General features: G+C 44.0%; 3 protein-coding genes and 1 long non-coding RNA gene across 9 annotated transcripts; 2 read left to right on the top strand and 2 right to left on the bottom strand.

Annotated features, from left to right (window-relative positions):
* Positions 1 to 5,965: 5,965 nt before the first annotated feature.
* Positions 5,966 to 7,378, bottom strand: LOC116167606. The gene is made up of 3 exons (XR_004144580.1): positions 6,334 to 7,378; positions 6,216 to 6,263; positions 5,966 to 6,153 (listed from the first exon to the last, which is right to left on the bottom strand). It is a non-coding gene; the product is annotated as an uncharacterized LOC116167606 (long non-coding RNA).
* A 24,582-nt stretch (positions 7,379 to 31,960) lies between these two features.
* On the bottom strand, positions 31,961 to 36,732 carry LOC116167909 (monocarboxylate transporter 13-like). 5 transcript variants are annotated; one of them, XM_031483504.1, is made up of 6 exons: positions 36,159 to 36,732; positions 33,552 to 34,445; positions 33,232 to 33,502; positions 32,907 to 33,185; positions 32,495 to 32,863; positions 31,962 to 32,442 (listed from the first exon to the last, which is right to left on the bottom strand). In XM_031483504.1, exons 2-6 carry the CDS (start codon positions 33,627 to 33,629, stop codon positions 32,057 to 32,059), a joined length of 1,383 nt encoding a protein of 460 aa, XP_031339364.1. In that variant the 5' UTR covers positions 33,630 to 34,445; positions 36,159 to 36,732; the 3' UTR covers positions 31,962 to 32,056. The 5 variants fall into 5 exon arrangements, with proteins under 5 accessions (XP_031339366.1, XP_031339364.1, XP_031339365.1 ...); XM_031483505.1 differs by having other exon boundaries at positions 33,552 to 33,760; XM_031483508.1 differs by lacking the exon at positions 36,159 to 36,732 and having other exon boundaries at positions 31,962 to 32,202; positions 32,254 to 32,442; positions 33,552 to 34,537.
* Positions 35,752 to 42,792, top strand: LOC116167908 (molybdenum cofactor sulfurase 3). Its single transcript, XM_031483503.1, has 12 exons — positions 35,752 to 35,897; positions 35,943 to 36,100; positions 37,811 to 37,967; positions 38,012 to 38,617; positions 38,661 to 38,937; positions 38,983 to 39,099; positions 39,143 to 39,569; positions 39,615 to 39,824; positions 39,871 to 40,082; positions 40,136 to 42,206; positions 42,255 to 42,532; positions 42,582 to 42,792. Exons 2-10 carry the CDS (start codon positions 36,007 to 36,009, stop codon positions 40,337 to 40,339), a joined length of 2,304 nt encoding a protein of 767 aa, XP_031339363.1. The 5' UTR covers positions 35,752 to 35,897; positions 35,943 to 36,006; the 3' UTR covers positions 40,340 to 42,206; positions 42,255 to 42,532; positions 42,582 to 42,792.
* Positions 42,793 to 47,301: 4,509 nt separating this feature from the next.
* Positions 47,302 to 67,796, top strand: LOC116168448. Of its 2 annotated transcripts, none has more exons than XM_031484282.1 (2): positions 47,302 to 48,354; positions 67,554 to 67,796. In XM_031484282.1, exon 1 carries the CDS (start codon positions 47,445 to 47,447, stop codon positions 48,333 to 48,335), a length of 891 nt encoding a protein of 296 aa, XP_031340142.1. In that variant the 5' UTR covers positions 47,302 to 47,444; the 3' UTR covers positions 48,336 to 48,354; positions 67,554 to 67,796. The 2 variants fall into 2 exon arrangements, with proteins under 2 accessions (XP_031340142.1, XP_031340141.1); XM_031484281.1 differs by lacking the exon at positions 67,554 to 67,796 and adding an exon at positions 57,495 to 58,107.
* Positions 67,797 to 71,760: the final 3,964 nt, after the last annotated feature.

Genomic DNA, 71,760 nt, shown 5'->3' with positions numbered 1-71,760 from the left:
TCCATCTTCCCACCCTCTCTATGGCTCTACTCATCTTCTGTTTCGCCCTCTCCAGCTCCCTATCGCGCACAATTACCGTCAGATCGTCGGCAAAGGCAACCATTACCACCCCACTTTCCTGTATCCCATCTAACACCCCGTTATACATTGCATTCCACAGCAGGGGCCCCAACACCGACCCCTGCGGCACTCCCGCGCTATTCACAAACTCGTGCAATTCTCCGGACGGTTTCACCGCCCTCACCACTCTACCTGTCAAATAACTTCGCACCAGCCTCACCAACTGCCACGGCACCCCGAAACCGTACAGCGCCTCCACAATAGCCTCCCGTGATGCGGAGTTAAAGGCATTCCTCACATCCAAGGATGCCACCAGACAAACTTCTCGAGTTCTCCAACTTCCGTCGTTTGCTTCCGCCACCTGCTTGATAATCGCCTTAAGGGCCTTGACAGTCGATCTCCCCTTCCTAAAGCCGTATTGCGCAGGGCTCAGCTTGGGTTCTATAACCTCCTCCAACCTCCTCTTAACAACTTTCTCTACTACCTTCCCCGCGAAGTCCGTCAGGCAGATAGGCCTGTGCCCCCCACCACTTTTAGGTAATAACACCAGTGTGCTCTCTTTCCAGCGGGCTGGGTAGACCCCCCTTTCAATCGCATTATTGATAACGGACACCCAAGCCTCCGGTATGGTCGTAGCCGCCGCCTTAACCACTCGCGCAGGCACCCCGTCCGGTCCTGGCGCCTTCTCGTTTGGTAACGTCTTTGCCGCCTCAACCACCTCAGCTTCCACCCCCTCTTCTAGTCTCCCCTCCGGGTCTTCCTCTTCCTCTCCTGGTCTCAGTTCAGGGTGTTCGGGAAACAATCCGCCCACAGTATCGAGAAAAGCCTCGTCGGTCCATCCCACTTCTTTTACTTTCCTCCGGATCTTGCCCGTGACGATCTGGTACCCCTTCCCCCAGATATCTCTGTCGAGGTCCTCACACAGCAGTTTCCAGCACTTACGCTTGCTGGCCTTTATTATCTCCCTGAGTGCTTTTCTTTCCACTTGCCAGGCTTCTTTTTCCTGCTCCGCCATGCGCCCTGCTCTCACCATTCTCTGGTGAGCTCTCCTCGCCGCATTACACTTCCTTCTCTGCAGAGCAATTTCCTCAGACCACCAGTAGACCGCCCGCTTTTTGCCCAGGCGGCGCCTAGGCATCACCTCTCTGCAGACCTCCTGCAATAGCCTTCCGATCCCCTCGTCATCCCATGGTTGCCCTCCTGCGGCTTTCCTCTGCAGTAGCCTCTCCTCCAGCAGCTCCTGATCAATTCTCCTTGCATTCCAAGGTCCGCTACTATCGGCCCGTTGCACCTGCTCGACTACTGTCCCTGTATCACTTCTAAACCCCCACACTATGTAGTTGTGATCGCTCATTGAGTCCACATCTAACACTAGCCACTCCGTCACTAAGTGACTCATCTCGTCCGATATCAGCGTGATATCAATAATTGTCCCTTTGCCTCTTCCCTGGAATGTGGGCACGTTTCCCTTATTCACGCACACCAAACCTAACGACCAGGCCCATTCCTCGACAATCTCTCCCCTGACATTCGTACGTGGTGCTCCCCACATGGGGGATGCAGCATTGACGTCCCCTGCCACTATAGCCCTGCCACGTCCATTAATCCTAATGATCTCCCCAAGATCGTCCAGCCGTCCCTCTAACTGCGCTATTGCATCGTTAGGAGGTAGGTACACGCTGTAAACATAAATACCCCCGACTAACGCCCACACATATCCCACACCCTGTCCAACTTTGTCCACAATCACTCCACCTGTCACCATTATCCCTGCCGCACCTGTCACGTCCCTGAACACACGCATCCCCCTAGTGTCCGGTCCTACCTCCGAGAACACAAGTACCTCCGCCCCCACTTCTCTTGCTACTATCCCCGCCATGTCCAAGGCCACTCTACTATTATTAAGATTGATCTGGAGAACCTTAATCATTACGTGCGTAGTCTATTTGCCGTCCTTCCTCTTGTGCATCCTCGCCTTCACTCACAAGCGTCACCTCCTTCACTACGGGGTTTGGCGCCACCCCCACCCGTCTCTTGTCGTGCGGGCACCCCGTCGTGTACGCCCTATGTCCCTTGCCAGTACCCGGCTGAACTCCCTCACACACAAAACATTCGTTTTCACCCGCGCACTCCCTGACCTGGTGCCCCGCCTTCCCGCACTTAAAACACATGCGGCTCCTATCCACGCCCGTACACTTTGCCGCTATGTGCCCTACTTCCCAACATCTTATGCATCGCGCCTGCTCCGCCAGCACTCTCACCCTGCACGACGTCAGGCCAACCCTGAGGAAACCTGCTCTAGTGATCGCATCCGCCGTTTTCCGGTCGACGAAAACATACGCCACCATCTGCCCTCTCTCGGTTTCCACCATCGTCTTCATCCGACACCTAGCCTTCGGCTCCACTCTCAGTATGGCCTCGAGCACTTCCTCCTTTGTAGTCACGGCGTCCAGATCCCGCACGGCCAGCTTACAGTTCTCCTCAAGGAGCATCACTTCCCGGTCCGTAATGGCGGCCTTAATCGTATTCAGCACCGGCGCTGCCTTTCCCGCCCCTCTCTCCACCCGCAGGAGTATATCACCCGTCCGTGTCTTTGTTATGCCTTCTATCCTGGTACTGACCCCCGTCATGTCTACCTTCCTGACCCGTCTCAGCACTTCCTCCATGCCGTTCTCCCCCTTCAGCTTGATCAGCACCGCCTCCGGTCTCGGTCTCCTTCTGACATTTGCCGCTGTCGTAGTTCCCTCGCTGCCGCTCGATGGGTCAACTTTGCTCTTCTGTCTTCTTTTCCTTACCCGCTGCCACTCCCCCTCCGTTTCCGTACCAGCGGCGTCTGTCGTCTCGCGGTCTACGAACTTGAGGTTCTTCGCCCTCTGCCTGTTGATCTCAGCAATCCTTAGGGCGGCTTCTCCACTCGACCCGGCCTTCGGTCCTTCCTGGCCTATCGCTTCCGCGTACGTTTTGCGAGGACTCGTCTGGGTTGTCACCTCAGTTTTCTCCATCTCACTCGCCGTCTGTACCTGGCTCTCCTTCGTCGCTCTCGGCGCCACCACAACTGGTCCAACCTGGGGCACCCTGACCACCGCCGTTTGTCCTTTCACTGCCGCCACCTTCAAGGCCCTCACGTAAGAACTCCACCTGCGCTCGATCATGGTCCTATGGTTTTCTAGGGCCGCGAACTTCTCGCTGATCCTCCACGTCATCTCCTTCAGCCGCTTGTTGGTATTCGTCGAACCACGAATAAATCCCATCGCCTCGTCGATGGCCAGCCTTACGTCGCCTTCCATCATCGACTCCTCAGTCTGCATCTTTCTGATGTCACCCAAGTCGGTAGCGGCCGACCTGGGGGACACCAGAACCGTCTCCTCCTCTTCGTCCGCCCTTCGCCTCTGTTTTTTGGGCCTCACGAGCTGGACAGTCTCCTCGTCGGTCGAGGAACTGTCATTCCTCTTCCTACTACTGGGTCTCCTGACAGGTCCTGCTAGAGGTGTTTCAGGCACCACCTCGTCGCTCCTGTATTCGTCCCCTTTGTTTCCACCGCCGCTAGCATATTGCCCCGGTGGTGGCGTCCGTAGAACCTTCGGTCGGCCCTCCCCAAACGCATATCCCTCCGATCCGCTCATCTTGGCGCAAAAGCGTCCACACTACCCTACTATGTACACGAACTATCCCTAATTCTAATAAATGCACGAAGTACCCAAGAGTCCTATTTACCCCGCACAATTCGTCCAAATCCTAGCTAAACCTAACTAATATTTACAAAAGTTCACCTCGCGGATGGTCTTACGCCTAACTAATCTACTATATACAAAAGTCCTACGCCCCCGTTAACGCGACGCGCAGGGGTTGCTCCCACCCCCCCGAATGGGGTGTCGAAAGACGCGGGTTTTCACCCCGAACCTCACGCACTTTGTCCCGATCCGATCCGAACACTCGTTCACCGTCTAGCACCCTATCTGTTCCTGACACGCACAAACAGATAACGCTATCGCGCCCACACGTGCGACGCGATAACGCTGAAAAACACTACACGTGTTCACGCCTACCTGTACTAGGCTACCGCAATCACTCCCGGCACACCGCAGCCCTCCTTCCGCACCCCCAAAACACGTGGCTGCTACCACCCCCGTGCGTAGGGGTCGTCGTTACCCCCTCGTGTGGGGTGTCCAAATACTCGTCTTTTCAAGCCGTATCCGCCGAATTTTGTCCCGGCCCGTTACCGCCCCCCCTTCCGCCGCCAAACGCCTATCTGTCGCTATCGCCGAAAATTTGATAGGCCGGTAGCACCTAAAGGCGTGGGCCGATAAGGGCGTCCCGGTGCGGGTTGGACTCCTTGCACCTAGTCCTACCTTCTGATAGTCTCCCTGATGTTATCGCCCTCTCGGTTACCAATTTCACTGCCACGAGGTCCCAATTGATAACGGGTTTTCCAAAATAAGCTTAAAGAAAACTTAAAAAATTTGTAACTCCCGAACCACTGGTCCGATCCACGGAATTTTTGCTCCGTTGGATTCGGTTTTTAAGCGCGCATCCAACGGTACCACTCGCAAATTTGCCGCACAAAAACTCAACGCCACTAATTTAAAACGCTCCGGAGCTCGCGAAAACGCGTCCGTTCGCCTCGAAACTTCGCTAGCGACTAACCTAACCTAACCTAACCTAACCTAACCTAACCTAACCTAACCTAACCTAACCTAACCTAACCTAACCTAACCTAACCTAACCTAACCTAAACCTAACCTAACCTAACCTAACCTTAACCTAACCCAGACCTAACCCAAACCCAACACAAACCTTACCCAAACCTTACCTAACGTACCTACCTATTTAATAAATGTATAGGTAGATGAAAAAAGTTTCCCAAACTACTAAAAATTAGCAAAGTCCTTTCTACTTTTAAAATGGGCGAAATAGACTCAAATGATAATTACCGACCGATCTCACTATAGTTCCGTTAATTTCTAAAATATTTGAAATGTTATTGAAAGAAAGACTAGTAAAGTACATTAATAAACCTCTTATTCTTTCAGACTCCCATCAGTTTGGATTTAGAAACGAGCGCTCTACTATACAAGCTATTTATGCTGCCATATCAATCATAACAAATAGACTTGAAGTTCACGAAACAATAGGTATGACTTTACTTCATTTAAGTAAAGCATTTGATTGCGTTTCACACGAGCTATTATTAGAAAAATTGTATAGGTACAGAGTTAGGGGACAACCGCCGTACTACTAAAATCGTATTTAAGTGACAGAGAGCAATGTGTAGAATGTATAAGGGTAGCAAATCTAAAGTGCTTTCAATACTTTTCCAATACAGATGCAAACGTGTATCTCTGTTTTCCCTTGCGAGAAGGGGAAGGTATGCTTGTAGCAATTTGAAATAGTGTGTAAGGTAGGTAGTAGATAGTTAGGGTAGTTCAGGTTAGAGCTGTATGATATTTTGCATAGTTTTAGGCAAATTTAACACTAGATTTAACAATTTAGTTATCATAAGGGCATTTCCCACTTGGAAATTCTTGGGATATCAATTTTGGGAAAAACGGATATTTTTCGAGGTAGAGTAGATTGGGTTAGCTTTTCGTGCGGCTAGGGAGATAGAGAATTATAATTATTGGAATTCACTGTTTATCAGGATTTATCTCCTAGCTCCTGTATCTGATACTGGTTGGCTGATCGAATTGATGGTATAGTTGGGAATCAGTATAAGTAGTTTGTTTTATCAGATTTGAAGCAGCCTGAAGGTAAATTTAATTACAACTTTTCTAAATTATTAAAGCTATCATTTACAGAGAATTCCAATTGGGAATTTGATTAGTGTATATAGTTAGGAAACAACGTCGAATTAGAATATTAGGATGGTAGTCATAAGTTTGAGGTAAGATAAATAATTGATAGATAGTGTAGTATTAAAACTTTGTAATTTGTAGTTTAGAACATTGCGGACGAGTTGCAAGCTATAACATCTAGGTAAGAATTAGGTATCTCTTAAGCTAGATATAGAGTATCTCATAACTTTCAGCTTTTTTTGTTCCGCTGCCTAAAATCTGGCACTTACTGGTACCTTACCTTGCTGCATCTGCGTTTGTTCTGAAATAAAGTGGGAGAATAAAAATTAATTAATCATAATTAACCTGTATTTGCATACTTACAATTTTTGTGGCTTTGAGTTGATGAACCCTCTTCAAGGGCTATGTAAACTGAAATCAAAAGAGGTAATTCTTACCATTTAATTACAAATAATTACATTCATGATAATATTATACTTACCTGTGAAGGAAAATTCGTTTTGTTCTCAGTTTGGGAGGTCTATTTGTACGAACCTCTATTTGGCCCAAATATAAACAGGGTGCGGGGCTAGCTAGCGAATCCAGAACCTGTATTAATTACCGTAGTAAGATATTGTTGACACTGTTGATTATTTGCGGTGTGGACGAATTAATCCTATTAGTTTTTTTTCTTATTATTGTTACCGTGCTTCACACCACAATTATAATTTGTAGTTACACACTAATCATATTTAATTTTAAATCGAAATACAGACGTATTAAATTCCTCTCTGCCACAATACCTAGTTTTTTTCACCTTCATTATGCTATGCTTGGAAGAGCCTATCCTCCTTGATCAAGAGGATTTATTACCTCGCTAGATCTGGCGCCCTTAAGATTTGAGTTTTGTAGTAGCAAGTTTTCCTGGCAGAATACCGAACTTTACGACCCTCACGTTGAATGTTAGCCGGCTACTGAGAATAAATCCAAGTTTAGTAGTGAATTTGTATTCTCCTAATCAGATAGTAATTTTATTTCGCAGCATGCTTTCAATGCTACCTAACCTCTAACCTAACCTAACCTAACCTCTAACCTAACCTCTAACCTAACCTCTAACCTAACCTCTAACCTAACCTCTAACCTATTATCACCCCCTATTACCCTTCCCTTTGGTCGTAAAGGGGTAAAAGTTGTACCGGAGACTTTCTAAGGTCCGTACAAACGTGTGTGCCAAATTTCGTCAATTTTTAATTTTTTTTGTCATCCCCTAAATCGCCCTCTAGCGCCCTCGTTTATATATGACCCCGAACGTTTTATGATTGGATTTTTGCTTTTTCGACGAGATCTATCCAACGCCGGTCGAATTTTGAAAATCGGACGGTAAATAAAAAAGTTTTTTTTTTAAAATAGGAAGGGGGGACCAAGGGATGATTATGAAAAAAATTTTTTGTCTGCGATTTGGACCGTAATTTTTTTGTGCGCTCTACTCGACCGGCGTTTAAGAAATAAGTAATCCGTTCCTCGATCGGCCTTTTGGTTTTTGAGAAAAAAATTTTTTAAAATTTTGACAAAATTTGGCAATCTTTGAGAGGCTGCCCCCTCGTTATTCGCGAGTCGATCTTAAAGTGTGAGGTATCGTTGGAAAGCCGCGTTCTTTGGCTTTCGAAATTGCCCCTCGACCCCGACATGTGACCTCGACTTTTCGGAGTTATTACCCCAAATGTCTCGAAAAACACTTACGGCCATAACTCCGACGTTTTTGAGAAACTTGAGTGACCCTTTGGGTCTATCGACGCGTCTTTAAATGGCCTTTCCGACGATGTATAACTTTCGAAAATCAAACACCCCCCGAGTGTTAACCTAACCTAACCTAACCTAACCTAACCTAACCTAACCTAACCTAACCTAACCTAACCTAACCTAACCTAACCTAACCTAAACTAACCTAACCTAACCTAACCTAACCTAACCTAACCTAACCTAACCTAACCTAACCTAACCTAACCTAACCTAACCTAACCTAACCTAACCTAACCTAACCTACCTAACCTAACCTAACCTAACCTAACCTAACCTAACCTAACCTAACCTAACCTAACCTAACCTAACCTAACCTAACCTAACCTAACCTAACCTTACCTAACCTAACCTAACCTAACCTAACCTAACCTAACCTAACCTAACCTAACCTAACCTAACCTAACCTAACCTAACCTATCCTAACCTAACCTAACCTAACCTAACCTAACCTAACCTAACCTAACCTAACCTAACCTAACCTAACCTAACCTAACCTAACCTAACCTTTTTTTTTTTTTTTTTTTATTGAGGTTCGGGAAACCTTTTATAGGCTTCCCCGCTTGGCTCTATAGCGGGGGGTGTGTAGGACTCCCTTCCATCTAGGAAGGTTTACCCACTAAAACCCTTTCCTCTCTCTATGACCTGGTGGCTCGGCCGGGTATCGCCTGTTGGCATTCTTCGCGGCCGAGGATGGTCCGGTGGCCGTTGTTCGCCACCTAGATTTAAGCCTTGTGTCTTTGCCTTTCACACTTATGTGTCACTCTCCCCGCACTATGTCCTACTCCACGAGTCCCTCTCTCTCGCACTACACACTACCCGCCAGTACCGCGCTATCGCGCCCCAACTCGCCTCGTCTCGCAGCATCGTGCTTATTAGGTTGTGTGGCCCTAGTCGCACTCCCACCTCGGTTTCCATCACCGCCCTCTCCGCCGCCCATCTCTGACACTCAAACGCTGCGTGCCCCTGATGGTCTCGCTGTCCGCAATCTCGGCACCTTTCGTCCACTCTCTTGCCGATCTTGGCAAGGAACACCCCGTTTTCGCCGTGCCCCGTTAACAGCTGCGTGAGGTGGTAATCCACTTCCCCGTGGCTTCTATCCTTCCATTCTGTCAGGTCCGGTATCAGTGTCTTCGTCCATGACACTCTCGTCCGCCAAAGTGACTGCCACTCCTCCGTTCTCCTCGCCTCGCTCCACCCGTTCGCTCTGCCGTTACAGAGTACTTCCGCGGGGGGAATCCCAGCCACCACCATGACGTCGTCGGCCTGCACCGTCCTATATGCGCTACATATCCGGACTGCCAGCAGCCTGATCACCCGGTTCATGATGGCCATCGCACTCGCCCACTTCGTTGCCGCCTGCCATGCCTCGGCCGCATACAACAGTCCGGACATGACCGCCGACGCCATCACCCTTCTTTTGCTTGCCCGGACCCCTCCGGTATTTGGCATTATTTTACTCAGCGCCCCGTATAGTCTCATGGCCTTCGCACTTGCTTCCCGTGCGTGGGGGATGAATGACAAATTTTTGTCGATCCACACCCCCAGCACCTTAATCTTGCCCTCGGATGTAATCGTCTGTCCCAGGACCTCCAAACTAACCTCCGGTATCCGCCTCTTGCCCGTAAGCAACGCCAATTTGGTTTTCTGAGGCACCAGTTGTAGTCCCCTTCCTGCCATCCATCTTCCCACCCTCTCTATGGCTCTACTCATCTTCTGTTTCGCCCTCTCCAGCTCCCTATCGCGCACAATTACCGTCAGATCGTCGGCAAAGGCAACCATTACCACCCCACTTTCCTGTATCCCATCTAACACTCCGTTATACATTGCATTCCACAGCAGGGGCCCCAACACCGACCCCTGCGGCACTCCCGCGCTATTCACAAACTCGTGCAATTCTCCGGACGGTTTCACCGCCCTCACCACTCTACCTGTCAAATAACTTCGCACCAGCCTCACCAACTGCCACGGCACCCCGAAACCGTACAGCGCCTCCACAATAGCCTCCCGTGATGCGGAGTTAAAGGCATTCCTCACATCCAAGGATGCCACCAGACAAACTTCTCGAGTTCTCCAACTTCCGTCGTTTGCTTCCGCCACCTGCTTGATAATCGCCTTAAGGGCCTTGACAGTCGATCTCCCCTTCCTAAAGCCGTATTGCGCAGGGCTCAGCTTGGGTTCTATAACCTCCTCCAACCTCCTCTTAACAACTTTCTCTACTACCTTCCCCGCGAAGTCCGTCAGGCAGATAGGCCTGTGCCCCCCACCACTTTTAGGCAATAACACCAGTGTGCTCTCTTTCCAGCGGGCTGGGTAGACCCCCCTTTCAATCGCATTATTGATAACGGACACCCAAGCCTCCGGTATGGTCGTAGCCGCCGCCTTAACCACTCGCGCAGGCACCCCGTCCGGTCCTGGCGCCTTCTCGTTTGGTAACGTCTTTGCCGCCTCAACCACCTCAGCTTCCACCACCTCTTCTAGTCTCCCCTCCGGGTCTTCCTCTTCCTCTCCTGATCTCAGTTCAGGGTGTTCGGGAAACAATCCGCCCACAGTATCGAGAAAAGCCTCGTCGGTCCATCCCACTTCTTTTACTTTCCTCCGGATCTTGCCCGTGACGATCTGGTACCCCTTCCCCCAGATATCTCTGTCGAGGTCCTCACACAGCAGTTTCCAGCACTTACGCTTGCTGGCCTTTATTATCTCCCTGAGTGCTTTTCTTTCCACTTGCCAGGCTTCTTTTTCCTGCTCCGCCATGCGCCCTGCTCTCACCATTCTCTGGTGAGCTCTCCTCGCCGCATTACACTTCCTTCTCTGCAGAGCAATTTCCTCAGACCACCAGTAGACCGCCCGCTTTTTGCCCAGGCGGCGCCTAGGCATCACCTCTCTGCAGACCTCCTGCAATAGCCTTCCGATCCCCTCGTCATCCCATGGTTGCCCTCCTGCGGCTTTCCTCTGCAGTAGCCTCTCCTCCAGCAGCTCCTGATCAATTCTCCTTGCATTCCAAGGTCCGCTACTATCGGCCCGTTGCACCTGCTCGACTACTGTCCCTGTATCACTTCTAAACCCCCACACTATGTAGTTGTGATCGCTCATTGAGTCCACATCTAACACTAGCCACTCCGTCACTAAGTGACTCATCTCGTCCGATATCAGCGTGATATCAATAATTGTCCCTTTGCCTCTTCCCTGGAATGTGGGCACGTTTCCCTTATTCACGCACACCAAACCTAACGACCAGGCCCATTCCTCGACAATCTCTCCCCTGACATTCGTACGTGGTGCTCCCCACATGGGGGATGCAGCATTGACGTCCCCTGCCACTATAGCCCTGCCACGTCCATTAATCCTAATGATCTCCCCAAGATCGTCCAGCCGTCCCTCTAACTGCGCTATTGCATCGTTAGGAGGTAGGTACATGCTGTAAACATAAATACCCCCGACTAACGCCCACACATATCCCACACCCTGTCCAACTTTGTCCACAATCACTCCACCTGTCACCATTATCCCTGCCGCACCTGTCACGTCCCTGAACACACGCATCCCCCTAGTGTCCGGTCCTACCTCCGAGAACACAAGTACCTCCGCCCCCACTTCTCTTGCTACTATCCCCGCCATGTCCAAGGCCACTCTACTATTATTAAGATTGATCTGGAGAACCTTAATCATTACGTGCGTAGTCTATTTGCCGTCCTTCCTCTTGTGCATCCTCGCCTTCACTCACAAGCGTCACCTCCTTCACTACGGGGTTTGGCGCCACCCCCACCCGTCTCTTGTCGTGCGGGCACCCCGTCGTGTACGCCCTATGTCCCTTGCCAGTACCCGGCTGAACTCCCTCACACACAAAACATTCGTTTTCACCCGCGCACTCCCTGACCTGGTGCCCCGCCTTCCCGCACTTAAAACACATGCGGCTCCTATCCACGCCCGTACACTTTGCCGCTATGTGCCCTACTTCCCAACATCTTATGCATCGCGCCTGCTCCGCCAGCACTCTCACCCTGCACGACGTCAGGCCAACCCTGAGGAAACCTGCTCTAGTGATCGCATCCGCCGTTTTCCGGTCGACGAAAACATACGCCACCATCTGCCCTCTCTCGGTTTCCACCATCGTCTTCATCCGACACCTAGCCTTCGGCTCCACTCTCAGTATGGCCTCGAGCACTTCCTCCTTTGTAGTCACGGCGTCCAGATCCCGCACGGCCAGCTTACAGTTCTCCTCAAGGAGCATCACTTCCCGGTCCGTAATGGCGGCCTTAATCGTATTCAGCACCGGCGCTGCCTTTCCCGCCCCTCTCTCCACCCGCAGGAGTATATCACCCGTCCGTGTCTTTGTTATGCCTTCTATCCTGGTACTGACCCCCGTCATGTCTACCTTCCTGACCCGTCTCAGCACTTCCTCCATGCCGTTCTCCCCCTTCAGCTTGATCAGCACCGCCTCCGGTCTCGGTCTCCTTCTGACATTTGCCGCTGTCGTAGTTCCCTCGCTGCCGCTCGATGGGTCAACTTTGCTCTTCTGTCTTCTTTTCCTTACCCGCTGCCACTCCCCCTCCGTTTCCGTACCAGCGGCGTCTGTCGTCTCGCGGTCTACGAACTTGAGATTCTTCGCCCTCTGCCTGTTGATCTCAGCAATCCTTAGGGCGGCTTCTCCACTCGACCCGGCCTTCGGTCCTTCCTGGCCTATCGCTTCCGCGTACGTTTTGCGAGGACTCGTCTGGGTTGTCACCTCAGTTTTCTCCATCTCACTCGCCGTCTGTACCTGGCTCTCCTTCGTCGCTCTCGGCGCCACCACAACTGGTCCAACCTGGGGCACCCTGACCACCGCCGTTTGTCCTTTCACTGCCGCCACCTTCAAGGCCCTCACGTAAGAACTCCACCTGCGCTCGATCATGGTCCTATGGTTTTCTAGGGCCGCGAACTTCTCGCTGATCCTCCACGTCATCTCCTTCAGCCGCTTGTTGGTATTCGTCGAACCACGAATAAATCCCATCGCCTCGTCGATGGCCAGCCTTACGTCGCCTTCCATCATCGACTCCTCAGTCTGCATCTTTCTGATGTCACCCAAGTCGGTAGCGGCCGACCTGGGGGACACCAGAACCGTCTCCTCCTCTTCGTCCGCCCTTCGCCTCTGTTTTTTGGGCCTCACAAGCTGGACAGTCTCCTCGTCGGTCGAGGAACTGTCATTCCTCTTCCTACTACTGGGTCTCCTGACAGGTCCTGCTAGAGGTGTTTCAGGCACCACCTCGTCGCTCCTGTATTCGTCCCCTTTGTTTCCACCGCCGCTAGCATATTGCCCCGGTGGTGGCGTCCGTAGAACCTTCGGTCGGCCCTCCCCAAACGCGTATCCCTCCGATCCGCTCATCTTGGCGCAAAAGCGTCCACACTACCCTACTATGTACACGAACTATCCCTAATTCTAATAAATGCACGAAGTGCCCAAGAGTCCTATTTACCCCGCACAATTCGTCCAAATCCTAGCTAAACCTAACTAATATTTACAAAAGTTCACCTCGCGGATGGTCTTACGCCCAACTAATCTACTATATACAAAAGTCCTACGCCCCCGTTAACGCGACGCGCAGGGGTTGCTCCCACCCCCCCGAATGGGGTGTCGAAAGACGCGGGTTTTCACCCCGAACCTCACGCACTTTGTCCCGATCCGATCCGAACACTCGTTCACCGTCTAGCACCCTATCTGTTCCTGACACGCACAAAACAGATAACGCTATCGCGCCCACACGTGCGACGCGATAACGCTGAAAAACACTACACGTGTTCACGCCTACCTGTACTAGGCTACCGCAATCACTCCAGGCACACCGCAGCCCTCCTTCCGCACCCCCAAAACACGTGGCTGCTACCACCCCCGTGCGTAGGGGTCGTCGTTACCCCCTCGTGTGGGGTGTCCAAATACTCGTCTTTTCAAGCCGTATCCGCCGAATTTTGTCCCGGCCCGTTACCGCCCCCCCTTCCGCCGCCAAACGCCTATCTGTCGCTATCGCCGAAAATTTGATAGGCCGGTAGCACCTAAAGGCGTGGGCCGATAAGGGCGTCCCGGTGCGGGTTGGACTCCTTGCACCTAGTCCTACCTTCTGATAGTCTCCCTGATGTTATCGCCCTCTCGGTTACCAATTTCACTGCCACGAGGTCCCAATTGATAACGGGTTTTCCAAAATAAGCTTAAAGAAAACTTAAAAAATTTGTAACTCCCGAACCACTGGTCCGATCCACGGAATTTTTGCTCCGTTGGATTCGGTTTTTAAGCGCGCATCCAACGGTACCACTCGCAAATTTGCCGCACAAACACTCAACGCCACTAATTTAAAACGCTCCGGAGCTCGCGAAAACGCGTCCGTTCGCCTCGAAACTTCGCTAGCGACTAACCTAACCTAACCTAACCTAACCCAACCTAACCCAACCTTTTTTTTTTTTTTTTTTTTTTATTGAGGTTTGGGAAACCTTTTATAGGCTGCCCCCGCTTGGCTCTATGCGGGGGGGTGTGTGGGACTCCCTTCCATCTAGGTAAGGTTTACCCACTAAAACCCTATCCTCCTTCGACTCGTAGTCACTCGCCATAGTTGTCGGCATAGGGCACCGCGGTAGCATTCCTCGCTATGCCGAACGGCCGGGGTAGGTGTTCGTCCCCATAGATGTAGCCATAGTTATATTGTATTACCCGTCTATTGACCCCTAGTCCATGCCTCCCTCTCCCTAGTTTGGACTACGGTGATCACGAACCGCGCGATTTTGGTCCACTTGCTCTCGCTCTCTATCATCAACTGGATGATGTTTTCCGGCTGTAGAGTTGCTGCCACTTCTGTCTCGGTCTCTATTCTGCCTCTTGTCCATCTCTGGCATTCGAATACGGCATGTCCCTCCGTGTCTCTATCTCCGCAGTCCACACACTCGTCACTATCGCGTTTCCCTATCCGCAGTAAGTACACGGCATTTTCCCCGTGTCCCGTCAAGAATTGGGTCAGGTGATAGCCCACTTCTCCGTGCAGCCTGTCGACCCAGTTGTCCAGGTTCGGGATGAGCTTCCTGGTCCAGGACTGCCTCCGCTCCCATCTCTCTTGCCATTCCTGGTTCAATCGCGCTTTGTCCCATCCTTCCATCCTTGCTCTTACCATAAGCTGTCCTGGTGGAAGGGCGGCTATTACCATGATATCGTCCGACTGGACCGTTCGGTACCCGCTCGCAATTGACACTGCTAATAACCTTGTGACTCTATCGGTCATATTCGCCGCTACGCCCCACTTCATGGCGGATCCCCAGACTTCGGATCCGTACAGCACGATTGACATGACAGCCGCCGCCAGCACCTTCCTTTTTGTTGCACGAGCGCCTCCCGTGTTGGGCAGTATCTTTTTAAGAGCCTCGTAGCACCTGATTGCTTTTCCGCATACGCCGCGGGCGTGCTCCGTAAAGTGTAGACACTTGTCTATCGTGATTCCGAGGATTTTAATGCTCTTTTCCGCAATCATCCTCTCGCCGAGCACTTCCAGCGTGAATTGGCCGATCCTCCTCTTCCCGGTCATCATGGCCACCTTGGTTTTCTCGGGCACCAGAGTCAAGCTTCTTTGCTCCATCCAGGCCGCGATGTTCTGGATTGTCCGCTGTATCCTTCGCCCGGTCTCGTCCACGTCACGTCCTCTTGCCACTACCGTCAAATCGTCTGCGAACCCGAACACTTCTACACCCTCCTCGTGTTGGATTCGAAGCACGCCGTCGTACAATAAGACCCACAGCAGTGGCCCCAAAACGGACCCCTGCGGCACTCCCGCACTATCGACGAACTTCCAAACCTCGCCCGACGGTTTTTCCACTTCCACCTGCCTGTCCGTGAGATAGCTTCTTATCACCCGCGTGAGTCCCGCGGAGACCCCCTGCTCCGTCATGGCCTCCAAGATTGATTCCCTCCTTGCCGAGTTAAAGGCGTTTTGGACGTCGAGGGATGCCACTATGCAGACCTGCCTCGTCCTCCACGTCCCTCTGTTTGCTGCCTGGACTTGCGCCACTATCTCGCGTACTGCGTCGATGGTGGATCGACCTTTCCTGAAACCATATTGTCTCTTTGACAGCCTGTCCTCTACCTCCGCGCTAATCCGGTTCTTTATCACCTTTTCCGCTAGCTTCCCGGAAAAGTCCAGTAGACTAATCGGCCTGTAGGAGCCTGCCGCCTTCGGGATCAACACCAACTTTGAGCGTTTCCACCCCTCCGGGTATACGCCGTCGCGTATGCAGTCGTCTATTATCTTCCTGTATATGCCGGGTTTTTCCAGAGCTAAAGCTTTCACAATTGGTGCCGGCACATAGTCTGGTCCCGGAGCCTTTCTATTAGGCAACTGTCTCGCGGCCATCGCTATTTCCTCGGTCGTCACGTGATCGTGCGGGGGCGGTCTTTCTCCCTCCGGAAACGGTTCCAATCTTGGATGCTCAGGGAAGAGCCTTCTTACCTCCGCCTCGAGAGCTTCGTCGTTCCAGCCAACCTTTATGGTGCGCTTGGCGATCTTTTTAGTTACGATTTGGTAGCCTTTTCCCCATACGTCTCTGTCCACGTCTTGGCAAAGCTCCTTCCAACAGCTCTTTTTACTCTCGGCTATCATCCTTTTTAGTTCCTTTCTCTCCTCCCTCAGATTGGCTCTCTCGTTATCCGCACTATCGCCCCTTCTCCTCCTTCGCTGGTAGGCTCTTCTGCATCGCCCGCAAATCTCCCGCTGGTGAGCGATGTCGTCGTTCCACCAGAACTGCGACTTCCTGCCGGCTTTTTTGAGAGGCATGACTCTGCGGCAAATTTCGCGTAGTAACCCGCTCAGCTTGTCCACATCTGTAATTTTTTCCCCGTCTACTTCCTGCAAGCACCTCTCCAGTTTGTTTCGGTCAATTTTGTTGCTATTCCAGCCCCGAAAGCTTTTATAAGTATGCAAAGGCGCTCGGTTTCGCAGCAGCCTCGGCCTGACCTCCCATGCTACGTATTTGTGGTCGCTTAATGTCTCGTCTTCTAGCACTTCCCACTCTACAAATTCGTTAAGTAACCTTTGTGAGCAGAGGGTAACGTCGACGATTGATTGGCGCGTCCCCTGTTCGAAGGTCGGCTTCGAGCCTGTATTTACCACTACCAGGTTCAATGTCTCTAGCCATTCCATAATAATTTCGCCCCTGTTGTTAGACGAACGGGCGCCCCATGCTGGAGAGGCCGCGTTTATGTCCCCCGCGATAATCACTTTGGTTGCACCAGTGCGTTTAATAGAGTCCGCGATGTCATTTAGTTTACCTTCGAGCTCAAAATCGCTCTCGTTCGGTGGGAAATAGACACTGTACACATATACCCCTGGGTTTGTATCCACACAAATCCCCTGCCCTCGCCTACACGGTCCGCACCAATGCTCGCGTTTACACACATGATCGCGGCCTTGCCGCTCAGGTCCACAAACATCCCTCCGCTCGCGCGCGCACTACCGTACTCAGCGAGAACTAGAAGGTCCCTTCGTGTCTCCTGAGCTTTTTGCACGGCCAGGTCCAACGCTTCCCCCATGTTGTGCAAATTCACCTGAATCACTCTAAGCATGATCTACTTGCTCTTCTATGTCCCGGTCTTGATTCTCAACCTCTTGCCCGATAGCCACACCCTGTCGTGCCGAGGTATCGCCACCCTGTGATCCGCTGGCCATCGTCTCCGCCATTTCCGATTTCCTTGTCTCATACATGCACTGCCTTGTGTAGGCCCTGTGCCCGACCCCCAGGCCCTTCGCCAGTCCCTCGCATCTTTTGCACGTTGCTTTCGTTACTGCACTCCCGCGCATAGTGTCCGGCGTTCCCGCAAATTATAGCATTGCGCCCTGCGGTCCTCCCCCCTGCACGCGTCCGCGATGTCCCAATCTCCCAGCAATCGGTTGCACCGCACTAGGTCCTGGCTAATCCTCACCCTACATGAGGTTAGCCCCACGAGCAGGTACCCCCGTGCTAGTATTTCCTCCGCCGCTTCGGGGCGGTTGCGTGGACGTACGGCCAACCTTCTGCCCTCTCTCCAACCGTAATCATGCTTAATCCTGCAATCTTGCTCCTGACATGACCGTTTTGGTATGATGCAACCGCAATACCTCATTCTCCGTTGTGACGGGCGTCGAGGTCCCTAACCACGAAGCGTGCAGTTGTCTCCAGCAGGGTACCGTCCCGATCGCCTATTCGCGCCTTGATCTTAGAAAGAACTCGTGCTCGGCCTTGCCCCGCTCCTTCTCAGACCCTGAGTAGAAGTCCCCCAATTCCTCGTCCGCGATATACTCTTGCTATCTTTTGTCCGACACTCCGGAACATATCCGGTCTGTCCCTGATTCTCTCAAAATGTCTTTCCATATATTTTCCCTTTTAGCTTTGACGAAGCACCGCCTCCGCCCTTCTGGTTCCCTTGCCGCCTCGCTTCCCGTGCCGGTCGTTCCTTCGCTACCACTCCCGATTCTCGCCTTTCTTCGCGCCTCTCTTCCCCTGGGTTCTTCCACTCCCCCTCAGGTGTTGTTCGTCTCCCGTCAGATGTGTCCACATCGACCACCTCACTCTCTCTTTCCTCTCCTCGTTCACCCTTTCGACAACCCCTCCGTCGGCTCCAAAACTGTGCCCTCGTCCTTCCAGCATGAAACCACCTAACCTACCTAACCTAACCTTAACCTAACCTTTTTTTTTTTTTTTTTTTTTTTTTAACGGAGTGGAAATGCTTGATGCACACCAAGAGTCTTAAGGTCTATCGACTCAAGGTAGTGTAGGACTCTTCCTAAGACATACCCACTAAAATCACTCCTGGGCCTCGTGTTTCTCGAATAGGGACTGTTTAGCACTTGCTTCTATCCGAGGTGGCCCTCTAGTTATCTTTCTCCCTGTCTTCCTCTTCCTTCTTTGTTATCACCGTCTCCACATATTTTCTAAATGTCCTCCAGGTATTGTGACTTTCGAGTACCTTCGCTACTATATTGTCGGGTGTGATTTTCCCCACGTCTTTACATAACTCATCTCTCTGCTCCTTCCACTTTGCGCATGTGAAGAAGGTGTGCTCTGGATCGTCTTGTACTTCGCAGTACTTGCAATTGGGATTGTCCCTTTTCTTTATCCTATGTAGATAGGAGCCGAAGCACCCGTGCCCCGTTAAGAATTGGCTTATGTAGTAATTCGATTCGCTTCTTTTATTATACACCCATGTCTCCACCTGTGGTATAAGGCGCCTCGTCCATTTGGCTTTCTGTGTGCTGTTCCATTGCTCTTGCCAAGCTTCTACTAATTCGCGGTTTGCGTTCTCCATGCTATCCTCCCCCTTCTCCTCCATCTGTCTCTTCCACCTCTCTCCATGCCTCCCTGGTACCCGTCACACTCTCGATGAGCGTGGAAGGTGACAGCCGTCTCCCCCCCGCCACCGCCAAGATCCTACCCCTCTGGATCTCCCATCTTTCACAGAAAAACAGCGTGTGCTCCGCCGTGTCCACTTCCTCGCAATACATACATCGACTGGACCGCCACTTCCCGATACGGTGCAGGTAATCCCCGAAGCATCCGTGCCCGCTGAGCGCCTGCGTCACGTAGTACGTGGTGTACGTGTGATCGCAGTCGACCCAGCGGCCTATCTCGGGGATTAGCTGCCTCGTCCAGGACCCCCTGCTCTCTGCGGCCCAGCCCTCCTGCCACATCTCCATGGTGCGTACCCTTGCCTCTTCTCTCTCCTGAACACCTCGGAACACACGCTCTCTCTCCAGCGCCAAGAGATCCAGTGGTATAGTCTTCGCTATGACGTTCGCAGCTGGTCCCGATACGGTGCGATACGCGGAGGCCACCGCGATACAGCACGTTCTCTGAAGAGAAAGAACCATATCGCGGTATTTGCCTATCCTCATCGCCTCGCACCATATCGGGGCCCCGTACATCAAACTCGACGTCACCACCCCCGCTAACACCCTCCTCTTCGCATGTGTCGGTCCCCCCACATTTCGCATCAAACGCCCCACGGCTATCATCGTTCTCCCCGCCTTCCGGACCGCTCCCGCGACATGATCCCCCATCAGGAGTCCCCTGTCGAGGACCACCCCCAGGTACTTGACCTCTCTCTGTGGAACAAACTCGGTCCCACCAATCCTAATCCGCAGTCGAGTGGATGGCCGATGCCTGCCCAGCATGGCAATCGTGGTTTTTGCCACAGCCATGCCGAGCCGATTCCGTACCATCCACTCGCCCACCAACTCCGCCGCCCGCGTCCCCCGGGAGTTCACCTCCTCCTCGTTACCCCCCTCCACCCAGAGCGCCAGGTCGTCTGCGAAGCAGATAGGCATGACTCCGCTCGGAAAGGGGAGACACAGAACGTCGTCGTACATGACGTTCCACAGCGTCGGCCCTAAGACCGACCCCTGTGGAACACCACCGAAGACGCTCCGCACCACCCCCCCGGTCACCTCCACCTTCCTGCCCCGCAGGTAGTCCCCGACCACTCTGAGCACTCCCGCGCTCACTCCCTTCCCGCGCAACTTGTCCATAATGATGCTCCACTTGGCGGTATTAAATGCATTCGCTACATCAAAGCAGATGATGACACCCCATTTCGGCGCCCCCCTACCCCTTCCCATCTTCCGCGCACGATCCACTATCTCCCGGATCGTGTGCACTGTGGACCGGCCCCTCCTAAAACCATACTGCCTCTCGTGTAGTCCTCCCCCTGCCTCTATATCGGCCGACAGTCTCGCGCCTATGAGTCGCTCATAAAGTTTCCCATAGACGTCCAAAAGACATATCGGCCGATACTTCCTTTCTCCCCCCGGATCCGTCCTTGGCTTCTCAGCCAACACCAATTTCGCCGTCTTCCACCGATTCGGGAACGTACCTCGCCTCCATAGCTCGGAGTACATTCCCAGCATCTCTGTCGGGGCCTCCTCCACCGCTATTTTGACAAGGCTCGGTATGATCCCGTCCGGCCCTGGTGCTTTCCCGGTTCTCACGCCCTTAACCGCCCTTGCCAGCTCTATTGCCGTAAATTCCCCCCCCCCTCTATCGTTTCCCTCCTAGTGATGGGGTCTCCTCCTCCGTCGTCACTCCCCTCCCAGATGAACAGGTCCTCGAAAAGTCGCACCCGTCTTTCCTCGGACAAGTCCACCCTTGGATAGGGAGCTTTCAAGCCCCCCCATCACTATCTTAAAGGCCTGGCCATATGGGTCCCTGGCCAGATCCTCCAAGAGGCCCTTCCACTTACCCTTCTTCGCCCGTCCTATGTCTCGTCTGTATCGTCTCGTTTCCTCATCGTACCGTTTCTTGCTGTCCGTCGTGTCCGCCCCTCTGGCCCTGTCCCTCAAGTACGCCCGCCTAGCCGACTGCACCCGAGTTCGGAGCGCGCCTAGCTCTTCGCTCCACCAATAGGCCGAGCTCGGATCTGCCAGGCGCCTCGTCGCCCTATGAACAGCCGCCCTTGTGGCGGCGACGCACTCATCCGGACCCAGAGGGTTTCGTCCCGTCAGCCGTCTCCTCACCTCCGTCCTGTATCGTGTCACGTCTATCGTCGTCGCCGTCCGGTTGGGGATTTTACCCCCCACCCCGACTATGTCCGTCGCTATCAGTCGGTGGTCGCTTAGAGTTACCTCATCAGCTTCCACTCGCCATTCCGCCGTCCCAGTCAGTCTGTCAGACACAAATGTCAGATCCACGTAGGACTGACCGTTGTGCCTGACGCACGTCGCATGTCTGCCGTCGTTAAGTAGCGTCAGTCCATTTTGGGCCGCCCAGTTCGCGACCGTGCGGCCTCTCTCATTTGTCTGGGTCCCGCCCCACGAGACGTTTTTTGCGTTGAAATCCCCCGCCACAATGGCGGGGCACCTCGCTACCTCCAGCGCTCCCGTGAGGTCGTCCAGGTCCTTCCAAGTCCCTGTCAGCGTCCTCCTCCGATACGTTCGGGCTGATGTACACGCTGATGAGACACACCTCTTCCGTCTCAATCAGCGCATAACACCCACCCTCGCAATACCGGAGGACCTGTTGCGTCGTCCCGATCCTTGCAACCGCGGCCGTGCGTCGCCCGTTCGGGTACACGTGCCGCTTCCCCACGCACTGCCGCCTGTTGGGCTCCGAGAGGCAGATAAAATCTGCCTCCGTCGCCTTCGCTCTCGCGTAGGCGACGTCCATCGCCCTTGAGCTGCAGTTCGTATTGAGCTGCAGGATCCGGACCGTCTTGTCTCGTCCTCGTCTCCCGTCCTGTGTCCGTCTATCCGTGGTCAGGTGCTGTCGCTCTGCTGGCATGGTTGGTGGTGCCCTTCTTTCGGCTTATCACAGCTCTCCCTCACAGCCTCTGCAGCCTCAGTTTGACTTTTACAGTCTCGTGCCCAGTGGCTCTTCTGGCCGCATCGATAACACCCTTCCCTCTCGTACTTCTGGGCGGCACTGTCAGGCTTATAACGGCATTCGTCGCTGTTTGGCCTATGGCCCACTCCTTTCCCTTCTTCCTGGCCTTCGCACAGCGCGCAGCAGGGTCGATTTCGGCAGTCTCGTAGCCGGTGTTCTCTGCTTCCGCAGTTAAAACACATCTCTCTCCTGTCCACGCCCTTGCATTGGATGCTTACATGCCCATGTTCCCAACACTTGTAGCACCCTTCGTTCCTGGTCTTCTCTCTCACTCTGCACATGGTCCACCCGACCCTTAAATATCCGCCCTCGATAATCTGCTCAGCAGCCCTTCGTTCAACCACCACCTGAGCAATCTGCTGCTCTCTGTCTGTTTTGGTCATCCTTCTAACCGTGGCTTCTACTTCCGGGTGGGTTTTCTTAATTGCCAGTGCCACCTCCTGCTGGGTGGTGATGGCATCAAGGTCCCGCACTTCCAAAATCCTCGTTTCCTGTAATGTCCTTAATTGCCTTCCAGTCATCTTTTCGCTAAGTTTTTTCCTCAGCGCTTCCGCCTTTCCTTGGCCCCTTTCGACCTGCATCAGCATATTGCCCTCCCTCGTCTTAGTTATGCCTTGGATCCTGACCCCCGCGTCTATTTCACTGGCTCTCATCTCCCTCAGCACGTCGGCATAGGTCTCACTGCTACCTAGGGTGATGAGGACCGCTTCCGACCTTTTTGGTGGTTTACCCCTTGTCGACCTCCTTCTCCGTCTTCTCTTGCTGCCGCTGCCGTCCGCTACGTCTTCTTCTTCCGTCGCGGAATCTCCATCCTCGCCGTTTCTGACCTCTCGGGGTGCCGTCATCTCCACCTGGACTTCCTCTCCAAGGAGGTAGATCGCCGCCTTCCGGACCAGTTCCTTATCCTCACAACTGTCGCTTACTGCTATTAATACCTTGCGCCTTTTATCCCTTATGCACACCTCCCTGAGCCCATTCATTGCTCCGAACACCCCGATTGGTTTCTCGGTCCCCTTTGCCGTGTTAATCAACTTCCCGTAGTGTTCGCCGCACTGCAGGTTCCTACTGGGGATCTTCATCTCCTTAATCAAATGGAGATACTCTCCAGTGTCGCTCGCCTCCGTCGGCGTTAACAGCTCCAGTTCCGGAATTTCCTTCTTAAGTTTCCTAGCAATCTCTTTATCCATTTTGTGATCATTTTCCACATAGAAGGCTATATCATATTCCTTTCCCCATGCGTATGGCGATATGTCACTTATTTTAATTTTGTCTCTAACTTCCTTTGGCCACTCTGCCGCCACCAACCTCAGGAAGTTGTCCAATGTTTTGGGTCTTTCCATGATTTCCTCTATTTCCTCCTTCGTGTGTATCCGGACTTCGTTTTCCAGCCACCCAACCCTTTCCTTCAGGTACCTCCGTTCCAGTTCCTCATATTTGCTCCGTAGGGCCTCATGATCTTTCTTCAGGTTGTCTAGACTTCCTTTTAGATTCTCAATCAATACGGTCTCCTCGTCCCTCGAGGGGTCTGCTCTTTCCCTCTTCTTTTCCTTTTCCTTCTCATATTTCTCCCTCAACTCCCTATACCTCTTCCTTTCCTGCTCAATTGTTTCGGTCTGTCTTTCCGTTGTTTCCTCCAGTACCTTTATCCTTGCCTCTAACTGTTCATATCTCCCTTGTAGGGAGTCCATGTAGCCTTGTACCTCCGTTGCTGTATTCTTCTTTTTGTCTTGTTTCTTTACTTCATGACCATTTCCCTCCAGTGTTTTTGCATTTTTATTCCTCTTCCTGTTACTTTCATCCTTCCTCACCTTGATAACTTTCCTCGCGTTTCTGTCCATCCCTTTAATCATTTCCTTAATTGTTTTGTTAACATTTTTCCCCTCCTTCGAGTTGGTGAAATCTACTGCCCTTCCAATCAACCTTCTTAGTTCTTCTATCGCCTTGTCGGTCTCTTCAATTGGTTCATCCTCCTTCAGTGGGCTACCTTCTGCCTTCCTCTTTTGCGAGGTCCCATCTTGAGGACCTTCTTCTTCCTTCCCCTTCGATGGCGGGGTCCTCGCCAGCGATTCTCTTCTAACGAAAAAGCCATCCTCACTGACTTGCTGCTGCTCGATCATCTCCAGCAGTGCCCTCGCGCCATCATCCGCGAACACTTCCGCCGTCTCTGCTTCGTCTATAGCGCCCGTAGCAGCTTCCTTCTCCGCGACGTAGTCTCTTTTGCCATCACGTGCTATGTAGCTCCGGTCAGCAGCTACTCGTTCCTCTCTTGTCTGGTTTCCATACTCGTGTCCGTTTCCTTGCCGTGGTCGTGTTTCCCCTGCATGATCGCCCCCCCCCGTATTCATAGGGCAGACCGCCAGCGGCGGTGTGGGATTCCCGGTCTTCCGGACCCACCCGGGGAATGTTTTTACTCGAAGTTTCCATCATGCGTTGTTTGCCGTTTAACGCTTCAGCCAGCGTCCATTTCGTAGCCATGTTGTCGTCGTAATTCCGTCCGTGAAGAAAGAGAAAGGAAGGTGAAAAGGTCCCCTAGCCCTCGCAAAAGCTAATGGCATCGGGGCCTGAAGAAGCAAGAGTTGGGGCAAGGGAGCCCCGATAGTATAGTGTAAAGGTAGGGTGGCCGTTCAAGACAAGTTGAAGCAAAACGTACCACCAGCATAGGGCACCGCAGGGTTGCCAGACCCTGTCCTGCAAGTCGCAGAGCCCCACGTTAGCCAATATCGACTGATCTGCCATTCAGCCACGCATCCCCTCGGCTTGGTCTCCGCCTTAGGATTTGGGATTTTTATTGAAGCTTTCTCTTCTCGGTGCTGATTCTTAGGCCTGCACCCCCCGTACTTCTTAGGAAGTACATGGTTTCACGCCTGGGTCACACCGGGGTGTGAGCCCAGACGGCGCCGTTTTACCGTCCGTTCAATGCCCTAAGCCACGACACGACAGCCGAGCAGGACGTGAGCCAATCGCTACTGGTCTTCCATCCAGTCACGCATCCCTTCGGCTTGGTCTCCACCTTAGGATTTGGGATTTTTATGGATGTTTACTCATCTCGGACCGACAATTGCCGGTCCCCCCGTGTTACCGAGGTATCACGTGGTATAACGTTGCCAGTTCGCCAAAGCAAAGCCGCCAACGGCGCCGTTAGTTCCCATGCAATGCTCTTTGCCACGACACGACAGCCGAGCAGGGAGGTTTGGTCCGCGGCGCCATATTTGAGGTGCTACCAGACGTTGTGTCAAGAACACGAGCACCTTCCTATTCTGGCGCTATCCTACCATCTCAAGATGATCATTTGGTAGGTATCTCTCCCTCGCCAGTAGGAGAGACGCTCCCGGTAGAAAACCACCCCCCGGTGGACTGGTCCGCGGCGCCTTATTCGGATGCTTCCAGCGACTGCTTAAGAGCCGCGAGCCCCTATTTGACGCTGGCCCTGCATCCCGTACGGTCATTTGCATTGCCTTCCCCCTATCCGCCACCTGGGGACGCGCCTGGTTGGGGATCCACCCGCCAGGAACCTAACCTAACCTAACCTAACCTAACCTAACCCCTTTTTTTTTTTTTTTTTTTTTTTTTCGAGGTTTGGGGGAAACCTTTTATAGGCTTCCCCGCTTGGCTCTCTAGCGGGGAGTGTGTGGGACTCCCTTCCATCTAGGTAAGGTTTACCCACTAAAACCCTGTCCTCTCTCTAAACACATAGTAGCCCGGCCGGGTATCACCAAAGGCATTCATCGCGCCCGGGGACGGTCCGGTGGCAGTTTTTCGCCACCTAGATCTTAGCCATAATTTAATATATTACCCCTTCTCGCTTACGCCGCTCTTTGCCTTTCTCGGCCTTCTTGCTCTCTTGTGCTCACAACTTTTGAGATATAACCTTTTATTCTTTGCCACTTGTTCTCTGAATCTACCATTGTGTCGACGATATTTTCTTCTCCGATCTGGTGTCCCAGCCACGTTTCCAATTCGGATCTCTGTCTTCCCCATCTTGGGCATTCTAGAACGGCGTGACCGGCAGTATCTCTTTCTCCACAGTCTACGCACCTATCGTTGTCCCTCTTGCGAAAACGGTACAAATTGACCCCGTTTTCCCCATGTCCAGTTAAGAACTGGGTGAGCTGATGGTAGTCTACCTCACCGTGCTTTCTTCTCGTCCATTTTTCGATTCTCGGGATTAGTTTACTTGTCCATGACTCTCGCTTTGACCACCTTTGTTGCCATTCTTCAATTTTTTGTCTTCGGTCCCACCTCTCCGCTCGCGCTTTGATAGCAACCTGCGCCGGAAGAAGTCCCGCCACCACCATTATGTCTTCTGCGCTTACCGTGCGATACGCGCTGCATATTCTTATCGCCAGCAGCCTCGTCACTTGGTCTACCTTCGCTGTGGCGACCCCCCACCTCATGGCAGGGCCCCAAACTTCCGCTCCATATAGTAGCGTCGATAGTGCAGCCGTCGCTAATACCCTTCTTTTGGAGGCCCGCGCTCCTCCAACATTGGACATAATTTTGCTCAACGCGCCGTACACCTTCAAGGCTTTTGTGCTTGCTAATTTGGCCTGCTCGATGAACGATAAGTTTCTGTCAATGGTTACCCCTAATATCTTAATATAAGTGTCCGCCGTAAGTCTTTGTCCCATTAAATCTACAGTATATTCCTGTAACCTCCGCCTTCCGGTCATAAGCGCCACTTTCGTTTTAGCAGGCACCAATTGAAGTTTTCGTGCCCGCATCCACTCGTTGATTTTGTCCACCGTACTGCGCAGTTTAGCTCCCGCGCGTTCTAAACTGCGGTCACGAACCACCACAGTGAGATCGTCCGCGAAACCGACCACAGTCACTCCGCACTCACGCAGCAATCTTAGCGTACCGTCGTACATCGCTATCCATAGCAGTGGCCCCAAAACGGACCCCTGCGGCACACCCGCACTAGCTTTAAAAGTGTACTTCTGTCCCGACGGCTTCTTCACTGTCACGTACCTCCCGGTTAAGTAACTGCTCATGAGATTGATCATGACGTCGTCGACCCCCAGTTCCCTCAGCGCTTCAACTATGGCCTGTCTCGACGCGGAATTGAAAGCATTCTTACATCCAAGGACGCCACAATGCAAACCTCTCGCGTCCTCCACGTACCGCTATTTGCGTCCCGAACTTCTCCAACTATCCTTTCCAACGCGTCTTTCGTAGACCTCCCTTTGCGGAAGCCGTATTGGTCCGGGGACAACCTGTCTTCGATTTGTTTAAGGATCCTTTCCTTGAAAATCTTTTTTAATATCTTCCCGGCGAAATCTATTAGGCATATCGGCCTAAGCGCCCCTGCTGCTTTTGGAATCGTCACCAGGTGGCTCCTTCTCCACTGCTCCGGGTATACTCCGGTTTCAATAGCTCTCGTGCCGATTTGTGTCCAGATCTCCGGTCTTGCCTTCGCCACTGCTTTCACTATTTCCGCCGGAATTCTGTCTGGTCCTGGTGCTTTATTCACTGGAAGCCCTGCTGCCGCTGCCAGCACCTCCTCTCACGTCACCGGCTGGATCTCCATTGGCCCGCCTGTCGCGTTTGGTTCGAGATCGTCGTGCTCCGGGAAGAGCTCCTTGACTGCCTTTACATATTCTTCATCGGTCATTATGAGGGGCTCCCTTCTTCCTATTTTCTGGGCCACAATCTGATACCCTCTCCCCCAGACATCGCTGTCCAGTTCATCGCAAACCTCTTTCCAAGCCGCCTCCTTGCTATTCTTTATCAGATATTTCAGCTTTTTTCTCTCTTCCCGCAGCACTCTGTCACCTTCCGACACGTCCCCGCCACTACGTCTCCTGTGCTGAAGTTGCCTTCTCAAGTTCACGCAGACTAATCTTTGTGTGGCGATTTCCTCACTCCACCAGTACGCTGGTGGTTTCAGGCCCTGTCTTCTTTTCGGCATTGTGCTATCGCACACTTCTCGAAGGTACTTGGTTAGCTTGGGTACCTGCCAGTCTTCATTTCTCTTTGCCTTCTGCAAGATTTCCCCCAGGGCCGCTCGATTTATCTTTTTGCTGTTCCATCCTGCCGTGGATGCCTTCGACGTCTGCCGTGGTCTCGGTGTGAGAGGGCTGTCCCCTATCTCCCACAGAATATAGCGGTGGTCGCTCAAAGACTCATCCTCCAGGACCTCCCACTTCTTGACTCGCTCTTGTAGTCCATTCGCGACAAAGGTCACATCGATGACGGACCTCCGAGCACCTTGCTCGAAGGTAGGCGTGTTGCCCCTGTTGACAGCTACCAGATCGAGCTGCGCAGCCCACTCCTCTAGCATAATTCCTCTTCTGTTGACAGCCGTGGCACCCCACGTCGGAGATGCCGCGTTGACGTCACCCGCCACTATTAAATCGCGCGCGCCGTTTGCTCTCATGTCTCTATTTAACTTTTCGAGCGTAGCCTCAAATTTGTCCGTCGTATCGTTTGGTGGAAAGTACACACTATAAATGTACTTTCCCCTAGTCTGAACCCACACATAATTGTCTCCCAGTCCACATTTATGTACACAAAGATCCCCGTTAACTAAAACTATGGCCACTTTTCCCGTCAGGTCCGTCAGTAATCCTCTCCTCACCTTAGTCCTCCCCAATTCGGAGATCAACACCAGGTCAGCGTTATAATGTCTGGCTGTCTGGATCGCGAGATCCAGCGCCTCCCGTCTGTTATTAATGTTTACTTGCAGCACTTTCGTCATTGTTCGTCTGTATGTACTACCGTGTCCTCTGTCTTGTCCGTCACCTGCACTTCACCTCTAGCACCCCCCGTTCGAATTTTTGATAAAATCCATGGCCGCGTCAATCGCCATCCTCACCTCAGAGGCCTGTATCCCCTCTTCCGTTTGGAATTTCCGCAAATCACCAATGCAAGTAACATTCCCTTTCGGCGACACAATCACTACTTCTTCCTGGATTGCACCCCTTCTTTTCTTCCGGCTTGCGTCCTCGTCGCTGTCGTGTCTCTTGCGTGTCGTCCTAGACGCACCGGCGGGCGTCTCCGGCACCACCTCTTCCTCGTCCGACATTTTCCTTGGGCACTCGCGCACTTTACGCGGCACCAAGTGTCTCGCGCTATCTTATCACTATTCACGAGAAACTAGTACTACTACCCTAGAAAACTATATATGCAACGTCGCATAAGAACTAACTTAACCTACTATTTACAAGTTCGCACTTCCTCCCCCAAACAGCACTGCGCGCAGGGGTGTCCCCCACCCCCTCGAGTGGGGTGTCAAAAGACGCGGCTTCTTGCACCTAGCCGCACTGCACTGCTCCCTCAACAACGTTCTCGTAATAATTTTCCACCAGCCGGCAAAAACCTCCACCGAAAAACACAACCCTTAGGGGTGCTCCCACCACCTCTCTCCACGCCTCTCTCGTACCCGTCACACTCTCGATCAGCGTGGAAGGTGACAGCCGTCTCCCCCCCCCCGCCACCGCAAAGATCCTGCCCCTCTGAATCTCCCACCTTTCACAGTAAAAGAGCGTGTGTTCCGCCGTGTCCACTTCCTCACAGTACATACACCGACTGGACCGCCATTTCCCGATACGGTGCAGGTAATTCCCGAAGCACCCATGTCCGCTGAGCGCCTGCGTCACATAGTACGTGGTGTACGTGTGATCGCAGTCGATCCAGCGGCCTACCTCGGGGATCAGCTGCCTCGTCCAGGAACCCCTGGTCTCTCCGGCCCAGCCCTCCTGCCACATCTCCATAGTTCGTACCCTAGCCTCTCCCCTATCAGTGGGTAATCAACCTAACCTAACCTAACCTAACCGTTTTTTTTCAATAGGACGCGCCGTTTACGAATAATTAATTTTTTTCTTTTTTCGAAATCCTAACCCTAGCCGTAAAATTCTTATTTATACAGGGTGATTCCTATAGTACCTGCCACCGTTTGGGAGCGTATAGGGGGTGCCTAGGGGAGTATTTTGATATAGGACACTTGGGGTCGGAAATCTAAAATAAGGGCGCCAGAACCAAATTTATCTTCTGGAATTTCACGCCTGTATGTAGGCAACCCAACCGACCGACGTTTCGCGCGGAGCGATGCAGAGCGAGTTAGCGCGAGGAAGCGACATGGGAGGGAAGGAGGGAAAACGACAGTCAAAAGCAATAACGTTTACAAGTGTTCAACGTGGCCACCGTTGTTCTCAATGCACTTCCTACATCTAGCCAACTATTATTATACTATTGCCATAGTGTTTATTCACTTGATACGCGTCGTTGCAGACGGGATTTCGTGGGTTTAAACAAAATTCTGATCAAGTGTCAGCCACACATCGCCGCCTGAGATCGCTCCGTGTGCACCGCCGGCCGGTTGGGTTGCCTACCTACAGGCGCGAAATTCCAGAAGGTAAATTTGGCTCTGGCACCCTTATTTTAGATTTCCGACCCCAAGTGTCCTATATCAAAATACTCCCCTACGCACCACCTACACGCTCCCAAACGGTGGCAAGTACTATAGGAATCACCCTGTATATATGACCCTGAATGTTTTAAGTGCCGTCGAGGACTCTCTCGACGAGAACTATCGATCGACGTTTGGTAATCGAAAATCGGTTCGCAAATAAAAAAAAGTTTTTTTTTTCGTTTTCCCTTTTTCTTTGGACGAGACTCGAAAAATCTTAGGTCTTCGATTTTTTTCAAAATTTTATCGATCGTTACCCTTGTCGCGGATGTCATAAATATGGGATCCGTTCCTCTCCGGCCCGAACGGCCTATGAGAAAAAATTGTCGAAATTTTTGACAAAAGCCGTAAAATGTCGGGTTGGGTAAAAAATAACCCCGGTTGCGACGGTAGAAGCGACGGTAGCGGAATTGTAGTTTCCATGACAGAGGCAGAGCAAGCTACGTTTCCTGCCGCTTGTCACTTTACTGGCCGCATCTGTCACTTTACCGGGCGCATTTGTGACTTTGCTAACTGTCTATAATGAGTCATGTCATCACTGGCAGATTGACATTAAAAGTTCTATATGAAAATGAAAATTTTATATTAAATGCGATTTCGGGTAAAATGTAATACAAAACTCGTCAGTAAAATGACATTACCTGACTCGGAAATTAAGGTACCTTCTCGGCCCCAAAGGGACCTTGCACTTCAATATTTCCTCGCTAGTGGACTTTTATGTAAATAACTATTACCTACTATTGAGTAACGGATAAACGCTTTCACTGCCCTTTCAAAATCTCCTACACCTTGTATTATAGGTACGGTCTATGCTTTAAAGCGGCAGTGCAATGGGATGAATGCTTCACAATGGAGTCGGTGGTGTCCGTCTGTCCGTCCGTGAACACGATAACCGCCAAACGCTTGGACCGATTCGTTTCAAACTTTGCACAGTTGAACTGTATGCCACTGTAACGAGTCTATTGAAAATGGGTCAATTCAATAACCCCGTAGGGTCAAACCGAGGTGCTCTGCCGCTTTTTTATATCCGCTTTAGAGGTTTATTTTAGCTTCGTTTATCATATACAAGGGTATGGTTTACTATCGAAAAATCTCAAATAATTCAATTGCGATAGCGCTTTTTGATGCATTTTTAACGAAATTGCTCAAAAATTCAACAAGATGGAAAAAGCACATAAATCATAAACCCAGGCAATTATTTTTGCGCTTTCCGCGAAGAAAGTATTGAATAACCATAGGAATTTAGATTTTGCTCTATCAATTTAATCAATATAAGAGTATGACAGGAAGAGCACACAATTTAACTCGTGTGCATTTAAGTAATGTGTTTTGCAATTTCCTCAATAAAATTTATGATTAAATAAAGATTTTGCTCTACCAAGTTAATCAAAAGTAGGTATCATATGCAGTACAGGAAGACAGTGAGTATTTTCAGTTTTAATGTTGAACATTGAAAATTCAACATTCAAATATTCACGGTGCTATATCACGAATGTAGGTATTGATAAACTCCATATCCATCTGTACACTGTTACCAGAGTAACAAATAAAAACAAGCAAGAAATGTTAATATTTATTATAAATATGGCAAGACGTCATACAAGGAACACACTGGCATCACCAAGATTTTATGACGAAGCGTGTGAATTCACAAATTAGTATAAGCTTATGTGACAGTTTCTGTAACTGCTGGTTTTCGCTCGATTTTTCGAAAAAACCATTCTGTAAACCATAAACCGCAAGTAATCAAAGTGAATCCATTGAGTACATAAACGCAATTAACGAACGAACCAGTTGCATCCTTAATCCATCCTAAAGTTACATTCTTACAGAGAATGCTACAATTGCACCAGAATTCCCTACCTAGCATAGGTCCACATATCAGACAAAGCACGCCATTACTTGCTATAAACATACTTTCTGCAGAGGGCAGTTGGTGCGCCGGTACATTGTCGGCTATAATCACAGACCAATAAACAGTTCTCATACCATGAGCAACTCCCCATATAATTGAAGTAACTACTATCTTCGTATTAGCAAGATAAATGATGACTAAACATAAACTTGTACTAGTAGTTATGTAAATAATGCCAAAATCACTTACAAAATCGTCCTATAATTACGACGCAACAGCTCAACGCGTACATAAACCTTGATGACCGTCTGAAGTAGTCTCCAACAAACGGAATTGCAAACCTAATAATTATATTAGATATATACGATGTGGATACAAAAACGGCGATTTTATGATCGTCGAAGTTCAGGTCCGATAAAATTAACGCAAATAAGGTTTCAAAGCTTATGTCGGAGAAGACCGAAAACATCATACCCACAGTAATATTAATGTAGACCGAGTTTTTTAATAGCGCTAAGTCGTAATAACGAGCGAAGCGAGCTAATATCCCATGTGGTTGCAAAATTCCTTGAGAATGTTGATCTTTATCGTTTAAACTGAGAAGAGGTGCCCCAACATCTGCAATAGTAATAAGTCGATTGTGGCATAGTCTAGATCCTACCAGTTCCTGGAAGGTCGGCGCATGGAGCTTTTTTCATGTACCACTCAACTGGTCGTAGTAGAAGACTGGCACAGACTGTATGGAAGCACAAACCTCCAATAAGGAGCGTTGCACTGGAAGTTCCATAGACTGCCAGAAATAGGACAATAATGTGAGGAAACACTACAGACCCTAAAGATCGTAATGCCAGCGCTACCCCTGCCACTTTTCGCCTCTTTTTTGCAAAATATAAATTCAAAGATAGCGTACTTGTCAACCTAATGATCCCTTCGCCCAATCCTAAAATTAGGTACAAAAGAAACCTTTAATACGATCACCAACTCACCAGTCAATAGTCCGTAACAAACTAATAAACTTGTATAATTTGTTGCTAATGCTAACGAGATAATTCCCATTGTAAATAACATGGAACCTACTATCGCTACGTTTCTTATACCAAAGCGCTTTATTAGCGGCCCAGCGCATGTTCCAACCAACAGAGATGCCGACATATTTGTACTAATTACAGAGGTGACGTTTGTTCCCGACATACCCATGTGGATAAAGGCTTCTTTAAAAAGCAACCCAAAGTTTTGTTGTATAGGAACTATAAGGAGCTGTAATAAATGGTTAAAATATTATCTCACTCAACGGGCGGATACTTACATTATTTATAATGTACGCAAACATTATAATCCATCCCCATCCTCCATCTGGTGGAATTAAAGTCGTTCCTCCACTCATTACGAGCTATATTGTTGACAAAGGTGATCATACAACTCATGGAATGTGTAACTATAATGGCGCTGTTCAGTTAACACTTTTCCGAAATTGTATACATTCCGATTTTTCGAGACATAAACATGTTGTAACAACTAATAAATTAAAAACGTAGATGTGAAGAACTACTTATTATGTTTGAATGGATGTCAGAAAATTTATAGATCATTGTATTTCAATTTTAACAACTTCACATCATTATTATGCCGCACAGTGCCGTGAGAAAGCTGTCATTTCGCGGGAACTGCACTAACAACTTTGATCTGGGTTGTTCCTCATCAAAATATCGTCACGATCATTAGGTACGTTATTGTGACGTCTTTTAACAGGCATACAGTCTAAAACCGTAAGAAACGACAACATCTAATACTAGAGTTAATAGGTGATATTTTGTCTCATATCGATAAATTTTCCATTGAACATCCTATATGTGCAGAGTTGCATTTTCGGGCACGCTGCCCAAGAATAGGGTACCGGCCAACGATACTCTGAAATTTGTACCCCAAAAACTCCAAAAAAGCTTCACGTGAGTGTGTACGTGTGTGCTTCGTTTTTTGTGAACATGATAACCAAAAAATTATCAAAGTCCTCGTGTGAGATCGAAGGGACTTCAGCGCCTTTTTGTGTGGCAGATCAGCGTTTTATTAACCAGTATTGACTCCACCATCAACAAAATCTTGTCGAAGGCTACCACATTCACTTTGTCGGTACTCACTTCCCGTGCATCCGCAATTCACGTTTGTAGTTTTGACTCCACCATCAATAAAGTCTTGTCGGGGGCTACAATAATTCCTTTGTCAGTAGGCAGTTCCGACGTCCCGTTCGTTCGCAATTCGCATTTTGGTGGATTTCGCTAAAAACCCGGCACAGAATAGTACTCCATTTTTGGGTACTTCTCATAGCTCGAGCTTCGCGCTATCTTTTTACAAATGAATTTGCAAAAATGCTTTAAAAAACGCCTTAACCGATTTTAATAAAATGTAGACTACTGACTTCCAATAAAAACGCAATCCCTAGAAATAGTGGAACCATTTTATTGAAATTTTCACACACTCATATACAGGCTGATTCAAATTCGAGGGCCACCATGGGGATCTCGGAAACTGCGTAAGAGGTAGGTAGGTAGTTTAAATTTGCCAAAGTACCTATATAATAGAACTATTCATCAATAAAATATGGTACAAGAACACCGTATAAGCGTACCTATACCTATAAGCCTATAGAATTATCCATGCACTGTTGGGACTAGTGAATCAGATGACTTTTCATAATGTTACTATAGTCAACTATCAACCACTTCCAGGGTTGCAGTCGTAAAATTAGCAGAGAGTATATGATGGCTCGTTGAAAAGAGAATTAAAAAATCTATCAAGTAATCTAATATAGCGCCTATTTAACTTTAGGAAGTTGGTAAATGTTCCTTAAAAGTAGCCATCTTGAATTTTTTTTTACTTCAATTCTAAATTAAGCGTATCAAAGACAGCCACTTTTATATAAAACTTTTTTTATATCTCTTATACTTTCGATGATATAAGACATTTAAGGAAATGACCAATTTTAGTTTTTTTTAATTTACGTCGAACCTATGCGACATTTTGAATTTCCAAAAGGAAATTTTAAATAAGCATCTAAAACTGCAAAACATTGCTCATTTAAGCAATTCTCTATCTTTAATAATAACAAAGTTACCCATGCAATCCCACGCAATCTGGGACACACTGTATATAAACAAGGCAACGTAAGTATTTCCATAGTGTTAAACTGTGTTCTTATATCATTTCTATATGGAGTTGCTGTCATTACGCGCAGAGCCCGGCGCTGAAGACCAAACAATCTTTTTGAGTGAGAGGAATGACCCCCAACAGAAAATGGAATAGGTAATTAATGAGCGGATGAATTAATCCATGATACGCTGAAGTAGGTAATCGTTTTTGAAGTTATCTGACTGATCAAACGTGTTTCTATTGAACAATCCTCGTAAAATAATGACAAACCCTCAGCTATACGAAAACGAAATGAAGTACTTTGGATAAGCGATATAGTTCAGAAAATGATAAAATATATCAACCTTCATTAATCTAGTACTAGTTAAGACAAGGATTTCTAAACATCAATTTTAACGATATTATAAAGTGACTAGGTACGCTTTTTCTCTAGGTATATGAGTTAAGTTGTTAAGTCATCGGCTATACTACATCCTGTGTGCGAAGCCTAATAATGAATAAAAAGCAAGTAGGTAATTAAAGGAATTAAGTATCAGTTAAGTAATACTATCAGTGACGGGCATTTCAGCGTCCGACAAACAAGTTACCTAATAATTCCTTAGTTGTTAAAAAAAATAATGGCTAAATTGGAAGCCAAAAAAGTGCCTTACATTCCAGTGTATACAAGTGAGCAAGAGGCGTTAATAAACGGCGAATTTCTGCGTTTCAAAGGTAGGTGTTTTAATGTACTTTAACCTCATTACCATTACATACTATAAACAATACGTACATGCACTGTAACGTAGGCGCACGCGATTGTGTTGCATTTAAAAGAGATCAAAGTAAACACATTTAAGAACTTTTCCAAAATACTTATAATGCTCCAATAGTCGGAGTTAAACGATTTCGTTTTTAATTTTCTTATTCCGCTCCAAATTCCTACACATCTCAAAGATGGCGCAGTCGTATTCGACTCGACTGTCAACTTGCAAACTTTCACCTCAATGTTTGAATATGTTGCCCTATTGATTAGATGATTACGCATATTTGCAATTCTAATATAAATATGTTTGTGCATATTCTAGCATAAAAAGAAAATTTTTGTCCCGTATGGTTTTTTGACACGGCCGCCATTTTGTTTGTTTTTTTTAATGGAAACATCATCAACACTTCGTTAGAAAGTGTATTTTACCTTCATTACGAATATGCAATAGGAAAAATACGGTCATGCAAAAATTATTAAAGAACTACTGATAATAAACGAATACGGTTGAGTTGAAACCTAATTATGCAAATAATTCGATAGGTAACTGTTTTGTAGATTGTTTATCGATTATGAAATGCATCAAAAACATCATTATTATACTTTTAACTCTGCTCGTAAAAGAACGTTTGCTACTTGGAGTATTTCCTGACCACTTGAAAATATCAAAAGTTAGTCCATTATATGTATAAAAATGAAGACGATCGTCTGGATTTAGTTAATTATAGACCATCATCTACATACAGCAGGGCTTTACTATTTGGGTGTATGTCATCAGCTATATACCGTTAATAACATTGGCAAATAGAGTGCTACTGAACACAGATCCCTGAGGTATCCCTTTTTTTGCTTATACAGTTGGGAATATACGTTTCCAATACGAACTTGGAAACACCGGTTTTCTAAAAAGCTCTGAACAAGTCTAGGGAGCCTCCCTGTGATGTTTCACATATTTAGGGTTTTAAGTACGTCATATCGTCACGCAAACCGTATCGAACGCCTTCTGTATGTCAAAGAATACAGTAATGGTATGCTGGGTATTATTATTCGGTGTTTCTTGTGAGAACTTTGGGTCTAGCCTGGTTAACTAATCGCACGGATTAATATTAAGTAACGATTAGTGTCTGTGTCTGTGTCTGGTGAAGTTATGTAGGGTCCTAAAAAATAAAATAAAATAAAAAATAAAATAAACATTCACACACGCACATTGGAAATCTAGGGATAGTATGTAAGTAAGCTCTATATATGTTGTCTTATCTGTCTCCAACTTCGTGATCTCCAGATACGTACCAAAAATGAAGCTATTCATACCTTCTTCCCATGTCATACGTCTTTTGGAGATTTCCTTTGAGCTGGTCCCATCCACAAGCGGTTGAGAAGCAGACACAAAGGTCTCTTCTTGATGGTCCTCTTCAAGTGGTCGTTGTCGTCTTCGTGGTCTTCTTTCGGCTGTAAAGGTTTCGAGTATCCCGACGAACGGCCGCCTGATCACCAACTCGTCACTATCGACTCGCATGCTGCAACGCCCAGGTAGCGGCAGATTTTCATTCGTCATTAACCACGATCGCACCCCCCCCTCCCCCTGCTGATAGGAAATCATACATGTAGGCGTGTAAACCTGTAGAAAGACGGCTAATGCAGAATCAATGGTACTGAATTCTTAACCTATTCTATTACAGATGAGGTTTACTTGGAACATGCCGGGGCAACTTTGTATTCAGAAAAGCAACTGGCGAACGTATTTTCTGATCTCACCCTCAACACGTATGGTAACCCCCACGCCAGGAACACATCGAGCAAGCTTTGCGAGGACCAAATAGATCAGATGCGTTTTCGGTAAGTTCGCCCAATTTACCCTACACTTATTCTTGTCTTTGAAGGATATTGGAACATTTCAACACAAATTCGGACGAGTACAGCTTGATATTTACCTCAGGGGCGACTGCTTCTCTTAAGCTAGTAGCTGAACATTTTACATTTGATGACGACGGCATTTTTGCGTACTTAAGTGACAATCACACATCGGTGTTGGGTATGCGTGAGTTTGCCCCCAATAGTACGGCACTGACACCTAATGAGGCAATGGAAGCATTTTCGATCAATAACAAATATAATGAAGAGGGAAATGCGAGCTCGCTCTTTGTCTATCCAGGGCAGTGCAATTTTTCAGGAAAGAAATACCCACTGTCTTGGATACGCGAGGTGCAAAGAGGTGCCCTGGCCTGGATGAAACCTACTAAGTGGTACTGCATGCTCGATGCTGCCGCGTTAGTGTCCACGAATGTTCTGGACCTATCGAAATATAAACCGGATTTTGTATGCGTATCGTTTTACAAAATATTCGGATACCCGAGTGGTTTGGGTGCACTTTTAGTAAAAAATTCTTCAGCTCATGTACTGAAGAAGAAGTATTTCGGCGGCGGAACTGTTTTAATGGCTCTAAGTTTGGAACAAAAGCATGTTTTGAGGAATCAACTGCATGAGCGGTAAGTGGCCTGAGAAGAATGCCTTTTCATAACTTTTTAACAGTTTTGAGGATGGAACTGTACCATTTTTATCCATAATGGCTTTAAAGCATGGCTTTGACACCCTGCAAAGATTATCGGTAACGATGCGCGTTATTTCGCACCACACCTTCGCCCTGGCACGCTATGTTTATGACAGTTTGAAGCAGATGCGTCATAATAATGGCGAACCTGTTGCAGTATTGTACCATGATAGTGACTTTCATAGTATTGATTCTCAAGGTGGCATCGTAAATTTTAATTTATTAAGGGACACCGGACAATACGTGGGATATGCCGAGGTGAGCCTTTTTGTATAAACTGCGCAAAAGGGCATATTGCTTCAGGTTCTCCACATCGCGAATTTGTTCAAAATTCATTTGCGTACCGGCTGCTTTTGTAATCCAGGTGCTTGCCAACGGCACTTAAAATTAACAACGGAAGATGTAAAATACCACTTTCAGGTGAGGTTGGCTTTTCATTTCGAAGGTGACTAACTCATTCTAGTCCGGTCACGTTTGTGGAGACCAAAACGATCTCGTTGATGGTTACCCGACGGGATCAGTACGTATATCTTTCGGGTACATGTCTAGTAAACGAGACGCGAACGCATTTCTAGAAATGATCACAGAATGCTTTGTCACAGCACCTTCGAATCCACAGGTGTCTACTCAACGACTTTCTCGGGTAAGCGATTCCTGTAGAAAATGGCACGGAGTATTAGATCGTATTTATTTATATCCCGTCAAATCTTGTGGAGCGTTTCAGGTCAAGGATAGTTGGCAAATTGTAAATACAGGGCTTAAGTACGATCGAGAGTGGATGATCGTGAACGCCGTCGGAGTTTGCATCACCCAAAAGCAAGACGCTCGTTTATGCATGATAAATCCCATTATTAACTTGGAAATGGATACTCTGGAGCTGCATTATGATGGTTGATCCCTTTATCTCGATTCTCTGTATTATTGCCTAATTTCAGGATTTGAAAAAATCACTCTTCCCTTAAACGTGACGCGACATAATCGGGTTTCGTCTCTTAAATGTCAAAGTAAAGTGTGCGGAGACAGAGTCTTAGGTTGGGATTGTGGAAAAAAAGTCGCAAATTGGCTTAGTGAGGTTCTAGGGTATGAAGGTTTGCGATTACTAAAACAATGTAGCGATAACAACGAAATAGGCAGAAGCGCAGATGGTAACGGGATGTATGCACCCTTTACGATAACGAGAACGATTTTCAGATGGCCAAACGTCGTTATCTCTGGCAAATCAAGGGCAATTTTTGCTCATTAATAGAGCAAGTGTTGATTGGTTGGCGGATTGTATACGTACTGATTACCTCAATACGGATAATCTATTGATGAGATTTCGACCAAATTTGGTCGTTTTGCTTCCGGAGCCCCTAGTAGAGAGAAATTGCAAGAAGATAAAAGTCGGGAAACTGAATTTAAACGTAATTTGGATTAGACTTTAATAAAGTAAAGGGATAATTTGTAAATCTTTCAGTTTGGTGGACACTGTACCAGATGTCAAATGGTTTGTATTGATCAGGCAAGTGGGGAAAAGTCACCAGAACCCTTGAAGACCCTGTCGAAGATGTTCGGGGGAAAAATTATGTTCGGAATTTATTTAAGCAGTTTAGAATCTAGTCGGGTCACCATGACTATAAATGACCGTGTTGAAATTCTAGCTAACGAAGAATACAATTAATCGTGAAAGAAATGATGATTATTACACATTCAATGATTACACATATGTATCATAACTTTGACGCGCACTTACAATCGTCAAATCCTCTAATCTAATTATCAGTTTTGGTGGGTACTATATGTATGTACCTCAAAACCATCACGGCGTGTTAGTTGTTGGTATGTGATACTTAAGTTCAGCTAGCGTTTGTGTTAGCCGCACATACAGATGTCCTCCACGAGCCCAATGTTATGCAGGTGATAGTTGAGCACCCAGTACCCCGTAATGCTGTATCGTGACATCGATAAAATATGCAAGATGACCATGGGCAAAAATTACGTACAAAAAAAGAACGGTTTATTAGGAACATTAATAGTTATATTCTTGCGGATACAACTTCATCGTATTGCCAACTTAAATCTAGTTGCAACTTAAAACTACTAACAATTCAATATAAGTACTACACGTAAGGAGACCGGTGATCTTCCTAATCTGGCTTCTATTCAGTTTTAGAAGTTTAGAAGACTCCAATTTGCCAAGGCGCCCTGCTAAAACTTGTTACTTGTTGCCACTGAGCCTGGAATTGACTGGTCACCCAGTCTTTAATCCTGTCCCTAACAACGGAGGGAGCAATCCCTAGGGTAGGCTCGGGCCCGATGAATACCCCCACCACTGCCTTCACGAGCCAACTCGTTCGCCATTTCGTTGCCCCCTATTCCGCAGTGTGCTGGCACCCAGATCAATCAAGCTTACCCTCGAGCTTACCCTATTAGATCCACATAATCTGTCAAGAGTTCGCCTGCAATCAAGCGCCGTAGCTGATCGGAACCTGTCTGCTAACAGGGCCCTCAGCGCCGCCTGACTATGACTGCATTTGTAAATATGCTCGTAAATATGCTTATTACGGTAACCTCTTGCAATAATGATATGTAAGCGTGCTGATTAATAAAATGGACAAATTACAATTGTAGATTAATTAATATATAATCTTGAATATCCAACACAACAATAGGCAATGCCAAAATTTGGGTTTGATAGATTCACAATTCTCCCCCCCCCCCCCCCCCGAGTATACGGGTTATACTGTAGATTTAAATTTAGAAGGCGGTAAGGCTTTGACATCCATTGGAAGGCAGTTGAATAGTGCTTGCGCCTGATAGATGGATCCCTTTTGAGAGAGTGAAAGTCCGCAATAACGGATTTGAAGATTACGGAAGTGCCTTGTATATTATTATAAGAACTAACACTTGTATTCATTATTCACTTCGATAACGTTCCATTGTGTTTGAGTTAGGTACGAGTACATGTTTTAATTGGGAAAATTCCTAAGCAGTTTATTTTTTGTATTTACGGGTTAACCTTTAGTCTGGAGTAAAGCAAGTCCTACTTAATCTATCATCTTTAAACTTATTTTTGGAAAACTTACAACATAGGTTACGATATAGCGATAAACTTAGTTGTCGTGAGATGACATTGATGCTTCTACTGCACTTAACAAAAACAATCGTATTTTCGCCGGACAAAAATGTGACACGATGAGCAAGGTGGAGAAACACATAAAACGAGGTGCATTACTGATCGACGACGTTAAAGGTGTTCTTAACGCTTACAAAAATATTATCAAATGGAAAGACGGTTGCAAAGTGCTAGATTTTGGATGTGGGACAGGTATCATCACCAAAAACCTTCTCCTTCCCAGTTTACCAGAATCAACACAACTGGTGGTTGGCGTTGATAGAAGGTCCAAACTAATATACAACGCAAATAAACACAACCCACCGGGATCAATTCTTACATTTCGTGTAGGAGATATTTTAGACCACCCTGATATACGAGATTTTGATTACGTTGTTTCATTCGATTATCTCCACCAAGTTTCAGATCACAAGTAGGTAGGTACTTTAATATTAAATATACAAAAATGTAAAAATTCTAGGAGTGTACTGGCGAATGTGAAGAAAGTGCTAAAACACCACGGTGAGGTGTTCTTTCATTTTTCGGCGGCCACCAACCTGTTTAATATTTGCAACTTAATGAGTCAAGACGAAAAGTGGAGAATGTACTTGAAAAATTTTCAGACACGTTCAAGCCCTTATGAAAATTCCATTGATATTAAAAAGGACATTGAGATCCTGTTCAAACATTTGGGTTTCCAAGTATACACTTGCAGCGTCCACGAAAAGTTACACAAATTACCCCTCTTTGAAGCGATACGTAAGCAACCAGAATTGAAGAGCCGTTTTCTTACAAGTTTTACTTGCAGCTGTTGCAATTTCGCGTTGCGGTCTCGCAATACCAAAACACCTTATTGATGATTTCGCAAAGGATTTTCTTAATTATATGATCAAGTTTAACTATAATGAGGTTGACGAGCATAATATGGAGTACATGATTTTTAGTTGTCAAATAGCTGTAGTGTATGGTAAAAAAACTGCACAAGATGAATGAACATTACAGTAAATCCTGTAATTGTACATTTGGTTTTCGTATTTATTGTAACTATTTTCATAACCATTAGTCGATATCGCTAATATACCTACATGTTGAAAATCTGTTTCGAAGTGCATAAGCTCTAAAACCGGCAAGGAAGTACATATTTTGTCTTTTTTTCCTTTTTCAGAGAAATATTTGGAAAGAAACTCGAGAATAAAAAGAGACAGCAATGTCAAACCTTCGCCAATCGATTTCCACGAGAAAGATCAGTGGTATTGAATATGAACCAAACTAAAAATCGTGTTTCCGAGTGTCAAAAAATTCCCCTACTGGAAATCGTATTCGCTATTATTATGGGGTGTAGATTTCGGTTAGGTTAGACCGTATAGGGAGAAGTTTTATTGGGGTATATTTTGTCGTATTTTCTTGGAATGTAAATTATTGCAAAAATTCCATTAGTATACACTTCCCTCCCATTACGTACTAAATCCGTTCTAACGACTCCATATATCTTCGTAATCGTCACTTCCTTAACACAGTGATGTATAATGTCTTTTAAAACGCATGATGAGGGTCTCATTTGATCTTAGAAATCTTAAATAAAATGGGAAAAAATTCATATCCCAGCATCAGCTGTATTGTCCTACATTTTAAAAAATACCGAAAGGGAAAGAATTTACAAAGGTATAAGAGGGCCCACATACCTACCAGATGTTCGTATACATACGTGGTTTTTATACTAAGCAATATTCTCTCCTTCTCTTTCATGCGCCATCACTGACTGAAAGAGGGAATGATACCTATAGTCGATCTGCGAAAAGCCACGCTTAATGGCACGCGACCGTGCGTCGGTCCTGGATTTACGTTTAACAATAGGTCTGATTTACTATTCTTTATTATAACTGCCACTATTTAGGTTAGCCAAATTACTTATACGAAAAAACTTTTCCACAGAGGTCGTCACGCTTTCGGTTGGTCAACTAGTACACCCTTTTCTATACTTTGAACCAACGCATAAAGCTGGTTTGTATAGTAATAGATCGCAGATATGGCATTCAACCGAGGTCACTGACTCAACTGCGTTATTGGATCAAACTAGGTTACTGGGCGTTGAGTCAAATTAGGTCCCTGAGTGAAATTGTGTCGCTGGATCAAACTGGGTCACTGGGTCTAACTGAGCAACTGAAGAGCGTATGACGTGTCCCAGCGACCCAGTCCAACTCTAGTGACAGCTCACGACCGCCTGTAAGAATGACATATGGACAGGACATGTCCTTCATTTTCGATTCCACAGTCCACTACCGCAGCTGTTGTTAGGAATAAACAATAGGTTTCACCAGCAGAATGTAATATGGATCACTTGGAATTTGGGTTACCGAAAGAACAACCAAATCAATCTGGGGTGCTGCCAACACCGTACCTATATACAGTGTGATGAAATAATATTGTTAATTTTATTTTAATTAATTATCTTGTAATATAAATTTCAGTTTCTTTCCAAGTGTTGCATTTGATACTAAATGCCGCGCCGTCACCGACTAGCAGTTGCCAAGGGTTCAGAGTACAGCCGAGATTTACAAATTAACGAAGCTGAAATAATACAACCATACACCTTGGTATAGAGGAAAATCAAACGCCAGTTTCAAAATTTGGTTTTGCCCATGCGCAGTGTCAACTTTCTTATTTATGAAAGCATTGAAATGAAATTCTTCTTATAAACTGAAATTGAATTAGCACGTCAAAAATGAATTGCACGTGAGCAACGCTATCTTTCATATTTGTGACCGGATTTTTACGATTTTAACAGAAGTTGCATCTTACAAATGGGAAATGAATGCAAGTGGAAAAGCGCTTTTTGTAAATCGTTTACGATTACTTTTTAACTTGTTTAAATTGATTTACTTTTTATTTTTCAGCTAATAAAAATGACATTTTTTGGCAAATTAGGTAAATTGGAATCGAACTGTGTTTGTTTTCATTCTTGCAATTGTTTTTTAAATCACTTTCCGTCTCTATAATTACAGCTCATCCCAATAATGCCAAATAATCACCCATAGTTTCGTAAGAATTAGTGTATTTAATATTTAAAAGCAAAGAAGCTCACGAGCTGTATTCCAAGGTGTGGAACTAGTCAAATATAAAAAAATGGTTAAAATTATTAAAAATAACGGCCACATGACGAGGTGGAGTATAACCAAAAATGCAATTACGAACACGTGTTATACGTAGGTGTCTATTTTTATAACGCCAGTTGATTCAACATTTGGTATCCAGGCTCGTCTTGTAAAATACGAGAAGTATTTCCTTGGCAAAAATATTAAATCCATATGGCTTCCTCTCAACATAATAAACGTTTTAAACTCGCGATGGAACGATCATTAAAATGCATTTTCTTTCGGTATCGAAGATCGTTTAAACTTCTCAGCTGTAGTAACATTCGCCCCAGCATTTTTACCGCATTTTTGCACATTTATTTGTAAAAAGGTAGCTTTTAATCTCACTTTGGTTGGCTGTCTGGCTGGCCGGTTAGCTGGCTGACTGGGTGGCAGTAAATGCGAGCCCGTAGGTCGTAGAAGAACGCTTGTACAAAGACGAGGAGTGTACAGGTACCTATCGGGTCCCTGCAATTCCAAACTATAGGGGCGGGGCTACAAGATGTGGGGGTTGATTACATCTAGGCGCCAGCCGCGAGCCTGTTAGATTAACTTGGACAATTTTCAGTTTTTAGCGTATTTTCCTCAAAGTGAAAAATCACTATTGGCTGCATTTTGACGTCCGTCCGTCTTTTCGTCACACGTACGCCCTCTAAGTCACTGAACCGATTTTGGCGATACAGGACTCATTTGAAAGGGCTTGGTCCAAGGATTCCGTGCATACTCATATTTTTTGGTTTTGCGCATGCGCAGTGTCAAAAATTTGGTTTAACGCATGTGCGATGCTAACTTTTTTATTTATGAAGATATTTAAATGAAACTTTATATGTAAATACTACGAATATAAATAAAATTAACGACATTTTCAAAATGTTGTTTTGCACATGCGCAATGCCAACTTTCTTATTTATGAAGGCATTTAAATGAAATTTTATACATAGGCATTTGGCATAAAGACAATTTTAACACCAATTGCAAAATTTGGTTTTGCGCATGCGCAATGGCCAACTTCCTTATTTACTGAAGCATTTAAATGATATTTAATACATAGGCACTTGGAATACAAAGCACATCTAACACCAGTTTTAAAATTTGGTTTTGCACATGCGCAATGGCAACTTTCTTATTTATGAAAGCAGTTAAACGAAATATCATAGGTAATAACTAAAACTAATACCAGTTCCAAAATTATTGTTAACGCATGCTGTATATTTTATTTATGAAGGTATTCAATGAAATTTCTAATGTAGACAATATGCACAATGCTATTTACGAAAGCACTTATAGAAAGTTCCATATACATATAGACACTTCGAATAAAAGTAAAACTAATGCCAGCGGCTCATTTGAAAGAGAATGGGGTAAGAATCTTGTGCCTACCGGTATTTTTTCCTGGTCCTAGCATTAATATTATTAGGAGGAAAATACGCTCTCGTCATTTATGTTTGCATAATGACTTTTTGAACTTCCTATCTTCCACAGTTTTTCTCCGAATGTTTTCTAATTGGTGTTGTCGAAAAGATCTTGTCAACGCGCACAATTCCTGCGTGGCGGAATTTTGTTTTTTTTTTTTCCTAGGGGGGAAATGAACCACCTTTTGCACGGCGCGCTTCGAGGGGTAGTCAACTTTGGGCACCCAACATTTTTTAAAGCTCGAATCGCGGTCTCTCTTTCTCGTGTCGCCAATATAAGCTATATGAGCTACGAAAACTACCCAAAAATGGAGTACTGTTTTGTGCCGGGTTTTTAGCAAAATCCACCAAAATGCGAATTGCGAGTTAATGGGACGTCGGAACGGTGTACCGACAAAGGTAATCAAATTTTCAAACGCGCATTAGACGGGAACGGGACGTCGGAAGTGGATACCGACAAAGGGAATATGGTAGCCCCCGACAAGATTTTACTGATGGTGGAGTCAAAACTATAAACGCGAATTGCGGGTGTACGCGGAAAGTGGGAAGCGGGTACCGACAAAGTGAACGTAGTAGCCTTCGACAAAATCTTTTATTGATGGTTGAGTCAAAAGTGGCTAATAGAATACTGATCTGCCACACAAAAATGCGCTGAAGTCCCTTCGATCTCCACGAGGACTTTGATAATTTTTTTCCGTAAATATACGGTAAGTGCCTGAACAAATTTAAATGCGGAAGCAAGCCAAGTATAAGGATGTACGGTGGTTCCCAGCAGTTTACAGTTACGTTCGAGGCTACGGTTTAAAATTCACGTATAGAATTTCCGTCTATATAAAGGAGCCCCTATTTTAAAATATATTTCATAGGCATAACAGCTGCAATTCAACACGTACCCTCTTAGGAGGGGTTTGTTTGTACTGGTCTCGTGCCGGCGTGCAAAAGTTACGTTGGAAATGGTGGTTTCAGTAGTTCGTTTTATAACTTAGACCCGCACGCGACAAATTAATAATTTCAATGACGAGTGTGCCGAAATAATTATGAGTTCGTTACTACGTCATATAATTTCTTTGCTTTAAGTTAGTGAGTGAGGGGTTTGTCACTAAACAACGTTTCGTCAAAATTTAGGCGATGAGTAGTGAAATACAGTGCAAAAGCTCTACAATTGTAACAAAATCGGATCGAGCTCATATTTCTGTAACAGTCGATAAGACACGTAAAAGAACTAAATGTGGCGTAAAGGAATTAATTGCACTACGTACGCTGCCACCTCCGGCAGTCGCTCGTAGAAACGCGCGGGAACGTAATCGCGTTAAGCAAGTAAACAACGGATTCGCTAATTTAAGACAGCACATTCCAAATCATATTGCAGCTGCTTTCGAATCGAATTCCGGCAAAACCGGAAACAAAAAGCTAAGCAAAGTTGAGACTCTACGAATGGCGGTCGAGTATATCAGAAGTTTGGAAAAACTGCTCTCTGCCGGTGATCATTTGCCCCGGGATTTGGCCACATCCGTCACATACCCCTCATCCACGTCATCCTTAGATGGTATGAGTTACTCCAACTCTCTTGCCTCCCCTTCGAGTGAGGACGACAACTTATCGAACTCCACACCGACACCACCGCCTCTTCAATACATTAGAATTATTGGATCAGATACCTACCACATCCTTCCGGCGCACCTACTCGATACAGACCGATTGAAGTTGCTCAAACTGGACGACGCCCTTTTAACGAACACCTGTTTCATCAACGACGAATTCAAAAAAGTCTCCACCGCCACGGAAATCGCACCTGAAATGTACGGCGGCGATAATTCGCTTTCGCCCGACGTCGACGCTTTCATACCTGCTTTCAACATGGATGAGCTTTCGCAGCAGGATATTAAAGAAGAGAAGGAATCGATTAAATCCAGCGAAGAAATGCGGATATTGTGTCGAAATTTGATTATGTTACAAGCTGACGCGGATAGGAAAGCGAAAAACCAAACGTTAAACGTGAACCAATTAATGACTTGGTAGTAAAAGCGCCTATTCAAAGGTGAGTTCCAGTTGCTTTCGCTTTGTTTCCTATGTTCGCAAACCCCCTGTTATTTATTAACCATTGCAGATTATTGAATAGTGGTGCTACCTTAGTAAAATTGCAAATAAAAGTGCAATTCATTACTGGTGCTCCAGGTGGCCGGAATTTAAATGCCCAAACGTTATTATTAATTCGATAAGTGTAGGTTTATTAATGTGTGGTGGTTTACCTTAATCTACTTTCCATTCCTATGTTCCGGGCTATGTGCTAATTTAAATGGTAATGGCCAACACTATTCTGCGTAATAAACGAGTAATAAAAGAATAGGGTTGAATTTATCGGGCCGAATAATGGTAACTACAAACAAGTTAAAAAAAGTAATCGTGAACGATTTACAAAAAGCGCATTTGCACTTGCATTAATTTCCCATTATGCAATTTCTGTTAAAATCGTAAAAATCCGGCCACAAATATGAAAAATAGCGTTGCATAGATCCATTTTTGACGTGCTACTTCAATTTCAGTTTATAAGAAGAATTTCATTTCAATGCTTTCATAAATAAGAAAGTTGGAACTGCGCATGCGCAAACCTACATTTTGAAACTGGCGTTAGATTTTCCTTTATTCCAAGTGCCTATGTACGAGTATCAAATTTCATTTAAATACTTTTATAAATAAAAAAGTTTACAATTCGGTTTATAAATAGTCAAGATGCGAAAAGGGCACTGTGAATTTTGAATCGATTCGACTCAACTTTTGGCATTGCGTATTATATGGCTAAATCTATGCCCATATTGAATTTCATGCAGTTCAGTTCATAACTAACGGAGATGTCAAAGCGATCGGACATTCCTAAACAAAGTTATCGTTCACACGGATAGATAGATGGACAGACCGACATAGGAACAGACGGACAGACCAACAGACAAACGACAAACAGCAAACCAAAATTATAAACTATCTCTAGAATCGTTAATAAAGTGTAAAATTATGGAACATGGAAAAAATGGTTTTTTGGTTTTTTTACAGTAACTTTTTTAGCAATAAACGCAGAAAAAATTCCTTCCTTGGCGCAAGCCTAGACACCATAACGAACCAAATAGCGAAAAAAATAGAACAATATGTCTTAAGATAAAGAACTAGTAGCGTCCCAACCAAGGGACGGACGGACAGACAAAGTGGCCACAATAGTGCATCTTTTTTTTATTTTTTGTGGAAATGCGCTAAAAATCAGCTGGTTATTAATAATTTTTATGACCTCGTTACATCGTGACACTCCTGGTCAGACCACCCAACCAGCTGATTTATTGTATGCAGCTTAGTAAAAAATGCTAGATAAAATGTTTGTATAATAAAACGGACATACTGGGTGAAGATTCCCAAACCGAACATAGGTAATTAACATGGAAAATGTTAACTTAAAGGGTTTAAATGACACCAATGGAAAGAAGATTTTTTTCCTCGTCTAATGATATACGAATTAGTTCATTTTCAGGTGTATTTCTCACTATTTTATCAAAACTTCGGCAATAAATCCACTTACCAACAAAATCATGTTAAGCCATGACTAGTAAGACAAAAAGCAGATTCAAACGTTTATGACAACTGGCATTAACCTTGCGTTACTGCCCATTTATGATGTCACAAATTTGAATTACTCTGTAGTATATTTTTTTTTATATCCTACGCATACAATTCGAAGCACCAACCGTTTTGTTTCCAAAAGAGAAATAAAAGAAAAATCAATAAAGTGCTCCCCCTAATGTGTTACCACACATTGCTATTCACCGTTTCAGATACTACGTGCAGGTCTACCCAGCAGAACAATTCTCAATAAACGAATGTTCCTTAAACAAATGTTCCGCTGCCATTTTCTACTACACCTCAATAAATTGCCATTCCACGGTTAGATCTAACTTAGAGACAATGGGAGACAAGATAAAGTTGCGCCACATCAAAACGTCGTGATAAATTGCGCGACCTGCCTAATCTATGACAAGGGGGCGAATGCGGTGTCAGCCCTTTAGCGCTCTCCACTCTGATATCAAGTTAATTTCGACTTCCACAAGTGCATGTAAAATCGACGGCAAGCTTTTCCCTTTACTCTATGAGCACTTCATATTTAATTATTGAAGATAATGCTGTATCTGTTTGATAAATGGCGCGATGTATCCAATTGTTCCACAAAATTGTAAGACGAAAGCGATTAATCAATTTTGAAATTTATTACCTATAAATACTACAACTTAACTGTAGTATTATGCTATACGAGCACATACAGTATATATTTTACAGTATATTCTTGTTACCTACGTCATTGAATAAAATTTAATGCCTATGTCAGAATTGGGGATTAACTACTTGGCTAAGATCCATTTGATTTGAAAGGACAGATGTAACAAGATACGAAGAATCGCATACGATTATCAGTAGGGGAATTTTTTCCCACTCGGCTCGTATTCGGAAACTACACTTTTGATCCCTGAACTCGTAGAAATCGATTGGCGAAGCTTGATATCCCTGTATCTTTTCATTCTCCAGTTAGACGGGGAACAGACAGACGGACAAACTAACAGGCAAGCAAAAGTATCACTTAAGGGGAATAAAAAGTGCTATAGTTGAAGGAAATATAAATAATGCTGAACATAACATCGTAACACAAAATTACATGGTATCCACACATGATGGACGAGATTAAAATTTGCTATATATTTGTTGTAGGCTTTTTGTATAATTCGTCATTTTATAAAATGCCTAGGCATAAAATTAATGCGTTAGTGCTCGTTTTTTACAATCTGCCGGGCGCTTTTCAGGCATTTAGTAATTGCATAAATTTATTTTTTCTACAACTGTCAAAAAAACCTGTCATTTTCTGACGGATTTCGAAACGCGAAGTACTAGATTTTTAATCGGTTAATTAATAAGTAAGGTTGCTCTTGACAACGTGCGCGAAATCGTCAACAGTGAAAAAAAGTATTTCGCGCACGGGACAAAGTTGAACTTAAACAGCAATTTAATTAACAATCGGTTCAGTTGTAGAAAAAATATTGTATATAACGCTAGCGCGAAGTTATTTCGCGCATTTGACTGATATTTTAACTCGGCTTCGCCTCGTCAAAATACCTTCAGTCTCAATGCGCGAAATTGAACTTCGCGCTCTTGTTATATAAATAACTATTTTTACTACTAGTTCGTCCAGTAGGTCCCGAATTTTGAAAAGAAAGTAATTAACGTCTTTTCCGATCTCAAAAATAAAAGAATGCATTTTATGTACAACAAGTAAAAAGGTTTTCGCCCCAAGGCGAGTAACTTCAGCGCATTTTCCATGAATTGATCAGTACTTCCCAAAAGACCGTAGCTATGTGCGCTATGTTTTTCTTTACTAGAGGCGTATATGGGTTCTCAATCACTTAATTACGTTACTGCGCGTGTATTTCTAAACTGTCCGAGTAGACTAATTAAAGGTAACCCGCAACTCTTGAGATTTAATTGAATCACTCTATATGCTAATTCTGCGTTAATTATATTAGGTTTGGGAAACCTTTCTATGATCTGTACATTAGAAAGCAAACCGAAAAATAAACTGCTGCAATAAGGAGCTTCACATTATGGTGCATCGCGAAGCGTCCAAATCATTTTAGACGCGATAATTGCGAATTAATTTAAGGCCGCTTGACATGGAGCAATACTACGCGCAAGAACTTGCAGAAAGAAATTGCAAGGTCAAATCCTTGCATGCAATAAGCATTGCATGGTATTTGACATGGTGCAATTCTATTTCAATTGCCACATGTCTGCCAACAGAAGAAACATATGGATTTGTCAACAAAGTTGTTAACCTCAAATGAAAATTAAATTTTGATTGCTTGAAGAAACATGAAAATTACAAGAATAAATAAGATTAGTAAAAACAAGTAATGATTGCGTCTCTCAGCATCACAGTTGCCGCCGCTGTATTTTACTAGGTTGGTGCCACAAAAACAACTAGATTTATCCCTAGAATTGCACGATTCATGCAAGAAAAATAGCACCGGTCCTATAAAAATTGCATGCAAGTCTCTTGCAGCAATTGATCAGCTGGCTTTGAACTGCGCATGCCTTTCGCAATTTTTCTTGCAACTTGCATGCAATTGCAATTTTTATTGCTCCATGTCAAGCGGGCTTTACGCGCACAGCATCATTTTAAGCTCAGCGTAACATCACTCGTTTGAGGTCGCTTAATGTAAAATTTTGACATTATATTTACAAGCCGTATACAGGCATCAAATTTTGCATGAAGCTTCCCGAGCCCCTAAAATACAATTTCCGAATTAGCTCACCTTTTCAGCAGTCATCAATCGTTCATGAATTGTGTTGCAACCACGCACACCAGCTTATGTTATATTATTTAGACGCCATATAGTCTTTCGTTCAAAACTTTATATGTATATTTGGGAAATGGGTTAAGTGGAAGAGCGAATGCAGTTTCTGCTGAGACTGCATTCGAACTTCGCCCAATTAGCTACTTAGCACGCAGAAAGTTTTTTTTGTACTTTATATACAGTGAGTTTTTTTAAAATGCGAACATAGGAGTTTGCATGTAATGAATTTCCCTATGTTCGATTTTTAAAAAAACATCAATCTATGAGGTGTGCGCGGTTCACATTCCCAAATCGCGCAACTTGTGCGACTATGAACAGCAACTCTATAGTCTTTACGATGAAGAACACTCGGTAAGATTTTTTTAAAGAAGCCATGTTAGGCCATAGCAACTTTAGGATACATTTTTCTTAAACTTACTATAACTTGACCTCACAGGCCACGCACTGACACCACAACTCATTGTGAACCAACCTTCAATTATTTGTAGGTCATGTGCACCTGGTATTCTACTAATTTGATCTATTCAATACATAAATGAAGAAAATAAGAAAATAAATACCGAAAACAATTACAATAAATGTTCGAAGTGTCCTCCTTGACATTCTAAGCTAAGCCATAACCTAACCGATTTCGTAATTAAATTGGGCGGCGGTATTTTAAAAAATGTGACAGCTGTCAATTGTAGGTATCTACTACTCATTTGAACTACTCAATAGATTGATGTGTTTTTTTAAAAATCGAACATAGGCAAATTACATTGCATGCAAACTCCTATGTTCGCATTTTAAAAAAATTTACTGTATGTATGGATTCAGTTGTAATGTAGCTAATAAAAGACATTATTATTATTATTATTATTAAAGATATATATTTTATATGGGAGTTTTTTAAGAACTTCTTTCACCTTAACGCGGATTTTCTACATAATAACTGCGCGACTCGATATTCTTATAATTGGTACTTATATTTACTGTGCTTAGTATTTAGTACAATTTCATTTGAAAAGTGCTGTGCATGCAATGTTAGCATTCGCGCTGCGCGCACTTGCATGTCTTGCAGAGTCCAGTGCAGCAGCACTTAACGAATTCTCTACACAAGCCTTTGACACCTCCGGAATTGTGATCCACAGGCTGCGTCTGATCGCTGGTAATTCACATACTATACTTGCTTGGAAAATGGCACCCTTTCTATACTGTATTAGAGCGTCCTAAAAAAATAAAGATGGTAAACTTAGTTGTGCATAATAAGATAATAAAATTTCGTTGCACAGCAAGTGTGATACTAATAATAATACAGGTTAAAAAGAGGATGGGAGGCAATTTCTCCAGACAAAATATTGGAAATTAGAATCCAGGCTTCGCTGACAACTGCAGGGTCGTTATGTCTACAGGATTAATGTCTTGCGTTCGGCCATATGAGACCGAAAGTCTCAGGATCTACCAGTTTTCGATGCGTTACCTAATGGGTTGCGACATGACTTCTTCGATTAACGGCAGAGGAAAAAAGTCAGCATGGCACAATTGGAATTCCTACGACGATGCCTTTCTGCATATAAGACATAGTCCATTTGAAATCTCTGACAGCTTCCAACTAATTGAGAGATTTGTAGTAGTGTTGTATGAAAATACTAGTGTCCTGGAGTTTGTCAACAAAAACAGGATGTAAATATTCTGTAACAAGAACCCACCTCTAGAGAAACTTCCCATACCCAGGTAAAAATAAACTAAACAAATATAGAAAACGAGCTCCTGGGTATGGCTATAGCTGTAACAGGATAATGGCCACCCTGTATATAACTTTTAGGCGCTTATCATATTCAATAAATATCTATGTGCGTTTATCAATACGAATAAATGCGGACGATGACATTGACGCTCGAGCTATTAAAGTGTATAAATGTATGCAAGGCTAAATTCTTGAGTTTTATAATTTTCTAAGATTATTTGCCGTTTTGGGATTTGTTTAATTGGAAAATGTAAGTTTCAACTCATCAAATATAATAACTCTGCACTTATTTGTATTTCAGCAACGAGTTCGATACCCGTTGGTCATTTTATTTACCTAATACAATTAATAGAAGCCGTTATTACCAACTCATTTGAGTAATTTATAAGTGCATAATCTGCACAAAATTAAATATCAGGAAGTCCACATATGGACGTGAGTATGCTTACTCATTTAATAATCAATGCGCAATTACTGTAATTTTAGTTCTTGAGTCACGGAGTCGAACCATAAGAAATCCACCCCTTGCGGAGTAACGAACATAGTTCTAAAGGGAGCCATCGTCAGAAAGATAAGTCTTTCACCTCGTCTTTCACCTACCATTCACTTATCACTTACACGCATCATCTCATATTGTTAATTGTCAAAATTGTTATCACTAACTACATTATTGTGTACCGATCAGTGTTTAAAATTTGCAAGATTATACTCAATTCATTGAGGTGGCCAGTAGAAAGCGCTTTCCATTGTCCCTGCTTGGTCACGTTCGGCTTAGTGTCCCTTGCACACGTTTCGGCAATGTGGGCACGATCGGCGTAGTGTCCGTCGGCGAAGTGGGCATGGTCGGCGTTGTGTCCCTTGCACACTTGTCGACGATGTGGGCACGGTCGGCGTAGTGTCCCTAGTCGGCGATATGGACCTTCAAAAAATCGTGTCGGCGTTGTGGGCATTCGGCGAAGTGTCCTAGACCCAGGCCATCGATCTGGAGATTTAGCATGCATAAAGCACGTGGGAAAATAGGATTATAACAGAAAATACTCTTTTGACTTCAATGTGTGTTTGCGGTACTAACAATAGCTAATACTGTACTTAGGTAATCAATAATCATAACCGTGTAAGTTCCGTAATCGGTAGCGAAAAAAACAAGCGTAACTACTACAGAACTGGACTCCCTAATTATAGTAAGTGCGTATAAACCTACCTAGCGCAGATGCCAGCAAAGCGAAAGCTCAACAGTTTACCTTTATAATTAACTTTAACGTTAACCACCTCGGAACTTTCGTTTACTTTGTAATCAAACGAGTCACGGATAATATTTTAATAACCTCCACCTTTTTCCAGTAACCGTTTTTCTCGATGATTTATTTTAGTAAAATTGGTAAAGAGGGTTGAATCCCTTGTAATCAGGTTTCGTTTTCAAATCGTCCCGTATAAGAATCGCATTCCCACGGATAACTTGTTTTTTTTATTATATAACACGTAACAGGTAAAAATAACAAATGTAGTCACATATAAATCTGCTCCATTTGCCATGAAAAGCATAATACATTTATAACGGTTTCGCTCCTTTTACAAAACCGTTTTCTATAATTCATAAGTTTAATCAAACACCATCAACCCCCAACATTCGACAAGATACTCTTCTTCGCTTAAATCAATTTAAGCTTCAAAAATCGTTTAACGATCCTAACTATTGGGGTGTAAAATTTTACAATGCGTTAGATGAAAATACAAAAAGGTTAGAATTATCCCAATTTAAATCTTCTGTAAGAAAGATTTTAATCACGAACACTTTTTATTCATTTGAAGAATTTTTACTGTTGATTCAAAAACTTAAATAGAGTTTGTTGTGATGTTAACCTTTTCCTATATGCTTTGTGTTATGTGTTTATCTTTTTGACTGATGTAAATAACGTTTACTCACAATCGGTTAGTATTATCTGAATTCCTAACCTTCATAGCGGTTGCGAAGCGACTCATTACTCACCTTAGCCGGGAAAGTAACTTTCCCGGCTAGCTGTCACTTTCCCGGCTAGCATCTGTCACTTTCCTTACCTGCAAATGCTATTCATATTATCCTTATATGAAACTTATACTAATAGTGACACCGCCAATGTAACCATTAATGTTTACAACAATAGCAAATTACGAAGAAGAACGAAACTATTTGCTATTGTTGTAAACATTAATGGTTACATTGGCGGTGTCACTATTATTGACAGTTAAAGTAACACCTTGTTGAATTATATACTTTACCTTAAATGATCGATTGTGAGTAAAATAGTATACAAACCTCGCTGGTCAGTGGTTCATAACCAACGCCTCGCGCTTATACCTCACCTCCGCGCTTCGCGCGTCGGTGAGGTACCTTAAGCCCTCGGGGTAGGTAATGAACCACCTCCCAGCTCGGTATGTAATCTACTATTGCTATACGAGCACCAATTATTTATTATTATATGTATTTAATTATCTCGCTCTTGCCGGTCCTAATCCTATTCAAACGGACTATTGTCAAGTCTGGCTAGTTATTTCTGAGGAAAATTCTGGTCATGCTGCAGGTTTTGAGTATGGCTACCTTCTGAATGTGATGATGAGTGTTATTATTATTAGGTATGGTCGGTGTTTTTTGTTCTTATGAGAACTCAGGTTTTAACGATATGCGCTTGTAGTTTGTTAAAAGATTCCAAAGCATCACTGATTTATAAAAATGTAATTTTTTATTTTGTCGATTTCTACGGCTTCGAAAAACGGAAAATTACGAGGAAAATTATAAGTAATAGTATGAACAGATACAGTATTTTTTCTCTAAAAAAACGTATTTCGACTTTTGCTTTAAAATAATTAGGGGAGACAATAAAGAAATTACCATTGAAATATGTATGCTGCGTCACGCTAGGCACCACCCTGTATAAATAACTATTTAGCGACGCTTTGCAGCATCCCATCCCGTCGCCGAGATGTGTGCAGCGCAAGTAAAAATCAACCTGAACTATATGCATGAAATGATCTCATTTAGCATTGCTTGTTTCATTTATTGTTAAATGCTATTCATAATATTATTCTTTCTTTCAGGTATAACCCGGTGATATCGATGGAGAGAAGAAGAGAGCTACTGTTTCATCTTGGTGCCTATGGTGAGTTTTTTTCGATGTTGTGCATGGAGATCTCGTAAACCGTAAGAGATATAACGTCGTTTAAATGGACAAAGCATTGCAGCATTTTATGTAGATTAAGTTGCCCTTTCAGAGTTTCTTGTAAAGCTGCGTATACATTATTGTTTATGTTCATGGCTCGTTCACTTTTGACAGAACGAGCACGAACAGTTCATTGCGTATTCGTTTTGTGCTCCGATCGATTCGGTCGCGTTATAAACACGAAGAAGTACTAAAAGACGTCCCAACTGTGCGAGCGAATCCCTTTGTGTTCGTCACAAAAACCGACTTTTGGTGGAGCTCGTTGCGAACCTGTTCGCTTCCTGCTCGGGGTACCGTCACTAATTTGTTACATCGTGTTACAGTACACGTTCGGTTCAGATAATGTATAAGCAGCTTTACGGTTTACAAGATCCCCATACTAAACATCGGAGAAAACTCACCCTGTATATATGCTCAAGTAACTCAAGTGCCAGTCTTATTGTTAAGTTATGACCATTTTGTAATTTATTAAATAAATATAATCAAACATTTTTCACATTGTTCACTTATTAATGCGTTTCATGATGTAAGTATAAGAAAATAGACAGATTCATCCGTTTAATTCAATAGCTGGTACGTTTAATACTCTTTCACTTTAGGTTAAACTACGATTGATTTTCAATTTAACACAAAATTAGGCTATTCTTTATATTTCCAGCTTCATTTCTTTGAATGTTAGAAGTCAAGTCACGAAACTCTCGCTTTATAAATTCTGTTCTTGGAATGCCTTTGGATTGCTATATGATTCCGAAAGCAAGATGGTCGGTTTCCAAATATAGAATAATACTGTACGTTCTGAAAAACCGCCTTAGAAATTACATGAATACAAATTTTTGTCAAAAAAAACCTGTCATTTTCTGACGAATTTCGAAACGCGAAGTATTACATTTTTAAAGGGTTAATTAATAAGTAAGGTTGCTCTAGGCAACGTGCGCGAAATCGTCAACAGTGAAAAAAAGTATTTCGCAGACATGACAAAGTTGAACTTAAAGAGCAAATTTCCATATTGCCATATCTCTGCTTATTAGGAATCAGATATCAAAATACGGTTTTCACTGGTATTTTCGCTGTTTCATGATATTTAATAATATCAGATAAATAATTATACCTATCGTTCCATTTGTAATTTTTAAGAAAACCTGCAAAGTTTATGTTAATGTCAAACCGCGCCCTCTCCACTCATTAGGTTTACTAAAACGACTCTGTAAACGGTGATTACACGAAGAGAGCTCTTTCCAAGACCTATTATGTGAAAATCGGTTAACCTAACTCGAAGTTACATTCAATTCCTTGAAGAAATTTTCCCTTTCCTCCACACCTAATATTTTATGAGCTAGCGCAATATGTGCCGTATCAAAATGATTCAAAATTCTTACAAGATTGCGACGCATGTAGGTATTTTTAATGATAATAATAATAATAAAGTTTATTATCTGTAATAGCCATGTGACCTTTGTTAATAGGACATCCTGTACAAAACTGCTTCAGTTGGTGTTTCCATTTCCAGTATCTGCAGACATCGTTTAAATTCGCAAATAAAGTTTGGCAATACCAGTACCAGCGATTGTATCGCAACTCAGTTGAAAGAAATATAAAAGTAGAAATTGGGTACCATTTTGTGCACAAATTAATAATTTGAAATGATTAAATTGAAAAAAATATGGAATCCTACAATTTGTACGAAGGGAAAAAATATGTTATATCGATCGAAAGTGTAACGAAGTGGAAAGCCGTATAACTAACTAGTCCTAAGTCCCATTACAATATTAAAAGAGCATATGGATTAACTCAACATAAGAAAGTTTAGTCTAGGTCGAGGCCTAGGTAATACAACAGTTGGAAATTAAAATTAAGCAGTTAGTTGACTCCACCCATTAACCCGCAATTCGGATTTGAAGTTTTTAATAATAATAATAATACTTTATTATCCTGGCGGAGACCAGCTGTAAGCTGTTTTTCCCAACCAGCAGAATTCGACTCCACCATCAATAAGATCTCGTCGGGGGTTACCATATTCCCTTTGTCGGTAGTTACCTCCGACGTCCCGTTCACCCGCAATTCGCATTTTGGTGTTCTTCGCTAAAAACCCCATGAGAGAGAGATTGGTTCACGAACGGCTATTAATTCTACAGTGTGAGCAACAATGATTGAAGCGTGCGTCATCACCGCTTGTTCCTATTAATATCAAAACTACCTTCTTTGTATGAAGTTGTATACGAAAATGACGTTCTGCGCTGTCACAGTGACGTGCGTCTATTCGTATTTCGTATCTTGTATCAAATCAGCATATGCTATGAGCGGCACATTGCCAATTTAGCTGAAGCGGCACGCTTCAATCTTTGTTGCTCACTCTGTATATCAAATCCTCAGCTGTAGGTCTTTATTCATACATTTTAACTATGCTATTAAATAACATTAAGGGTAATTTTAAGTCTTGCAAATTAGCTGATTTATAAAGGCATTATAAGAAAGTCCATAATGGCGGGACCGGGAACACTCTTTCTTACAATGGGGAGTGTTCCATAACCTCTCAAGTTACTGCATTAATCTTTCCAAATGTGAAAGAATAATCAACGACCAGACTTTAAACTTTAAAACTGAATTTAGAAAAGAAGTACCGTGGGCATTAAATTACCGTTTTACAGCGAACTCTCTCTGCCGATTACAATAATTATCAACCACGTTTATAAAACTCGTCGAAAGGATTGAGAGTCTGTGCTAAGAGGTTATTAATTAAAACACAAAAACGCGACGAAAAACCAAACAAACAAAATGACGGTTCTATTATACCTTTTGATTAGATTCCATTTCAATGAACACAAATTAGTGGCTGACAAGTTTAAATTGAGCTGCCAGAGGAAAGTAAAATATCTCTCAATAAAATTAAGCTGCAAAAAAGCTATAGCGCTTCCAAAATTGGAAACAAACACATCTGAACTTCCCCAGTAATTTATTTTCCTCATTTCACTTTCGAGCTGATAAGTTTTAATATATTTTCTGTCGCTTCAAGCATCGAAAATCGCTCTGGTAATCTATCGCCTTTTGCAAAAATATTACAAAAGCAAATATACCTTTATGGGGTTTAATTAAAACAAAAACCATCGTCTCAAGCGGTGAAATGAAAGTCAAGTAGACATTTCTTATAGCAGACCATAATGCTCAAAATACAATCCACTTGAAACTCAGTTCAATAGTGAACCGTGTACCAAGCGATAAAATATCAGATACAAGTGTAATCGCGCACCTTTCGAACAATAAAATTTCCGAAATAAAGTCAAAAAACGATATTAGGTAAAGTAAGTGAGAGCAGAACGAACATAAATCGTCAAAAAAACGTGGTCATTGGTAAAGGCGACAACAATATTTGGGAAGCGAGTTTGAGCGCAACGCCAAAAAAAGCCTGGTATAGGACGGATAGCAGTAGGGACAGAAACTTTCCAAGTTCAAAAGTGAATGAAAAGTTTTCTGTTCAAAACTTTGAAGTGGAACTGCCAAATCGCGAAGACGCCCGCAGCGTTTCATTTAGAGTAGGGGGTGATATTAAATTAATCGACGAAGTATACAAAGCCGAAAACTGGCGAACGGGTGTGATTATTAAACAATTTCGGTTTTTTCGGAGGACTCAAACAGCGAAATTTTAATTCACACCAGACGACAACAGACTTAAACTTATCAAACGATAGTGACGTATACCCAACGACAATGTGAATGGGAGCTCTTCTAATATTAAATCGAGTAATGGTAAAATGAAGTTTAAGCAAACAATTAAGGTGTTACACATCAATGTACAAAGTCTAAAGAACAAAATCAGCGAGATGGAAACTTTTTAAGTGACAATAAAGACTAGAGTACAAACGGAGTACGGCCTATTATTTATTATTTCTTGTTATATTCCCGAAGTTATTCCAATTGGTACTTAACTAAGATAATTCCACAGTCTGTCGATTTGCAAAAATCATTTGTAAGGAGTTAAAACATTGTAGGAGGTGTAATTGAATTTAATATGGAATGGAACGAGGGTTGGGAAGGTGGAGAAATATTGAGGGATTGATTGATTTCGTAGATCGTTCTTCTATCATTTTAATGTTAATTGAATCTACGTACTTATTGTTGCTCCACAGTACCTAATTATGTCAGTTGGCTTGCGAAGAGGGTTTACTGATCCAGCGACTAGCGGACGCCCGGACGGGCAGGGACAAGTCGCCGTCGCCGAGTCGCCGTCGCCTACTGGCCGTTGGCAACTCGCCGTCGGGCAATCTCGCCATCGGTCAACTTGCCGTCGGTTAACTCGCCGTCACCAGAAACAAAATAAAGATTATTTTTTTTTAATATTTAAATCTAACACTTTAGATTTCTATAACTGCAATCAGTTTAGTCATATAATAGTATTTAGCAATCTCGTTTCATCATTGGAATGCTGTAGTTATTTGCAGTGTTGTGTAAGATCCTTTAATTCTGGATCTAGATAGAGATCCAGATACATTTAAAAATCATGATTCGATCCAGATCCAAGAGCCCCCAAAACGATCTAAATCCTTTTGTCGTATGCAAAATAGTAAGAAAAATTGTACCTAAACCGTTGTGAAAAAGACCTTCCTTGAAAATTAATAACCGCCTACACCCTTTTAAAAATTCACAACAGTTGTAAATTATAATTGCACTTCGGTTTTCGTGCTTGGACATCAAAGTATGTTATCCTTTCCTTCTTCTAATGCTGACAGACTAATCCTTTACCCGTACCCGTCGTAAAATACACGGATTGATAGTGATATTTCGGAATATCTTAGGGGGTTAGCCCATAATTATGAAATGTAAATGTATAATGTATAACCAAAAATATTTTTGTAATTTTAGAGTGTTTTGTTTGATAAGAACAAACATTTAGTAGTATTTTTTATTATTTATTCTGCTGACGGCGACTTGACCGACGGCGAGTTTGCCCGACGGCGAGTTTGTTCGACGGCGAGTTTGTTCGACGGCGGGTCGGCGACGGCGAGTTGTCCTAGACTCGCTAGCGGAAACGTGGCATGAACCTATAATTAAGAACTAGTGTGAGTATTGCCCAAACACATTTGCCAAAGTGTTAAATCAATTTTATCTAATACGGCAACTTATGGACAAAGGGATTAAACACGCATTGACCATACAAATAACTGTTCCTTTAGGGCAGTGGGTTGTGCAATGGCTCTAAGGGGTACAACGCGCGAAGAGCCGCCCAACTACCCTGTCGCGCAAGAAATGCGCCCGCCAACTAGTAGCGAGAAGTGCAATAAGCTTAGGGGGATTAAACAGCGCAATGAGCTTTTCTCATCCACTAATTGCATATTTATATTATTTCTTTAACTTACCAGGGAAACCTGGTTACAAAGGGATAGAACGCGCAATGTAACCTCCCCAAGAACGGTTAAATGGCCATCACAAATCAACTGATACTAATAAATAGAATACTTAGATGCTCTTAATTACAGTTCTTACTCATGCCAATAACTACACAAATGTTATATTCATGCGAATGTAAAAGGGTAAACCGCTCAGTGAAAACTCATCTATTTGCAGATTAATTAAATCAATCAGAGCACTCAAACACTCACAATAGCTTTCAGATTTACTATGAATGCAGTAAAATAATGTCAACCCTCTTTTAAGGGATTCTTAGAAAGGCGGGCTGACCTTTTGATCTCGAGTCCCAGACCAATTAACAACCCTAACAGTGCAGTTCACACGTCCCTTTTTTTGTGAATATTTCTACACCCTCGAAAATTGGTGGTCATTTGTAAGAATTAATAAACATACCTTACACATTGGGATAATAAATTGTTGGAAAAGATTGTTTTAGGGTTCCACTATGTGTCAAAAGTGAGTGAGTAACCCAATTTGAAAAACAAAGCACGGTTTTTAGCGGATTTTTGCAAATTTATTTGTAAAAAGTAGCTTTTAATCTCACTTTGGCTGGCTGACTGGCTGGCTGGCTGGCAACAAATGTGGGCGCGTAGAATAACTCTTGTAGACGGGTGTACGTGTATCTACAAGGCCGTGTAATTTGTCAACCTTAGGGAGAGGGCTACATGATGTGGGCTTGGCAACATCTGGGCGTCATCCTCGAGCGTAGTTTACTAACGTGAAGGTTTTTCAGTTTTTTCCTATCTTCTACTACAGTTTTGGTCCGATTTTTTTCAAATCGGTGTCGTGGGAAAGATGTTGTAAACGCGCACAACCCCTGCGTGGCGGAATTTTTTGTCCTAGGGGCGAAATTAACGACCTTTTGCGAGGCGCGCGCACGCGTCTTGGAGTCTTCGGGCGCCTTTTACCTTCCGTTGCGAATTTTGTCAGGCGGTTTAACGTTTCGTAAATCTCGAATCGCTCTCTCTTTCTCGTGTCGCCAATAGAAGCTTCAAACACGAATTGCAGATGAACGGGACATCGGAAGTGGATACCGACAAATGGAATATGGTAGCCCCCGACACGATCTTACTGATGGTGGAGTCAAATCTTCAAACGCGCATTGGAAGGGAACGGGACATCGGAAGTGGATACCGACAAAGGGAATGTGGTAGCCCCCGACAAGATTTTACTGATGGTGGAGTCAAAACTTTAAACGCGAATTGCGAGGGCACGCGGAAAGTGGGAAGCGGGTAGCGTACCGACAAAGTGAATGTGGTAGCCTTCGACAAGATCTTTTATTGATGGTGGAGTCAACACTCTGGCTATTAAAACACTGATCTACCACGCAACAATGCGCTGAAGTCCCTTCGATCTCACACGAGGACTTTGATAATTTTTTAAAAGTTGTTTACTTAATTATGCAATAACATACAACTTTCAGTGATCGGGTTTGACATATTGTTTTGTTATCCAAAGAAGTTAGCAAATTCGGATTTTCAGAAAGATCGGATGAATTTTACTTAGTACATAATAACAAATTGTAAGTTCACCCGCAATGCACCCGAGTACACTACTTTGTTTCATTGAGTGAAGTGATAACATGCAGTTTCTAGCTAGGGACTGTTGGAGCTAATTAACTTTGACTGGACTGGACTAAAATGGAAACAATAATTGAAGTTCATTATGTTCTATTTGTCAGCCAAATGTATAGGTACTTTAAAATTGACACATGTAAATGCATTTCTACGACACGTGTAATTTATGCTTTAGCGTCTCGTGTAATGAGCGTATACTGATATCACTTCTCATTTGTATAAAAAGAACATTGTAATGGCGGTGGTAAGTTTATAACACCCTCAAAACGACGTTTCGTTTTCATCTCCATTGTGCACCATTGAAACTTCGAACATAAAACACTCAATTTGACACATCACAACGAAAACAACACATAATGATACATTCGCAACGGAATCTATTAAATCCAGTTATTTTATTTTACTTTGAAAAATATAAGTATACACGTTATTAACTTCCTACAGCGAAATCGCGCTGGCGTACATGGTAAGGAAGGCTCCCTATGGTTCAGTACTTCGTACGTTTCCGAACAGCCCGCTTCAGCCGTGACGCCCCTTTCCCTTTAGTAACTTGTGGGATAGTTTTTTCGCGCCTAATTCTACTTAAAAAAACAGTTAAAACATAATTAGTGTCGCGAAAGTAATTTATTAATTCTGTTACCATTACTTGGGCAGGCACAACCACTTCAATTTCTAAAGATTTAATACATTATTTGCGCGTTTTTCTTATTAAGTGGTTTAGCTTTGAAACAAAACGCTGGCAGAGACCAACAGGTATGAATAGCAATAATGTAATGTACTGCGTTTTGAATTACACAGTAAAGATTCCATTTCCTTTCGATTCAATACCGTGCGATTAGTCTTAATGAATAAGGTTTGAATTAAATTAGCAATATTGAGGAAGAGTATGAATTAATGTCGAATGGTTTTGTAAATCACTACATTATGTAACAAAAAATGGAATTACAGCTACACTTTTCTGATAGGACCTCTTTCAAAAAGATTAATTGCGTAATGTAAACGACCTGAATTAATAATCGCGCCTTCCTGCTAGCAGCTAGTGTGATGTTTCTCATGTTTGGTAAATGTAATTAATGCTAGCATTGAATAAAAATTTAAGTAGGTATAGCTCTATAAGGTGAAATTTTCAATCGCGTGCAAATCAAATTCGAGAACCTTCAGATTCTGCTCTAAAATTGTCGAGAAACTACAAGTGCGTAGGTATATTGAATATAAGCCAGCTAATATGGTCACTGCATTAAGTCAAAGCAGTGGCGTGAGGGTGGGTACAAGTAAAATATTACCTATATTTAGTGCACCTTCACTTTCAAAAAATTCGTTAAGCCGCTTGTGAGCAAGAGGCGAGAGTGCACCTTCAAATTTGTTTTTTCGATTTTAATGGACTTGGTATTGGAGTCATTCGATCAAAAATTTAAAATTATTTCATGTTTGTATTCTCGTTAAGCCATGAAATAACCATAACAGCTATTAAAATAGAAAAAAACAAAGTGAAAGTGTATATTTTGTTGAATGATTCTCGTAATTTTTGGGAAGCAGTTTAATAGATGGCTCCATCTATTGTTGGAACTAGAACCACGTAACAAATACAGCAAACCTCGAGAAGTAAAAGTGAATTAGCCTGGGCTAGCCAGGGGAAACGGATCTTCCAGTGAAACAGGCAAACAGCCACCGAAGCTTGACAAAGCTCATATAATTTTGGTGCCAGACGTGCACAAGTCACGCCAAAAAGTAAATAATAAACTAAAAATAAAATAAGAATACAAGCTTTGTGAATTCTCTGGAACTCGCGGGTATAACTTTTGCCTTGGCAAAGAACAATACATATGCACATATAATATTTAATATCACTGCACTGTAGGTACTTTTTCTACGACTGCTATAATGAATGTTGTTTCTCTACTAATTAACCTCGTAATAATTTATTAACCCTGTACGAAATAGTTATCCTATAAAACGTAGGTATAAAGTTAATAGCTGTCAAAAAAAGCAAGCCATTTATTATAGTTTTTGCAATGTGCACTCATGTAACTCAAAGGTTAGGTAAAATCAAATTTCCAAATTTTGAATGGCATTGGTCAGTAGCTGTTTTTGAGATTCCCTTAATATTCGATCTAAAGTTTATAATGTGGATTCATTTAAAAGGATGTATACGTATATTGATCCATTTAAAAGAATGTTTCGCGTTATTGTAAACTACTCTAGAATGTCCCCAATGTGGTTACTGGGTTATATGTAATCCCCCCTATTGTATGTAAGCATCATCTATCCGCAATAAGTAGGTACTATAACTGTATGTGTAGGAGATAAGAATTCTCACGGACAAATATTACCATTTCCTTAATAAATCCTTTGATGTAGCTAAAACAACAGTTCGTAACCTTTGGTGCTTTAAAAATGTTCATCCTTGTAGCGTTGAATATTCACATTTTTAGTCAGTGTGGGTGTTGGATTTGAAATTCAATGGTGTAAGTGGATACAACTGATTCTGTATAGGTGGCCCTTAAATAACTTCGAAACTTTTAATTAATTTCGATCGATAAACACCAATCTTGAAATGTACGAATCGTTTTTCAGTAGTTATTACGTTCTATTTGTGCGGTTAGCCTTTTGTGTTTTACACATTTCTGAGTATTGAAAGCGAGGTTGGAAACTTGAAAGTTTGACCGATCCAATCATCGGCTTCTCATAACGCCCATAGAAGGAATATAACGAATGTATGTGAGAAGAATGATAGATTGACCTTTTATTAGTAAACTTTGAAATGAATTGTACTGCGCTGACGTGCAGATTTTGATCTCCTCTAAAGCTAAACACCTGCGAAATTAGCATTAGCGTAAAACATATATTTAGTCTTCTACGTGGGCGAGGTTTATTATAATGTTCTTTTCTTATACCTACAGTTTAATTCAAATTACTACGTTTAAGAAGAAAATTCCCAATACTGATTACCTGCTTTTCAGGTGTTACTGAAACTAAATATTTCTTTCGTAAACGATATTTGGTTGCTGGTGTTGAATTAAGCAAGGAGGAAAGGAAGACAGACGCGTTTTACTGTAAGTAATTTTTAAACGTTATTATTACAATTTTTTGTAGTGGGGAAATGCACCTTATCCACACTCCGACACAGTCCGGAGTAGTATATAGTAGTATATATATTATTTCATATACTTATTGTAACGGAAATGTTCCAGACATGACGTCGCCTTTGGCGCTCTGGAATTTTCTACGCGCGCGATAGTGGAATTTGTAGGAATATTCGAGAATGTACGCGGATGTTCGGGACTTACATTGCTTGCGTGTATAAATGGTTGCGGACCGAACATCGCGGCAGTCTACTACCGAAAGAGATCGAGTACGTAAACATCGAGCGCGGAAATATAAATTGCGAAGTGTGTTATATAAATAATCGATATAAATTGTACGGTTTTTATAGTGTTTTAGTTTTGTTTAATAAATATTGTTGTGAGACCTAACCTTCACTTCTGGGAATCCCACGATTTACCTCTAGCTAGCTCAGTTGAAATTAAAATGAAAACAAAATTTTACCCGCATCTCAAGGTCCAGCTGGATTCTGCCACCCTACAGCATTCCAACAATGACATAAATAGGTGGCTTAACCAAATCCTTAAATTCCAATATGAAACTTTACCCCCAGATTTAATAAACTTGAAACAAAGTAAGAGACGCCGACAATTACCTCCCCTTGACTCTAATAAACAAAACCTGGATTGCAATGACTGGTTTAATTTCAAACAAAAAATTGCGTAAATTTCTGTTTTACAAATTGTTACAATTTTAAACAGATAAATGACACACACAAAAAAAAACAAATTACTCAAACATTACAAAAAAAAAACATGACAAAACAAAACACTAACTACTACTTACTTTTAAAATTAGTCCGAATAACGTATTCCGATAAAAAGAGGTATCCGTACACAATCACGTAAACCAACCACTCAAACACCGACGTCTTCTCTCTTCGGGTACCCACAAATTCAAAACTTCCGTGTTTCCGCAAAATAACAAAAAAAAACAGGACGACGACAAACTTCTTAAACTTTTCAAAAATTCTTCTTAAAACGGCAGACACAAAATTCTAATTAAACCTGGATCCACTACGCAAGAAACTTCCACAAAATTCAAAAAAAACGTAACCGAAGAAGCGCCGGTTGGCTTTGTAACGACCAAAAAGCCCCGCTCTCATCAAAAATTTTCTATTTAAGCCAAAAGCCCTTCTCCTTTCTTCAACATCCCGTCCGCCAATCACGCGAAGCGTCGATTTTTCAACTTCTTGCTGAACGGCACGTACGCCCGGCAATTCTGCGAAGAACCTTATCTCTACTTCGCGCTATACCTCGTTAACGGCAAATAAAATTTAAAAAAGAAATTTACATCGAAAAAAATTCTAGGAATAAAATAAAAACAGAACACTTCTAAGAAATTGAACCAAAACTATAACATGAAATTTACGCAATCCTGTGTCTCAAATTATTAATAACCCCCCCGGTTAATTAATTGAACTAAACAAAATTGTCACATCCAGACGCTCTATAATTTCTTTCAAGTTACAACTAAAACAAAATAACACAACAATATTGATATAAATCGAACCCGAATTTATAAATAACGTTACATTATATTATTGTACTATACATGTATAGTACAAATAACTTATTTTTATATATGGAACATACTACAGACATTTTGCACTCTTTTTTATAGTCGTTCCCGGCGTTGTCGTACCGCCTAATAGTCAATGTCGTGTATCTATTTTTTCGCATTCTTTAGAATATACTTAATAATAATGTCTTTATTAGATATAAATCTAAAGGGCGAAGTTCACTTAGGGGCAACATCGTCACCAGGTGTTCTTGCACTTAACCCATATCACAGTCTATGTATCACATTAATAGTGTTTATGAATCGCAGTACGTCACTTCTTTATGTTGCTAAAATTCTCCTGTACTTGTTTGGTGGAGGTTACGCGCATCTCGATACTCCGTACAATTACAGAGCACATGTTAGGCTACTTTAGAAATCTAATAACGTTTTTCGACGTGTTGTGTCTGTTCAAGGATCTCTTCCATTTTAGCCGATAAATGAAAATACTGCCTCATGTGTTCTACTGCTGGACATAAGCATAAAATATGTTGAACACCAGACTGTAAACAACGGAGGTTCCCCGCGCAACAAGTAGGGGTGTGTGATCTGCGTATGACCTATGTATTCTTAAGTGGTGGATCTTCACTTGCTCAATCCTAGTGAGATATGGTCTCCATCCACGTTTCTCGTTTAGATGCGTCGTCTGCCACCACATTGCCACCTATACCAGCATGACTAATGTACCTGAGTAGAGCCCGAATCCTCTGGACGAGTACTGACAATCGTGAAACTTTGTCTTTGTTCTGTTCATGAGGCAGTATAACAAGGCCTGCCATATGGCATACAATTCGACACCGACTACACTACAGAGGGGAGACAGCGTCAATTCATGTGTTACGCCATTGTCAAGGATTACGCACCTCGCGCCCGATTGCGTCCGCGTCCCGTCCGTATAGATAGCCGTTATGTGACGGTGTTCATCCATGAAAGATGGCGTCGACTTTTCTCTGAAACCTTATAGCAGACGTGTTCTCGTTCTCAAGATTATCCAGAACGAGACGGATGTGCATCTCGGGGAACATCCATCCATAGCCTATGAGTAACACCGGTGGCAGGTCTACGTCCAACGTACGTAATAGTTCCAGTGTCCAATGCTCTTACCCCAATCGATCGCGTCAACGAAGGCGTGTCCTCGTAACCATGCCGATCCCCGACAAGAATTGCGTAGTTGGGGTGGTCAGGCTGCCCACGTATCCCTGCTAGGTAACCACACAGGAGTTGAAACGTCTTTATCTATGAGGTGGACAGTGACAACGGATAGGTTGTCTTCAGTATTTAACTTGTGGTCAATGTTGTTTCCGCAGTTATCACAACACATTAATTCTTTGTCATTATTTGTACGAATTAGGAATTACACTGTTTTGCAGCGCATCGGTCATGAAATTCACTTTTGCAGTTTACACATTTTCACCTTCAAAAACTTTACTTTTGCAACGTTTGCAAAACGCGCCCGCTTTGTCGCTCACCATTCGTTTTTATGTTATATAATAGATATTGAAATGGATGGGAAGGGAAGAAATAAGTATAATAATTATTATCACAGTACGAGTATACTTTCGTGAACCACCGACAGTTCTCCTCTTTTTGAGGTTATCTGGGCTTGTCCTTCGGCCATTTCTAATTATCCCTAATTTCAGGTACCGTCGTCTGACTTCAATGTGGCGCAACGGCAGCCTGTACGAAGGATGCGCTGGCCCTCGGAATCATCAACGTATCCCCTTTCTTCTTTGCTTCGGAGTATGTAGTACGAGTATCATGATGTAGTACAATTTGTACAAGTGTGGGCACAGTAGCTGCGTGGTAATGCGAGCTATTCAGTGCCGAGTATCGGGTATTGTTTGGTTACTGGTGGAAAACAATTCGAGCACCGATTGTAATAGGGTACATGACAGTGGAAAAAGAATAACCAAATTTCTGTTTCATAAGATAGAGTAAGGTGCCAGGGTATCGCAAAATAACTTTTTTCTCCAACCACCTGAATAAGACGCTATTTTGTGACAGTGTTCGGTACGTAAAATTGACGTTTTGCGGATTAATCGCTTTCACCATGGCAACTGTACAAAAAATTAATACTTTTGGTCCTAGTACCAAAAAGAAATTGACCTTGAAAGTTGGCCAATTAAAAAATTACAATCACGGAGATATGTCACATTGACATCGTTTTACATTGCAGGTTATAAGATATTTCTATACATACAAATCAAATCTTTTTGCATATTCAATGCAAATAATGATGTCACCTATAGGTATGTACATGTATTGAAAATGATTTACGCTCGCTATTTTTATTTAAACCATGTGTAACGTAATTTACATATTCGATGAACGTAATTTTAATACGTATACAACCCGCCGTCGCGCGTAACGCCATCTACTTCAGACCCCTTGCACTATTATCTGTCATTTTGAATTCAACATTTGAAAAAGTTAATTGCAATTAATTTTAATTAAAAACTGTTCGGTAAGTTTTTTATTTCAATACAAAATATAACAATATTAATT

This window comes from Photinus pyralis, unplaced genomic scaffold, assembly GCF_008802855.1.
Source record: "Photinus pyralis isolate 1611_PpyrPB1 unplaced genomic scaffold, Ppyr1.3 Ppyr1.4_LG4, whole genome shotgun sequence".
Taxonomy (NCBI): domain Eukaryota; kingdom Metazoa; phylum Arthropoda; class Insecta; order Coleoptera; family Lampyridae; genus Photinus; species Photinus pyralis.
The sequence above is the reverse complement of the archived record's forward strand: the minus strand, read 5'-3'. Positions and strand labels throughout refer to the sequence as shown.

What these genes read in the sequence shown, in the direction of transcription:
- LOC116167909 (XM_031483504.1), bottom strand. Translation starts at nt 33,629, where the DNA reads ATGAGTGGAGGAACGACTTTAATTCCACCAGATGGAGGATGGGGATGG. An exon ending in TTGTTACGGACTATTGACTG is followed by an intron (nt 33,186 to 33,231) that starts GTGAGTTGGTGA and finishes ACCTAATTTTAG; the next exon opens with GATTGGGCGAAGGGATCATT. An exon ending in CGCCGACCTTCCAGGAACTG is followed by an intron (nt 32,864 to 32,906) that starts GTAGGATCTAGA and finishes TTACTATTGCAG; the next exon opens with ATGTTGGGGCACCTCTTCTC.
- LOC116167908 (XM_031483503.1), top strand. Translation starts at nt 36,007, where the DNA reads ATGGCTAAATTGGAAGCCAAAAAAGTGCCTTACATTCCAGTGTATACA. An exon ending in ATAGATCAGATGCGTTTTCG is followed by an intron (nt 37,968 to 38,011) that starts GTAAGTTCGCCC and finishes TTGTCTTTGAAG; the next exon opens with GATATTGGAACATTTCAACA. An exon ending in AATACGTGGGATATGCCGAG is followed by an intron (nt 38,938 to 38,982) that starts GTGAGCCTTTTT and finishes ATATTGCTTCAG; the next exon opens with GTTCTCCACATCGCGAATTT.
- LOC116168448 (XM_031484282.1), top strand. Translation starts at nt 47,445, where the DNA reads ATGAGTAGTGAAATACAGTGCAAAAGCTCTACAATTGTAACAAAATCG.